Source organism: Barbatula barbatula (assembly GCF_947034865.1).
Source record: "Barbatula barbatula genome assembly, chromosome: 13".
Lineage (NCBI taxonomy): Eukaryota > Metazoa > Chordata > Actinopteri > Cypriniformes > Nemacheilidae > Barbatula > Barbatula barbatula.
The window spans coordinates 7,031,241-7,103,329 of record NC_136776.1 but is presented as its reverse complement, the minus strand read 5'-3'; the positions used below and the strand labels follow the sequence as shown (position 1 = coordinate 7,103,329).

Sequence of the window (72,089 nt, the reverse complement as noted above, 5' to 3'; positions counted from 1 at the left end):
CTTATCAGGGTGGGTCATTTTCTTTTTATAATTCTTGTGGACTCATCTTCAATTAAAATGTAGAGGCTATCCATGTCAAATGACATCGATTAGATAGCTTGGACAAGAGTATCTGTTAACTCCTCAACTTCAGCTGTCATTTTGCTAGAAGTTCCTTTTGAAGATGCAATGCCTGTTTTAAAAATCCAATGAATTCACACTGAAAAACACTGTTGGCCATGTGGGCTGTTTTTTTATGTAATTTTTTTTGTGTTACTTTGTTTTGTGTTACTCAGAACTACACCAGAATATCAAAGTATAATCAAACGCTACTTTTGGTTCACAGGGACTTTAAGAAGTAAGGGGTCGATCACATTTTGTATCTAAAACTGCAGGGAAAGCACAAGCTGTGCTGCTTTCTCGTTTTCTCCAAAGCATTTGGGAGATTGCACTGTCTTGTTATAGATATCAGTTTATTCTTTGCAATCAATTATACATTTCATGAAGACAAATATAAACCAAATAAAAGCTCTTGGGCTTGTTAAGTACATGTCCCATGTTGGGGTGGGTTTTCATTCAAACTTCCTCATCAGCCAGGGGCCGGAGGTTGTCAGGTTTGGGGACCACACGATCTCGTCTCTGCTATTTGCGGATGACGTTGTCGTGTTGGCCCCTTCAAACCAGGACCTTCAGCATGCACTGGGACGGTTTACAGCAGAGTGTGAAGCGGCTGGCATGAAAATCAGTACCTCCAAATCCGAGGCCATGGTCCTCAGTCGGAAAAGGGTGGCTTGTCCACTTCAGGTTGGTGGAGAGTTCCTTCCTCAAGTGGACGAGTTTAAGTATCTCTGGGTCTTGTTCACGAGTGAGGGAAGGATGGAACGGGAGATTGACAGACGGATCGGTGCAGCTTCTGCAGTAATGCGGTCGATGTACCGGTCCGTCGTGGTGAAGAAAGAGCTGAGCCGCAAGGCGAAGCTCTCAATTTACCGGTCAATCTACGTTCCTACTCTCACCTATGGTCATGAGCTTTGTGTCATGACCGAAAGGACAAGATGCCGGATACAGAAGGCGATCCCTTAGAGATAGGGTGAGAAGCTCGGTCACCCGGGAGGAGCTCGGAGTAGAGCCGCTGCTCCTCCACATCGAGAGGGGTCAGCTGAGGTGGCTTGGGCATCTGTTACGGATGCCTACTGGACACCTTCCCCGGAAGGTGTTCAGGGCCCGTCCGACCGGGAGGAGACCCCGGGGAAGACCTAGGACATGCTGGTGGGACTATGTCTCCCGGCTGGCCTGGGAACGCCTCGGTGTCCCCCCGGAAGAGCTAGAGGAAGTGTCTAGGGTGAGGGATGTCTGGGCATCTCTGCTTAGACTGCTGCCCCCGCGACCCGGCCCCGGATAAGCGATAGAAAATGGATGGATGGATGGCATTTGGTTATAATGGCTGTTTATTAATGTAACATTCATTTGTAAACTAGGCTTTAAATTGTAAGAAATATTATTCCAATCAAAATCTCATTATCTACAGAGTCACCAAATGTCTTATGATGCTTTGATGACAACATAATCTTCTCTATGACCAGTTGACAATCCCCTTTTTTACAAAAATCGAGGCAGTTTGACTACTGAAAGCATTGGACTTATTGTCACATCACCGTCATCATCTTGGACTGTTACAACCACATTCCATTGGACTCAACTCCATGTTCAGTGGACATCGTCATTTTCTATGAAAATCAAGGAAGAGCAGTTTGACTACTGACAGCATTGGACTTTTTGTTACATCACTGTCATCATCTTGGACTGTTACAGCAACATTCCATTGGACTCAACTCCATGTTCAGTGGACATCGCCATATTCTACAGAAATCAAGGAACAGCTTTTTGACTACAGAGGACATTGGACTTATTGTCACATCACCGTCATCATCTTGGACTGTTACAACAACATTCCATTGGACTCAACTCCATGTTCAGTGGACATCCCCATTTCCTACAAGCATCAAGGAACAGCTTTTTGACTACAGAGAACATTGGATTTATTGTTACATCACCGTCATCATCTTGGACTGTTACAACAACATTCCATTGGACTCAACTCCATGTTCAGTGGACATCCCCATTTCCTACAAGCATCAAGGAACAGCTTTTTGACTACAGAGGACATTGGACTTATTGTTACATCACCGTCATCATCTTGGACTGTTACAACAACATTCCATTGGACTCAACTCCATGTTCAGTGGACATCGCCATTTTATATGAAAATCAAGGAACAGCTTTTTGACTACAGAGGACATTGGACTTATTGTCACATCACCGTCATCATCTTGGACTGTTACAGCAACATTCCATTGGACTCAACTCCATGTTCAGTGGACATCCCCATTTTCTACAAGCATCAAGGAACAGCAGTGAGACAACAGAAAACATTGGACTTATTGTTACATCACCGTCATCATCTTGGACTGTTACAACAACATTCCATTGGACTCAACTCCATGTTCAGTGGACATCGCCATTTTATATGAAAATCAAGGAACAGCTTTTTGACTACAGAGGACATTGGACTTATTGTCACATCACCGTCATCATCTTGGACTGTTACAGCAACATTCCATTGGACTCAACTCCATGTTCAGTGGACATCCCCATTTTCTACAAGCATCAAGGAACAGCAGTGAGACAACAGAAAACATTGGACTTATTGTTACATCACCGTCATCATCTTGGACTGTTACAGAAACATTCCATTGGACTCAACTCCATGTTCAGTGGACATCGGCATTTTCTACAAAAATCAAGGAACAGCTCTTTGACTACAGAGAACATTGGATTTATTGTTACATCATCGTCATCATCTTGGACTGTTACGACAACATTCCATTGGACTCAACTCCATGTTCAGTGGACATCGCCATTTTATATGAAAATCAACGAACAGCTTTTTGACTACAGAGGACATTGGACTTATTGTCACATCACCGTCATCATCTTGGACTGTTACAGAAACATTCCATTGGACTCAACTCCATGTTCAGTGGACATCGCCATATTCTACAGAAATCAAGGAAGAGCAGTTTGACTACAGAGGACATTGGACTTATTGTCACATCACCGTCATCATCTTGGACTGTTACAGCAACATTCCATTGGACTCAACTCCATGTTCAGTGGACATCCCCATTTTCTACAAGCATCAAGGAACAGCAGTGAGACAACAGAAAACATTGGACTTATTGTTACATCACCGTCATCATCTTGGACTGTTACAGAAACATTCCATTGGACTCAACTCCATGTTCAGTGGACATCCCCATTTTCTACAAGCATCAAGGAACAGCAGTGAGACAACAGAAAACATTGGACTTATTGTTACATCACCGTCATCATCTTGGACTGTTACAGAAACATTCCATTGGACTCAACTCCATGTTCAGTGGACATCGGCATTTTCTACAAAAATCAAGGAACAGCTCTTTGACTACAGAGAACATTGGATTTATTGTTACATCATCGTCATCATCTTGGACTGTTACAACAACATTCCATTGGACTCAACTCCATGTTCAGTGGACATCACCAAATTCTATGAAAATTAAGAAAGAGCAGTTTGACTACTGAAAGCATTGGACTTATTGATACATCACCATCATCCTCTTAGATTTTTGATTGAAGGCAAGTTTGGCTGATGGATTTGTACTGCTAATACAATACACTGATGCTTCATCCGTGTAACTAGGTGTCTCAGGACAGTACAGAGTAAATTTTCCACTGTTCCTTCCTTAGATTTTTGATATTTTAATCATTCTAGCTTTGGCTTTGTCAACACTGTACAAAATCGCCTGATTGTTTGTATGGGCCCAATTTCATCCCAGTGCCCAAGCACATCGTGAAATCTAAGCACATGCATGAACTGTCAGTTGTGTCTGTGATACAGCATATTTAGGAGTCGTTCTTCTGCATCCACTGCACCAATGCCCACACTGCTGTGGCCGAGCATTCTGACATGAGTTGCCCACTGAATTATTGTTGTGTAATGGACTGGATTATGGCATTTTTAAGCTGCTTATGTCCATTGGTTCAGACCAGTTCCAAGGCATCTTTATCTCTGCTGGTTTAGTCAAGTCAAGTCAAGTCAGCTTTATTTATATAGCGCTTTTTACAATTTTCATTGTTACAAAGCAGCTGTACAAGAAAAAAATGACTATAAGTAAAACATAAAAGGTTATGGAATTCAAAACACAGGTCAAATATCAGACACACAATAAATTCCTATATGCAGTGTTAATTAAATAAGACAACCAAATTCTAGCAGCCCCCCCGGCCAGGCAAAACAGTGCAAAACAGTATGCAAACGGTGGCGAGGAACCCAAAACTCCATTGGAGGAGAAAAAAAACCTCGGAGGGAAACCAGGCCTAACCAGGGGATTCCAGTTCCCCTCTGGCAAAAACTGCAGCCTCTGCACAAGCTCAACAGTGCTTGCACAACAAGGCGAATATAAAAAAAATTTGATTTAAAATTATCATTAATAATCTAATAGTGGCTGAAGTTTTGTAGGGACGTCACTTCCTTCGTCCAGCATTTGTCAGGTCTAGGAATGGATTGCGCCCTGCCCGCTCCGCTCTTGTAACCTTGGAACAATGAGACAAGACTGGCTGAGAGTAGAGTACTGTTCTGCACTCTTTGATGCAACAAATGCATCAGTTGTTATTGGAAGTGTCCCTGGTTCCGGTTGATCTAACTAGTGCAGCCTAGATCTTTGAAATACATGTATTATGATAATCTAGTGTATGCAAGATTAAAAAGATGCGTCTTTAGTCTAGATTTAAACTGACAGAGTGTGTCCGCCTCCCGGACATTGCAGGGAAGACTGTTCCAAAGTTTAGGCGCTAGATAAGAAAAGGATCTGCCGCCTGCACTTGATTTTGAAATTCTAGGTATTACCAACTGACCTGACGCCTGAGAGCGTAGTGCACGTGATGGACTATAATACGTAAGAAGTTCTCTCAAGTAGTGAGGAGCTAAACCATGCAAGGCTTTATAGGTAATAAGCAAGATTTTAAAATTTATGCGATGCTTTATAGGTAACCAAACTTGTCCAAACTTGTCTCCATTGCTACTGTTCTCATCCAGGATTTTGGTGGTTTTACCTAAGTCCAAGTGTAATTAATCAATCTGTTCACAACTCATGTCACACAGGCCCCTGGTTACATCCAACCTGACCTCTGAACTCATTCAGGTCTGCCCTTGATCCTAATTCTACTTTGAGTCATTCTCTGCCTCATTCCATCATCAGATCCTCGTGATTCTGCTCAGCTTGTGCTGTTATATTCTGTTTTCCATGGGTTACAATTTTTTAATACATTGAAAATTAATTCATGAATAAATGAATTGATAAAATAGCATTTTTTCACTCTAAAATTGCAGATTGTTTCATCAAAAGAATTTCATCCAGTGGAGTATATGCATACAACTAACTCTTATTTATTTACTCTTTTTCATATTTTCTTTTCTTTCTTTTATTTTTAGATGTATTTCTATGTTCTGTTATGTCAAATGTTTTCCATGCATCAAAATTGGTTTTATGTAATATGTATTCTTCCTTTGAACTAGACTCTCCATACCTGTCAAGTATCCCGTTTTGGCCGGGAAAGTCCCGTATTTTACCCTTCTTTCCCGCCGTCCTCCCGTATTAGTATTTTCCCGTAAATCTCCCGTATTTTAGCCTGTGTTATTTAAAAAAAAAACATTCCCAATTTGAGCTCTGTCACTAGCCTCGCGATAACTGCCACCTGCAGTAGCCTGTACTGTAGATGGCAGTTATCGCGAGGTTAGTGTGTGAGGTCAGATGATGAGTGACAAGGCGGGAAAAAAAACTGAGAGATGGATGCCACGGCGGAGAAGGAAGGCACTCCTGCCAAAAAAGCTAAACCATCATGTAAATACCGCGAGCAATGGCACAGCGAATTTACTTTTCTTAAGAGGAGCAGGGTGGGGGACAGTCACGCGTTTTGTAAGCTTTGTAACTGTGACTTTAGCATCTCACACGGGGGAAGGAATGATGTATGTCAGCACGAGAAATCCGCCAAGCACAAGCGCGGGCTAGAGGCACAGAAACATGCCCAGGCGATGTCAGCATTTGTGACGAGAAATGCCACCGAGGCAGACCAGGTCACAAGTGCAGAGGTAAAAATGGCCATGTTGTGTGCCAAAAACAACATTCCTTTCTCCTTCCACGACGACTTCAACAAGTGTCTAGCTGACATGTTCCCGGACTCTGCTATTGCACGAAAATACTCAACGGGAAAAACTAAGGCTACTCAACTCATCAAAGGTAAGTTAGCTAGCCACATAGCTACCTATCTTACTGCTGGGCTACTGTAACTTTACATTTGCTAAACTGTATAAAATGTGTTTGAATATTCTAACATTTGAGGATTAACCCATGACATGCATGTTTAGGCTACTAGCTCATTATTGGACACTCAACAGGTGCCATAGCAGCAGAACTAGAGGACGAGTTGGCCAAAACATGTCGATCTCAGCCCTTTTCACTGATGTGTGACGAGTCGAACAACAGAAAAACAGACAAAGAATTCGTCATCCTGACTAGACTCTACGATGAGGCCACTCTGCAGGTCGCTACAGATTCCTGGAGATGCCTACATGCAATGTAGGAAATGCAGAAAATCTGTATGAAAAGCTGAGTGAAGCATTAAGGTAAGGGGAACTGCACTGTGTTGTTGGCATGTTTAGTAGTTTGCATTTAATTACAACCTTACATTTTGTCTGAGAGCTTTTGTGGCATTTTTTCCTGTTTCTAATAGAAAAAGAGGCATCCCATGGGATAACCGGATTGCCTTTAACTCTGATAATGCGAGTGTTATGAAAGGCCGACATAACTCTGTCATCAGCAGAATGAAGACCAGCCAGCCCCACGTCCAGGACCTTGGCTGCATCTGCCACCTGGTACAGCTGGCCACTGGCAGTGGCATCAGAGCAGCCCAGGTACCTGTTGAAGACATCCTGGTGGGGGTATACACCCACTTTGATAAAAGGTAAATGCATACATATAGGCCTACTATTTATCTCGCCTAACTTTGTGTGTGTTACAATGTAACAACATTGCATGTGGCTAACTCATGAACAAGGTAGCCTAGTAGGCCTGCAGTTCATATTCTTTACACACACTCACTCACTCACTCACAATTCCAACCAGTAACAGAGTAATTTTCTTTCTCTCAGTGCAAAAAGATGTGAAGTCTACAAAGAGTTTGTAGACTTCACTGATTCAGACCACCTGAAGCTCCTCAGGTACTGCAGCACCAGATGGCTGAGTCTGTTAACCTGCATCCAGAGGGTGCTGAACCAGTGGGATGCACTACAGGTAGGATGGTAACTCAACTCTAGATATTTACACAGTTTACTATGCTATATTTCCATTTTAACCATGTATTGCCACTCTTAATCTATATGTACTGTAGGCCTACTTTAACAGTCATGAGGAGGTATAGAGTAGTGTTAAAGTGCGTGATCTGGCAAGCCATCTGCGTGATCCAATCGTGAAGACCTACTTCCTGTTCCTGAGTGCTGCCCTTAAGCCTTTATCTGAATTTAACATTGCCTTCCAGGTGGGTGTCGATGATATTGAATGAATGAGTGAATAATAGTATGTATTTAAATGTTTGTGCTTATTGTTTGTGCTTATTTCACTGTTATTTTGTTGTGACCATTGATATTATCTGTAGTCAGAGGGAGTACAAATTCACAGACTTGAAGAGGAGATGTGCAGGCTGATAAAGAGGATCCTGGGCTACCTCATACCAGCCAGGGCAATGGTGGGTGTACCTCTCAGGGAGGTGGAGTATGGAGATGGACATCAGTTGGCTGATGAAGATCTCTTTATCGGAGCAGACACAAAGGCATTTATGAGAAGTGCTGAGCTCCCTGTGTCAGCCGAGAAGAAAATCTTTCAGTGAGTATACTACCCAGTAGTTGTATTCTTATATCATCTTTTGACAGTATGAGAGTATGGGCTGTGCTGTGCCTAAAAATATTACCACTAATACATTTTTCTCACTCTTATTCTGTTGTAGAACTGTGAGAAGCTTCTATGAGGCAGTGCTTAAGAAGATGTTCTCCTCCTTTCCCTTCGACCATCCACTCTTGAGGGACCTGAAAGTGCTGGATCCTGCAGCTCGCCTTAACATAACTCCAGGGACAGGTAGTTAATAGAAACAGTTTCCAATAGGCTTTATGCCCAGCTCCACTACTTACCCTAGCAACCACCCTAGCAATGGTCAGACACACCTGGATTAATATGTTTGTCCAATAATGTAAGACAGGAAATAAATGAGCTGGCTTAAGTTCAGGAAGTAGTGGAGCTGGGCATAAAGCCTATTGATGTTAGGCAAGGCAAGGCAATTTTATTTGTAAATAGCACATTTTTACAAACAATTTGTCTCAAGGGCTTTACATCGCATCATAAAACATCCTCTGAGGACAGTAACATTTTACATTTACATTTAGTCATTTAGCAGACGCTTTTATCCAAAGCAACTTACAAAAGAGAGCAATAGAAGCAAGTTCCCCATTGATCCCCAGTTTCCCATTGATAACTTTATACTTGTTTAGATCTGCAATGTTCAGTCAAACACTTATTTTACTTTACAGTGGAAAGGCTAGGGGGCCTGTTCCCTCAGTTGAGGCTGAAAGAGGATAAGATGAGAGAAGAATTCACAGACTATCAGGTGACAGATAGCAAGCAACTCCCCTAAGAAGACAGAATCGACAGATTCTGGGGCCTGGTAGGAAAGGACATGAGGTTCAGTGAGCTGCCTAAACTTATGAAGGCTTTACTATGCATTCCCCATAGCAATGCAAGTTCAGAAAGGGTGTTTAGCATGGTACGAAAGATTGTTGTTGAGAATAGGATGTCGTTAGACAACAGAACTGTTTGCGCTCTACTCTCATGTAAAATAAACCACTCTGGCCCAGCCCACAAATACACTCCTTCCAAAACAGTCTTAAAGAATGCAAAGTCTGCAACAAATTTGTACAATAAGTCACTAAAAGAGTAAAGAAAAGTTATGTAAAAGAAAAGCAATATGAAATGAATGAGTGTGTGTGTGAATGTGAAAATGTAAAGACAAATATGCAAATAATCCTTTAAATAAATGCTCTTCATATATACCCTTTTGTGTTTTCATTTTGGCTATAATGAATGTTCACAGCATGTCAATGTCAACAAAGGTAGGCATGTAGTTTATAAGTGGTTGACAAGTGGTGTTTTTAGCTTTCTTCTACACCTGTCTTAAAATGTAAGCGATACTGGAGCTTGGTTGGGGCGGTGGGGCTGCTCGTGGCGGGCGCCGGAAAATTTCCCTTATTTTCAAGTCCAAAACTTGACAGGTGTGGACTCTCTATTAAAACAAACAGTTTGCAGAATTGTAACGAATGATTGAATGAATTCATATTAATTGCTTATTGGTGATTTTGTGATGCCTTGTTAAAATGTTTTGTTAAAATATGTAATTAGCTCATTTAACTACTTTGTGGTTTGACTTAGAATCAATTCACAAAATTTATAACATTAAAATAACATGGATATCTCATTAAGACAATCATTGTATAATATATTTTGTATATAAAACTTTGTATTTACATTTGTATCTTTTTTAAACAAATAAAAAAACATCTTAGAGTCAGTTGTGTGTTTACAATTTTGTAATAACTGCATTTTGTGAAGTTCTTCAATGACAAAACTGCGGCAGACCAATGGCGTTGCTAGCCTCTTTAGAATTTATGCAATAGCAACTTTAAAGTTCAATTTCAGCCTCCACAAAACATTGTGAGTAATTGTGTGATCTGTAAAGGAATTTGAAATCGTTGATAGTCCTCTTTAAAACTCTTATTATGAAAACCGCAGCAGTTTGCGTTATTTTAGCGCATTCTTTAGTTCACAGCCTTACAGAGTGTTATGAACATCACAAGCAGAGAACAAGTGTGTGCATTAACATGACATCTACTTCTTTTCCATTCTTTTTTATAAATGCATCTTACATAATAGGATACAAGTCCCTTAGTACAACACGCACACATTTTTTTTTCTCCATTCACCCATCCTCACAATTATAACTAGTGTTTTAACGTTATTTCCACCAAAATGAAAGCACTTCACGATAATGACTTTGCATATCCTTTCCTAATCATTTAGTTAATTAATTTATACAGTAGTTTGAAAGGAAAAACCTACAAAAAACTAGAATAGGCCAACGAGTGGTCCTCTGCTGCCATCTAGGGCTAAAAAATTTGGTATTTGAAAATATAGAAATAAAGGTATTTTTTTCACATTCTTATTGTTTATAAAAGTACTGTGTGCCCAATCTTTACCACATTTGCAATGCTGGTTTAAAGTCATATCATCATATGATATAAAGTAATTTATAATCTACTTACCTAAACAGTTATAGCCAATTAAAGAATGTCATACAAGTTTGAAATGAAAACAGAGTGAGTGAATGATGAGAGAATTTTAATTCTTACATTAATATTTATGCTTTTGACAGACACTTCTGTCCAAAGCGACTTACATTGCATTGCGGAATACATTTGGTTCTGACTATGTGCAATCCCTTGGGTTGAACCCATGACCTTTGTTTGATTAAAATGAGAATAGACAGACAAGACCACGCACACACACGTCTACATTTTTATTGAAAGACTAACCTTATTGATTACAATGAAGCAATGTGTTCTGCTCTGCTGCTTTCTTGCGGTTACAATTGAAATACAGTATATTTTACATTTCTTAATTGTACAAATGCATCTATTATCCATTCAAATGCATGCTTGTTTAATGTTATAAGATGTATATTTGTCCTTAATATCAAGTCGATCAGAGCATTCTTTACAGAGTATCAGGCGTTCAGGTACACTTGGTCACATCATTTTATAAACGACCCTGTAATACAAATGTTAAGTTCAACATGTTTTTTATAATGAATAACAGGGGCGATTTTAGGGTCAGAGCTTTAGGGGTGCTGAGCACCCAATGAGCCACACTGCCACCACCCACCCTCTTTTCACACAAAAACAAAAAATGTGTCTATTGAAAAATAACTTAATCATCTCAACATTGATTCAACTAACTCCAAAATCCAGATTCTTGTAAATGACAATTTTTTTTTAGAATAACATTTCTTACTCCAAGTTTTAGGGGTGCTAAGCATCTTTTTAGGGGTGCTGAAGCACCCCTTAAAAGGGGCTAGCTAAGCCCATGATGAGTAATGTAAGCTGTTCAGACATGTTTTTTACAATCACTGATAACAACAACTGTTTGATTGACAGATGTGGTTCTTGAGGCAAAGTTGTTCGGAATTAAAGGAGCATTCATAAGATATCAATAGTTTGTCTAATTGTCAATTGTCACAATTGTTTATTCAACCAAAAGACGTTTCAGTATTGCCATTTTTACAGTTATAGCACCAACTAGTGTCCAAAAGCAGCGTTCTTTTGTATGTGACCTCAGAGTGATGGTCTTCACATATGTTTCGAGCCCCATGATGATATGTTAAGCTGTTCTGAATTTATGGCCATTTTAATGTAATAGGCTCCGCCTGTTTTATATTTTGGCGCCACTAAACGACAATGAAAAGATATTTCAACTTTTTTTTGATAATTATTTACATTCACACTCCAGAGATGTTATCTGCATTGGTTTGGATCCGATTGGTCGAAAAACCAAGGACTAGTTCGCGAAAGTAGGTTTTTGACATCGTCAGCGATAACTCACAAACCGTTCAATCGACAGAAGCATTGTAGCGGGGTTCGCGTCTAAAATGAGGAAGAGGACGAGGGTTGCGAGTCCGACAATGGAGCTTTATTAAATGAAGCCATCCCCCCCCCCTATTCCTGGAGAGGAAGTCGGCCACAGCCATCCGTGCACCCGGCCTGTGGATCACCTGAAATTTAAAAGGCTGTAAAGCCAGATACCACCGGGTGATCCGAGCGTTGGTATCTTTCATGCGGTGGAAACACTGCAGAGGAGCGTGGTCCGAACAGAGGGTGAATTCCCGGCCCAGGAGATAGTATCTCAGGGTGAGAATGGCCCATCGGATGGCTAAACACTCCTTTTCTATGGTGCTGTACTTAGTCTCTCTCTTGGAGAGCTTACGACTAATGTACAGCACTGGCCGCTCTTCACCCCCCACCTCCTGGGCCAGGACGGCACCCAGCCCCCTGTCCGACGCGTCAGTCTGTAACAGAAAAGTGATAGAAAAGTCAGGAGAGTGTAAGAGCGGCCCGCCACACAGGGCAGCCTTCACTTGGGTAAACGCCTGCTGGCACTGCTCCGTCCCCTGACGGTATCTGGTGCGTCCTTTTTAGTGAGATCAGTCAGCGGGCTGGTTAGTTAGGTACATAGTTAGGTGCCGAATAGTTAGGTACAAAGCGCCTGTAATATCCCGCCAGCCCCAGGAACTGTCTTACCTCCTTTTTGGTCTTGGGTCTCGGACATGTCGCAAGGGCTGCGGTCTTATTAATTTGGGGCCGCACCTGCCCGTGACCCAAGTGGAAACCCAGATACCTAACTTCCACACGCCCAACCGCACACTTCTTCGGGTTGGCCGTGAGACCCGCCGCCCTCAGCTCCCCCAGGACCGCCCTCAAGTGTTGGATATGCCGCTGCCAATCATTACTGTAAATGATAATGTCATCCAAGTAAGCAGCGGCATATGCCATATGGGGACGTAGTATGCGATCCATAAGGCGCTGGAATGTGGCCGGTGCTCCGAACAAGCCAAATGGAAGGGTAGCGAATTGGTGCAATCCGAACGGCGTTGTGAAAGCAGTATTCTCTTTGGATAACGGTGATAGGGGGATCTGCCAGTATCCCTTTTTTAAATCCAGTGTCGAATAAAAGCGAGCTGTGCCTAGCCAATCAAGCAACTCGTCGATCCGAGGCATTGGATAGGCGTCGAACTTCGACACCGCATTCACCTTGCGGTAATACACACAGAACCTGACCGAACCGTCGGTCTTGGGCACCAAGACTATCGGGCTCGCCCAGTCACTGCTGGATTCTTCTATTACCCCCATTTCAAGCATCGATTCTAATTCTTTCTGAACTACATTTTTTTTGTGTTCAGGTCGCCGATACGGCCGGGTGTGAACTACCACGCCCGGTGTAGTCTCAATATGGTGCTGTATGAGGTTTGTACGACCAGGTAGGGGCGAGAACACATCCGTAAATTCTGCCTGCAACTTGGCTACATCCGTGAGCTGGGAGGGTGAGAGATGATCTCCCCCAGGAGCCAGAGCGAGTGATTGTGACTTGATATTCGCCTCTGGACCGAGATCATCTTCCACCGTTATTACTGTCGGCAGCATCACAGACCCCCCCTCCTGCCATTTTTTAAGGAGGTTGAGGTGGTAAATCTGACGTGACCCGCTCCTATCTATTCGTATTACCTCATAATCGAGATCCCCAACTTGCCGTGTGACCTCGAACGGTCCTTGCCACTTTGCAAGTAATTTGGAACTTGACGTGGGGAGCAATACAAGCACTTTCTATCCCGGTGCAAATTTCCGTAATTTGGTACCCCTGTTATATAGCCGGCTTTGTTTGTCCTGAGCCTGTAACAAATTCTCCATCGATAGCCGCCCCAGTGTGTGGAGTTTTGTTCGCAGATCCAGGACATATTGAATTTCATTTTTAGCGCTAGAGGGTCCGTCCTCCCAAGTCTCTCTTAGGACATCCAAAACCCCTCGGGGCTTTCGTGCAAAGAGAAGCTCGAAGGGGGAAAACCCAGTGGAGGCTTGAGGGACCTCTCGTACAGCAAATAAGAGGGGTCCCAACCACTTATCCCAATTTTTGGCGTCTTCGTGAACGAACTTACGAATCATGGTTTTCAAAGTGCGATGAAAGCGTTCGACCAGACCGTCCATTTGTGGGTGAAAGACGCTGGTACGAATCGATTTAATGCCCAGTAATTCATAAAAAACGCGAATTGGTCGTGACATAAACGCCGTGCCTTGGTCCGTGAGGATCCCCACGCGGGAGATGATGCTAAACAGTGCCTCCGCCACGCTCTTAGCGGAGATGCTGTGGAGGGGCACTGCTTCGGGATATCGGGTTGCATAATCCACCAGGACTAATGCAAATCGATGTCCTCTCGATGATCGCTCTAATGGCCCGATGAGGTCCATACCAATTCTATGCTCCAGTGGAAAGTCATCGCGATCGGATAGACTTAGCCTCCCAATCGCGCTTGTTTCCCCCGACGCAGCCGCAATCTCCCAAGCGACACCCGTACATAAATACCCCAATAATTCCTTAAAATCAGCCCAATTAGTCCCCAGGATCAGCGGGTGTCGGAGGTGCGGATTAACTGCCACCTCCACACTATGCTTTTGTCCCCTGAAAAAGATGACAGCGGGCACCAAAGGGTATTTTGCCACGTCCCCGTGCACACACCTTACCCGAACCTGGCGGCTATCATCCAATGCCTCTGATAGAACCAGGCTTTGGTGGATCGAGGTTTGGTTACAGCCTGAATCCACCAACGCCAGGTATGTACCCCCTCCTATACTCACAGGTATTTGGTACTCACCGGCTTGACCGGGGGCAGCCTGCGGCGCATCAGGGACCCGGATCATTGTGCCTATTTCCATGACTGGGCAACGATCGACAGAATGCTCCGGGTCCCCGCAACGCCAGCAGCCCGGCCCAGGCGTCCCCGCCATCCGGGTGGCAGGAAACGGAGCACGTGCCGGGCGCGGAGAGAGCGATAGTCCTCCTGCATCATGGAACCCCCGGGCCTGGGCTCGTGGAGCCGTGCCATAATCCGGGGGATTCCCAAATCTTGTCCTGGGCATTGGACGAGGCGGTCCAGGAGGACGGGACCTGGGGAAAGGGCGAGAAGAAGAGAGAGAGGAAGAGGGGGTTAAAGCCTCCGACGAGGCGGGAGAGGTCGTCTGCAGGGACTCGCCCACCCCGGGGCACACCACCATCTGATCCTCAGCCAACTGTATAGCAGCGTCCAGCGACGTCGGGCGGTGGCACTGAACCCAGTCGGCCGTCTTCCGGGGCAGCCGTGCGATAAACTGCTCCAGCACCACACGATCGATAATGTCCTCGACGTCGCCGTTCCCTGCCAGTAGCCATTTGCGGCAGGAATCCCGGAGCTGGTGGGCCATCACGAAGGCCTGGCCGCTTTCGCCAAACCTCAGCGATCGAAACTGCTGGCGGTGCTCCTCCGGGCTGCGTCCGACCCGCTGGAGGATGGCCTTCTTGAGGTCGTCAAAGACCAGGAGATTCTGCACCGGCAGTGATCGTGCAGCCAGCTGCACTTCCCCCGTGAGTAACGGAAGTAGCCTCATTGCCCAGTCCTGCCGGGGCCACGCGGAGCTTTCTGCAGAGGTCTCGAAGAGTTCGAGAAATGCCTCCGGATCATCCTGAGGTCCCATCTTGGACATTGACAGAAGGGTTGCGGGGGAGGGAGGGGTTGCTGTGGCTGCGTGGCCCCCCTGGTCTATCCAGCTGCGGAACCTCTCGCGGTCCTCTTGCTGGGCTTGCAAAACCGCTTGGAAGCAGCGCTCGTTATCAGACCGCAGATCTATTAAAGCCTGATGCTGCTCGCGGTGGTGGAGCGCGAGTGACGCAATGACGTCCGCAAACGGTGTACCAGTTGACGACTGCATAGCGGTGGTTGCCTCCTGCTTCCCTCCCGGGTTTCGGCACCAGTGCAGCAGGGTTCGCGTCTAAAATGAGGAAGAGGACGAGGGTTGCGAGTCCGACAATGGAGCTTTATTAAATGAAACAAAAATAAACACACTCTGGGTGGTCAACAGAAAATAACTGGGTGGCGAATTCTCCAGCACACCCCGAACAGTCTCCGCACAGGTAGCACGCCAGCTCAGTTCGCGTGCTCAGTCCGCGGCTCTCTCAACACCCGTCTGTCGCCCTGCTCCTTTTATTGGTCTCCGCGCCCTTACTGGAATTGGATACAGGTGTTGATAGTTTGCACATGCTCCTTTACTCACCGCTCGTCTCCCGGCTCTTTCTCCTGCCGCAGACCTCGCTAAACCACGCCCCCCTCGCCACAAGCGTGTTTAGAGGCAAAGTTGTTCAGAATGTGAAGAGCTATCATATGATAACAATAGTTTGAGTATGTGTCAAATGTCACGTGATACAGAATTGTTTATTTACTCCAAAAGCGTTACTTCGCCCTCTGGTGGCCGAATGAGTTCATATTTCTTACAGACCTTCAGGACCACGAGATGAACAAGCACAGCGAGTGTCGTTTCGATCGGCCTCCGTTAACCCGGTCTAATGAGTGCTCAAACTTCATTGGCCGATGACCGCCATGTTTCATTAGATACGCCACTGTCCTTTTATACAATCATCGTGCATGACACAAAGACACACCATACCAAATAATTAGTCGATCGGGCAAACGGTTGGGTAGTTATAGCCCTTTTCGAGTTCATGTATATTATAGCGCCACCTAGTGGCCAAACGCCAACTCCTTTTTACTGTGACCCCGGACTGAGAGTCTACACATAGGGTACAAGCCCCATGAAGATAGCTCAAACGGTTCACAAGTTATGGCCATTTTAGTCAACCATGGCACTTCCGGTTCAGACGTTTTGGCGCCCCCTAGCAATGGTGAATCGAAATTTCAACTTTTTTTGATAATTGTTCAGATTCACACTCCACAGAATTCATCAGCGTTGGTTTGGTTCCGATCGGGCAAAAATCCAGGGACTAGTTCATTTAATTTTTTTTGCATAAAATGCATATTAGCGGAAAAATTTGCATACCGGAAATGAAATCGGAGATATACGTTTTTTAAGTTTTGAGCCAATGATTACAATGATATAAAACACTTGGGTGTGCGACAAACGGTTTAGGAGTAAAGAGTGCAAATGCGCTTTTCATCGCTATAGCGCCACCTATGGGCCGATTTGGCTGGGTCCATGTATCTGAGTAGCGACAAGGACTACTACCATCTGACCAAGTCTCAGCTCTGTCGGCCTTACGGTTTAGGCTGCCCATTCAGTTTTAGGGAAGAATAATAACAAAGAAGAAGAATAAAACCCACAAATACAATAGGTTTCTAGCCCTACGGGCCCGAACCCTAATAATAATAAAAAATCATTACAAAAACAATAGGTTTTCAGCACTTCGTGCTCGAAACCCTAAATATAACTGCAAGCAGTAATAACAGGTTTCTCGTCATCTGAGCCATCCAACACACTGTGACATCATTGAACAGGCTCAGGGGTCACTCCCCAACACAACCACAACAGATCAAAGTCCTGCACGCACAGAAAAATGACAGGATTAAGCAGCAATCCTCGGGTAGATGAGACGGGAATCACGCGAAGCTCAGAAGTGTGTGTTTTCTCACAGCGCATCCTTGAGCAACAACGACACTTAAATGTGCGACGACTTTGTTTGCTCAAACAACTCACTGAATGTTATCTTCCTTATTCTGTCGATAATATTCGTGAAGATAGATGCAAACAGTCTTACACACATTAAAATTCACTTATTCGCAATTTCACATCGACTGCTTCATATCCTCAAAGTTCGTCTGACCCGTCCCCCTCAACTCAGAAGGTCAAAACACACAGTTCTCATTGGTTCTGGTTGAATCATCTACAATATGGTGGTCACACAATTTTTTCTTTACACATAGATATATAATAACTCTTTCAGCAACATATATATTGTGAAAACAACCAATATGTGAGCAATGTATATGTGTGTATGCATGCTTTTATATTCGATTCATAAGCATAGTGTGATTTAAACCTTGAACGGTGCCTCATAATTTCGCTCCGGCAAGTCATTCTCTCTGTTTGGTTTCATTACAGTGTGCTCTTTACCACTGGGAGCTCCCTCTGCTGTCCATAAGGTGGCTCTGCGTACCAGCCCTTTTAAACCCATCCTCCAGTATTTGGACCACGCCTTTGCATACACTCAAATGCCCAATTCTAAATCCTCAAATCTAAATGGCTAAGTGATTAAATGCCCAATCTTACATACAAAATGCACTATTGTATACCAAATGCCCAATCTAAGATATCAAATTCATTTTAAACTTTTAGTTTACAATTTGACATCCTTTCATAGCTGTCCGCTGTGAGCAGGAAAACCCCACATAGGCTACACTTAGCCGTTCATTTATGTGAATTTATTAATCTATGGGAAAAATTTATCAAATATAATATGTAAATACGAATACTTCATCCTTGACTGCTTGTGTTGAAAAGTGCCTTTTGCTGATGTTTCTCATCATCACATAACAAATTGTAAAAGCATTTATTTAATGAACAAAATGCTTTAAAAAAAAATTATTGATGAAATTGTGATAACATTTAAAACAAACGGATGCGGTCCGATAATGCATTTAGAAAAGTGATTTAAACCTACTTCGCGGCTGAGTCAAAAATCTGTTTTCAGCTGTTCTATGTGTAGCAAAACGTGACTCGACTAGTAACTACGCTACTTCGAATTACTGACTAAATAATTGGGACACAAGTCCGTTTGCTAAAGAGAGGCAGGAGGTGTGAGTTCACAATTAAACAAACAATTTTTATTAAAGAGAAGAATTAAACAAATAACTACCTCACAATAAATTAGCTCGATTTGTAAACAAAAATATGAAAATAGGTAGATCACCGCAGGGGCTGAGGCCCCGGAAGCAGGCTAGGTATAGCTGCATATGGCAGAAACAGCACAATCACACTTGATGAACATTAAAACAATGTTCTGCGCGTTCAAAAATTGGAGAGAGGCCAGTTCAGAAAACGTTGAAATTTATTGATCAGAAGTCTCAAACAAACAGCTGTTTCGGTGGATTCTCAGACACAAAAACGTCTCACACAGAATCGACAGCCAGCAACAGTTTCACAGCTATTTAAATGTATTTTTCGACGAGTCTCTTCTCTAGCTGGGGTCCAATCAGATCATCTCCCCTTTGTCTGCTCTCCAGCCAATCAGCTCACTGCCTTGTTTTTCAAATCACCATCCATCTGTAACAAATTATATAGGAGGCCCAACACGCTCTGTGCGTAACCTGATCTTAACACACACACATAGTATTTCCTGTGGAAAAAGCCCCACAGTATCAGCGCTAAATTCAACTCACACACTTGGTTATATTTTCAACATATTATGCACAGTTGGTTAACAATAATGAAATCCTAAAGCATATTAAATGTAAAGGCACGTTTAATACCACAATAAGATCCTTCAGTGTGCACATTTATTCCCCCAAAAAGATGCTTCTTGTTACACACACACATAAGCAGAACATGCAACCCCCACTTACTGACCACATTCAGATCTCTGGCAACATCTAGCAACTGTAGAACTCTCAGCTTCAAGCTTTTGTTCACAATCATGTCATGTAGGAAAATACATCTGATTTAAACAAAATCAATCATCCATTTTTATATCGATCCATATATTGATCTCAATTCCCACACACTGCACACTACAAATAGTGATCATAAATAACACAGCATTAATAAAGCCCTAGTGTTAAGGTGACGGTTGTGCAGCTACCACCAATGGCCCACTTTCAGGAAACTTAGCTCCTGCAGAATAAAGAAATAAAGATAAACAATCCACTTAAAGACAGAAAACAACAACAACAATGACAAAAGAATACACATTCACGATGACGTGGTCACGTCACAAAATCACACAATCAGTCACAAAAAATATAAAACAACAAGACCATTTGGCTGCGATCAATCCATGCAAGAAGTTATTAAACAGCGATGATCATGCAGCTAAAGGACTGGTGACAGAACCAGCCAACTCCAAACAAATGTAACCAGACCCAGTCGCCCCGTCTGCGCTGGCTGCGAACCGACGTCGGTCCGAATGGGAGATGGGCGCTCTAAAGAGGAGGCTAAAGACCGCAGTCTCTAGCGTCTGTTGCTGGGAGTCTCTGTTGGTCGGGGAGTGAGGTTTACACACTGCACAGCTCTTTACTAGCTTGTACCCGTTACACAAAGACACACTGATTGAATATCGGCACGCATACACGCACTCACAGGCACACAGAAGTCATACGATGGATCTGTTAGCGAGTCAACAAACCGCTGGCACTCCGACACGCCCACCAAGAGATGCCACACCGATGGAAGCCCTGAATGCACACCACCCTAAAATGCATTGCACATCATTCAAACAAACAAACTTCCTGAAAAGTTACGATACAACATTAAAACTTACAATGTGGCTGTCACCACGAAAGCAACGCTAAACAAATACAAATAAAGAAACAATGCAACATCACCTAAAACGAAAACGAAAACAACCCGATGCTGAACCGCCTACCTTCGCGATCTCTTGCGATGGGGCGGGCTTTCGACAATGAAGCAGCCCAGGAGGCGTGAACACCGAGTCTATATACGCTATGGGCGGTACCCCATTATGTAAATACATAATGAGGATGACGTAGCAACGAGTCACTCACTTCACCACATTTGCAGTAACGTTAAACTACTGAAGCGCTAAATTGTTCCTTGGAGTAACTGTTGAAAATAAAGTTACCCCACATGATGACAGGCGGAAGATACAGCCTTCGTGCTTAAAATGTTAAAGGATTGTTCACTTTAAATTAAAGCAATGAAATTATTTTATCAAATGTTTTTATAATCACAAAACCTCCAATGCAACTTTCTGCCAACCCCTACTCTCTTCAACTGCTCCATAACATAACAACCGGGTCGAAATATCTCAGTCCAAGCTGAATTCAAAAGTCGTCAGGCCTTCTATTATATTGTTTAGACACAATTTGGATTTTTTTGTGGTCTAAATGTGTCCTGTGGTTGTCGCCAGGTGGTGCTGGAGCTCTTTAGCACTGTTTTTCCCGCGGTTTTGGAAGTGCACGTGATACGCAACGTAGGATCTCACAGGCAAGTTATCGTGATCGTCATTTGAGGTAATTATGTTTTAAGAAAATATATGATATGAGAGTTTAATGTGTTTAAAAGTGATGCGGTTGTGACGATGGTTTATATAAAAGCTTTTTAAACGGTTAGTTTCTATTTTTCCACAGTGAGTAGCGTAAAACGATAAGGACTAGCTTTAATGGGGCTAATCCGTTTTGTAGGTAGATTCGTGATTGAGGATATACGTTACTATATGTTCAGTTGTCTATTTAAAAAAAACTGTCGAATTCGACACGGCAGGATTTTTATAGCAATATGCAATATAATATGTATTTTGAGTACAATGTTGAGTACGTGTTTTGTTCACTTGGAATACTAGTACCTGAACGCGTCTACCGATCGCAGCGCACGTGTTATAGGCTGTAAAGAACAACTACGCGCAGAAAACTTAAAAAAGGTTAACTTAAGTTTTATTGGTTAACCTTTCAGTTCGTTATGTCACACACAGAAAATATATTGTGTAGATTGCGTTGTCGAATAAAGGCGATGTTAACGAATTGTGCATGTTGTATAATGAAAATGAAAATTCTGTAAGGAATTACTAGCTTTGTAGTTGTACTAAACGCTTTACAACTGCTTGTTTGGATAAACACAGAGAAAGATATTTAGACAAATTTTATAACCAAACAGTCCTTGGACCGCATCGACTGCCATAGTGGCAAAAATAACAAACGTTGTCTAAAGTGCCAGAGAACTTTTGTTGTCCTACATTTTCCTAATAGCAAATTTTATGTTCAACAAAATAAAAACTATAAAGTATTTTTTGTACTATGTTAGGCAATGGGGTCTGAGAACTGTATGGTTACACAGGCATTATTCCAAATATATTTCTTTCTGTTCATCATCACTAAGGTTCATTTTTGGGTGAACTTTGGCCTTAAATATGTATGTCTTGTTGCATATTGTGAGAAACGTTGCTTTTTGTTGGGTACAACTGTTTCTAAGTGTTTAGCTAATGTTTGTTTTACTAGGCAATATTTAAAGGAATGTTTCGCAAAAGTCTTGATTTTAAAGATATTCTGTCTATGATGTAATAATATGTGTATTGAAATGTAAAAAAATTTTTTAATGTTCTTCTTAGGTACGTTAAGCATGGCAAAAAAGGTAAAAGTTGAGGTTGAGGGGTATTTGCACGATGTGTCAGTCTTGTATGAAACAAGACAAAAGAAGAAATATTTCACAGCTTTGCTGCAAGAAGCAGACAGAAATTGCCGGGTTGTGGTATTTGATCCACAGAGGCACAATAGCTTCCAAAAAATTCCAGTAATGTAGATGTTATATGTAGAGGCGAAGGTACTTCGTAAAATCTTTGAGACCAACGTTTTTTCTGGGGAACATGAGGTATTCATATTTGAATGTATTGCTTTTTTGCATGTAAGGCATGGTTTAAAATGTTGGTCATTTTGGTCACAAATGCACCTGAAATTTAACCTGTCCAACCTCTAAATATATTAAAATGCATTTGTGTGTGTGCCCATGTTGTACGATTGCATATAATCTCAACTGGTTTTTCTGTCTTCAGGTGAATGTGACGGTGAAAATTATTACGATGGAGGAAGACACAGAAGGCATGACAAGGAGTCATCATCACCTTCGAAAGCGCACATATGATGTTGCTGATAGTAGTGCCAGCATGTCTTTGTGTGTATGGGGTGGTGATATACTTAATGTAAACAAGTGGTACAATATAACAAATGTGTCAGTTAGGCAGTTTGGTGGTGCCACAGCCTTAAGAGGTTGTTCAAATGGGAAAATCAGATGATAGTCCGGCACAGGCATCTGGAGATATTCTGGATGCTGTAGCGCTTGAAAAATTATTTGAAAGTGCTAGAGATGATAAAGTGGGGCAAGAATTTGATGCGTCATCAGTGGTGTCCAGCAAATTCATGGAAACCTCACGTGAAAGTGATGTTGTTCCACGGGCACTGGGCCAAGGAGCAAGTTATTTAAAAGAGGGAACCAAAGTGACACCAGTTAAACAAACCAACAAAAAGAGCTAATAAGTATGCAATGTAAAGTTGCATTGCCAAGTTCACTTTTATTACTTTTTTGTTAATAGTTTAATGGTTTTTGGTTAATAGTTAATAGTTTAATGGTTTTTTTACAGATTTTTGCTGTATTGTAAATTACTTATTATAGTAAATAATAATTTTGAAACGTGTTTAAAGTGTGAATACTTATGGTTATGTAGAATGTTTTGATGTGGTTTAATGGTACTTTGATATGAGTGATGTTGTTCATTTTTTGGTTGTATTGTAAATTATTATTTGTAGTAAATACAATTTAAAACATGTTTTATGTGAATATACACATATGGTTATGTAGAATAAAAGTTGGACAATGTGTACACTTTGGTCTGTTCTTACGCCACTGAAGTAGTCAAGAGTATAGCTACTGTATTGAGATAATATCCATTTAGGCCTAATCCTGAAAATATTGGACTGATTTAGTAAAGCAAGTGTTTGTTTACAAAGTAGATTATTTGTACTGTAAACAAACACTAAGTACTTTTAATTTCTTTCAAAAACTGGTGTGGACAGGACATGTCCCAGTGGAACCACCTGCAATTTGTGTCGCATTATTTGTATGTGGCTTTTAATGTTGTTAAAAAATAAAGTAACACAGTCACACACGTTTCAATGCGATCTGGGGGGTTTCCATAGGTGTCATTTTTTTTATATTGTACAACCTGTATATTTTATGCCCTACAGCTACACCAAATGTTATTCCTATAGTTAGAATTTTAGAAAACTTCTTGACATTTTATGTTGGATCCACTAGGTGGCGCGTAATTTGTCGTTACAGTTTACGTATTTCCGATTTTAACCGGAAGAGACTGAATTTATTCGACTACTGATGTAACAGGTATGGACACGCAATTTTTCAAACTTATCTGAATTGTAATAACCTTGGGTATCATATTATTACAAAACTAAATAAATTTCCATTTGCATACAGTGTGTGTTGAAATAGTGTTAACGGTTAATACTTTTGTTAGATGTTGAGAAGGAATGCTTATTAATGTGCGTTTGACGTGTACACATTAAGTTGTGAAGCCATTTAATGTTGGTTATAAAACGAAGATTCAGGCCCGACAAACGTCAAAAAACTTTAGGGAACTGTAACTGTATAAAGTTTAAGTCGACAAAGACGACAGTTTATTTGTTCAAATCGTAAATGTGTGCTGTTTTGTCGCTAAGAGACCGTCTGCAAATTACGTGAAATTGGATGAAACGTGAACGATTGTTTTTCAGTTTTGGTTTTATCGTTGTTAATTAAATGTAAACATAGATTGTGCATTTACGATTTTAAAACGTACAGAGATACTGTTTTAGTGTTTAAAAAACAAAGAAGTTTGAATAATCTAATCGTGTGTTCACCGTCTGCACATTGTTGGGATGTAATTTTTCACTGTGCCTTACTTGGGAACTCTTACGATCTTATCTTCCTATTGCTTATCTGCATGTTTTGTTTTACTGGAGCGATCCGAAGGTAGAGGGTTTATTATGCGTTTTTATTCATGTACAACAAAGCTAATTGTCATGAAACCTAACTGAAGAAGTTTCGGCTGCGCAGAAATGCACGCCTGCAGGTGGACTTGCGCGCTGTATCACATGCGTTTAAAATACGTGTGGTGATACGATAGCTTAACATAATCTTTTAGTGTATTTGCGTTTGTTTGTTTATTTATTTATAAACTGTGTTCCCTTGTTTTGCAGAATAAAGTGAAAGCTGATTTAAGGTAATATCTTACCTGTGTATTTGTTTTGTTTATATATATATTATCACAATGTAACCCAAGTGAATATAGCCAACTTGGTAAAGAGCGAGGTCTGTCAATGTTTTAGTATATCAGTATTGCTTTTGCACCAAAAGTTGATATTAAAAGGTAAAACATTTGCTGAAAACAATGTAGTGCTTTAGTTGGTTTTTTTTACTCCATGTTTCTTTGGTAAGTGTGCTTGTGCATTTGAACTTTATTTTAGTATTATGCATAATGTTAGGTTTGGACCGTTTGCAATCGCTATTAATGTTTGCTGAGTAAAGTTATTGTGATGATTTAAACATAAAATATTAGTAATACATTTAGTCCTCAACTATGATGTTTATCTATAATGTTCTCATTCAGCTCTAGTATTCTGATGGTCAGTTTGCATGAAAGCATTCAGAGTTTTATCATGTACATGTTTTTGCTTTGATTCAATAGTTAGTTGTTTTTTGACATGTATTTATGTAAACTGAAAATATTATTGAAGAAAAGAGTATGTTGTAAGGTAAAGTGATCTTAAATAGATATCATAGCAATGCAAACATGACTGCACATGTTTGTGCACTCTCTATCACATTTGTTTTAAATATGTTTGGTGACCAGAGGTGGTTGATTTTATTCATCTTTTAGTGTGTTTGTTTAAAAAGTGTCGTTCTCTTGTATTGCAGAAGACAGTCAAAGCAGATTTGAGGTAAGATATAGTCTTTTGACATAATAGTATCATGCACATATTTTGACATTATTTATGATGTACGTGACATGTTTAACAAATATTTAGCGTCATGTACAACTGGAAACACAATTTCAGGAAAATAAAGGCAAAATCCGGTGCAGGATGTCTTGTTGGAAACATTTGTGTCGTGATATAGTGCTTAAGACCAAATTTTCATATGTCAAATACAATTCTATCATTGATATAATACGGTGTTGTTGTAATGTGAAATATAAGTATTGTTCTTTTCAGGTGGTACTTAATTTTGTTTAAATATATAATCATGTGTCATTTTTACTGTGCAGAATGCCACGTACAAAGAGGAGTGTGCGTTCCCTTGCAGCAAAGAAAAGGATGGCAAAGCGGACGGCTGGTGATGATGCTGGAGAGGTTCTGCCACCTCCTAAAAAAATGGCAGAGAACTCTGAACTGAACTCTGAACTGAACTCTGAATTGAACGCTAAAAACAAATTTGAACTTGTTTTTGAATCAATGTCTTTTATAAAATCTTTTCCAAAACCTATGCTTAATACTGTTCAAATGGCTGCACCAATTTGTAAACCAAATCATGAGCAAGATTCTAAAATAACCATGAATGCTGTTTTTGATTTGTTTCCTCAGAAATCCTACATCACTGGGTCTTTCCATCAAGGAGATCCTCGTTATGTCCAGAATTATGGGAAGCAATGTGCTGTTAACAGTTTAACTGCAATTCTGATGTGTAAATTGAAAAATGTTTTTCAGTGGAGCACCAGTGATATTAATTCTGTGTTATTGCATGGTGATCAATTCTATTCAGACATGGAAGCTGCTGGAAGTATCAGTGACCGCATCAAAGGCTACATGTACGTGGAGGAGCTGCCTGACACACACACACTGAATGATTGTACTTTTGCAATAAACTATGGGACAACATTAAGTGGTTTGTTTGGTGTGACTAGATATCAGAAATCTATGCGTAATGTTTACATGTCTGTAGATAAAGCTCTGACTCGAGCATTTCAGAATTTTGATGCATGTTTGGTGAATGTCCAGAGAAGCATTTGTGCAGCAGTCAAACAAGGCTCCTGGTATGCAGTCATCAATCCACATTCACGAAATCTTGACGGAACATTAGCATGTGAGGGTAAGAGTGTAGTGGTTTTCCACTGTGACATGAGATCTCTGTGCACGCATTTTAAGAAGCTCAGAGCATCACTGGAAGCTGACGGTACTCCCTTTGAAGTAACTGGAGTGAATGCAAACATGAGTGACGTGCCTTCTGTCTCTGTGTACAGTCCAGTAGTCGCGACAGATGCTGAAGCTGAACAAGCGGTAAACGCTAAAATGGAAATTGATGTAAGTCTCAATCATTGTGTTATTGATGTCACAAGCACAGATTGATGAACATTAAAACAATGTTCTGCGTGTTCAAAATTGGAGAGAGGCCAGTTAAGAAAATTTTGAAATTTATTGATCAGAAGTCTCAAACAATACAGCCGCTGGGTGAGTTCTCAGACGTAAAGTCTTATATCAAGAACCGACCCCCGAAAAACACATTCACAAGCTTTTATATGGTATTTCTCGCCGAGTCTCTTCAGCTAGGGTCCAATCAGCTTTCTCTTCTTTGTCTGGTCTCCAGCCAACCAGCTCACTGTCCTGTTTTTCAAATCACCATCTGTAACGCATTATATAGAGGCCCCCACAATCCACCACATTCCATGGGGCTCCCTGTGTAATCTAATCTTTACACACACACATACCGTTTCCTGTGGAAAAATACACTCAATATCATCCCCAACTCTTGGCTAACACAACTCACACACTTGGTTATATTTTCAACATATTATGCACAATTAGTAATCTATAATGATAAGTAATCCTAAAGCATATTAAATGTAAAGGCACGTTTAATACCACAATAAGATCCTTCAGTGTACACATTTCTTCCCCCAAAAAGATGTTTCTTGTTCCACACACACGCACAAGCAGAACATACACCCCCCACTTACTGACCACATTCCGATCTCTGGCAACATCTAGCAACTGTACAACTCTCAGCTTCAAGCTTTTGTTCACAATCATGTCATGTACGAAAATACATCTGATTTTGTCACGATCGTGGTAGTGGAAGAACCCAATTGCAAGGCAGCGGAGATGAAGGGGTTAACGAACAGACTTTAATAATAAAACAGGAACAAAACATAAACACCCTCGATGGGGAAAACACTATTAAACAAGACACCAACTGAAAACCAAACAAGACCAGCAAACACTCAATAGACTATCAGGAAACATGAACACTCCAACAGGGCAGGACACAAGAATATGTACAGCCAACGAGCACAAGACAATAGACAAGAGGGTATTATATAGGGAGACTAACAAAGGGGATAACGATGGGCAGGTGTGGGTAATGCGACACAGGAGGAGAGCAATACTAGAAACGAGAGGGGCAGGGCCAAATGACGAGACAGAAGAGAACGCATATTATGTCCTGATTGACCATAATATGATCCTCTCCACAAAAAACACGTGGGTCTGTCATGATTCTGCCCCTAGACCAGAAAATTAAGACAAGAGCAGGCAGAATCATGACAGGACCCCCCCCCTTTAATGAACGCCCCCTGGCGTTCACCAAAGGAGCAGACTAACGAGACAAGACTGACTGGGAAACAGACAACATCCAACAAAACATGGTAAAAAACAACAAGGGCAGACAGGCAAGAATAATCAATGGGTTGGGGTGACATAATTAAAATAACAAAAAGGGGAGGGGGGTGGGGGAACACAAGAGTTCATGGGGGGAACACAAGAGTCCAGGGGGGTAAATCCGTAGGGATTGGCACAAGGGGGAACAGTCTTTGTCCCTGGCGCTCGGAAGCGCGGAGTACCAGGGTACACCCTGGGGGGCGGCGCTCGAGATCGCGGAGGCCAAGAGGTTCTGGGAGGGGCCGGCTGAGGAACAGGACTTGAGGCCGGCAGGGCAGGACTTGACGCCGGCTGGAAGGCCGGCAGGGCAGGACTTGACTCTGGTCTGGGTGCAGGTGGGACCACCGGACTTGGGACCACCGGACTTGGGACCACCGGACTTGGGACCACCGGACTTGGGACCACCGGACTTGGGACCACCGGACTTGGGACCACCGGACTTGGGACCACCGGACTTGGGACCACCGGACTTGCGACCACCGGACTTGGGACCACCGGACTTGGGACCACCGGACTTGGGACCACCGGACTTGGGACCACCGGACTTGGGACCACCGGACTTGGGACCACCGGACTTGGGACCACCGGACTTGGGACCACCGGACTTGGGACCACCGGACTTGGGACCACCGGACTTGGGACCACCGGACTTGGGACCACCGGACTTGGGACCACCGGACTTGGGACCACCGGACTTGGGACCACCGGACTTGGGACCACCGGACTCCAAGCCGCCCTCCGTTGCCTCTTCTTCCTCAGCCGAGCCACCCGCCTGGTGGTCGGCTGCAGGAACGACGAGAATGGGATGGACAGCTCGGGATTGGAGGCCTCGGACGAGGACCCCCAGGATTCCCGTCTCCCCCGCTTGCCAGTGAGACTGGGCGGTTGTGGAGAGGCTGCAGAGGCTGGAGAGTGGTGCGTGGCAATGCCCACAACACCCATCTGCAGAGGACCACTCTCGGGTATCGCTACCAGCGGAGATGAGTAAAATGGGTTCGATGAGGTCACGGACTCCGAACGCTCTGCGGCAGTTAACCACACGGCGTCGAAATCCAACGGCCTCATCGCCCTCATCTCGGAGCAAGAGAGAGCTCTCTGAGACCGGCGTTGAAAAGCACCGCCAGCTCCCTCTCCCCGAACGCACCTTGTTCCGCGATGTCCAGGAACCTCCCCACATACTCATCCACAGTCTCATTCCCCTGGCGAAGACTGCAGAGGCGACGGGCCAAGCTGGACCGGTCAGTTTCCATGCTGCCGCTGGGTTCTGTAGTGGCTCTTTGGTTCTGTCACGATCGTGGTAGTGGAAGAACCCAATTGCAAGGCAGCGGAGATGAAGGGGTTAACGAACAGACTTTAATAATAAAACAGGAACAAAACAAACACCCTCGATGGGGAAAACACAATTAAACAAGACACCAACTGAAAACCAAACAAGACCAGGAAACACTCAATAGACTATCAGGAAACATGAACACTCCAACAGGGCAGGACACAAGAATATGTACAGCCAACGAGCACAAGACAATAGACAAGAGGGTATTATATAGGGAGACTAACAAAGGGGATAACGATGGGCAGGTGTGGGTAATGCGACACAGGAGGAGAGCAATACTAGAAACGAGAGGGGCAGGGCCAAATGACGACACAGAAGAGAACGCATATTATGTCCTGATTGACCATAATATGATCCTCTCCACATAAAACACGTGGGTCTGTCATGATTCTGCCCCTAGACCAGAAAATCAAGACAAGAGCAGGCAGAATCATGACAGATTTAAACAAAATTAATCATCCCTTTTTATATCGATCTATATATTGATCTTAATTCCCACAATTCCCTCTCTTGACCACTAAAAGTGGTCACAAATTATGACAATCATCGTTATCCTCCTCATCTAGGAAGTGGTCGCCAGACAATAGAGGCATGGTATATTTGGGAGGGGTTAGGTCTGTCTTTTCTATTGCCGCTAATATCAATCGGTTACATAGTGATCTGATACAGGGAATACAACAGCATCCACATGAGACCAAAATACCTACAAATACAGCTATTGATACGACAATCGACATTATTACTGATTTCCATTTGCCTAGTGCCTTGTCTACCCAATCTCCAATAGGATTATTCACTCCTGAATGTTCCTTCATTTCGATAGACAAAGTTTTCAAACCTTCCAATGCCCTCGTCACTGATCCGTCTGGTGCTGTATTATTAGGAATATAAGTACAGCAAAGATCACCAAACATAACACATACTCCTCCCTTTTCTGCCAACAACATGTCCAGAGCCATACGGTTCTGTATAGCCATCAGTGAAGTTGGTGCTAGCTGTTCAGCTAAACCATCTACTGCATCCCTTGTCATATTTGCTAATCTCATCACATTATAATGCACATAATTAATCCTATCTACATTCTTGTTTGGGGTGACTGGAAAAAGAGCAGCTATTATTGGTATATTCTCAAAACCTGCTGCCACTTGGTTCGCTAGTTTATATTCATCCGGTACACCTCATGGAATTCCTATCGCGTCAATGTACGTCGGACTATTTAATGATAAATCTACACTTGATCCTATTGCTCTCTTTGTAATGATGTGTCTTCTACGTCTTCTAGTCAATGTTGCTGAATTCACAGTTTCCGTTCTGACTGCTCTGTCTCCTATCAGGGTTATTGGGGCTCCCAATCTTACCAAAGCACACACTCCCTTTGCCTGCTCAGGTATCCTAGTAAACAATCTTCGATCCCCACAATAATAATACAAACCTGCCCTAGCCCACGTACCTATCTCAGTCCCATTATCTACTATGATCTGATCACACCACTCCTTATTTATCTCCCCCAGGTTGCTGGTTGGTTATAGACGTTTAATATCATAGCAAGTATAATTTGCTTTCTTTGGTGTAAATGGACCTGCCCGTGAAATATTGGTTATTGGTGGGAATATTGCTGCTAGTGTGGTACAATTTTTTGGACTGGCCAGCCGTGTCAATGCCAACATACACTCATAGCCCCACGTATCGTTTTGGTACAACGGGGCTGGTTCAATATATAAATGGGGTCTTGCATTAGCACATCCTACACAATCATCTAAGCTCTGTTCTCTGGCTGTGGTAATTATCCATTCCAGCCACAAATTATTTTCCCCATACCCTGTGGCTCTTTCTATCATATCTTCTGGTTTTAACATGGTGTAATCTATTTCTACCACTCCATTCTTTTGTCCTACCGATAATGGCTCAGCTACTGTCCCATTTCTTTCCTCCTCAGGTGAACTGTCCACAACAAATTTTATTACTGCTTTTCTATCTGTTCCTTGCATGTGCACCCCCATTATAAGGAAAAACTCCCCTGTATAATTGGCTGATCCCGTTCTGGTGGATATTGAAAGGGTAAGTGGATTTTGGCTTGCACTGTAATCTCTCTGCATTTTGAAATCAAATTTTGCTGAAGTACGGGTCCAAAGGCTGGGTTCTTTTGGGGTCCAACCACCGGTATATGCTATTACGTTGTTCCATGACGGACACCATTCGGCCCTATGGGTTTGCCTAGACCGGTACGCCTTACAAACACTGTCCATATTCCCGTCCATACATACATATACCTCGTACCCCCTCCATGAGCTATTTTTTCCCCCACAATTTATGACAGCGCATAGGTCGAAAGTAAATGATGTGGGCTTACCCCAAACATAGTTAATTACAAGTTGTTTACATGGTAACCTCGTATCGGCTATGGCCCTTTCGTATCTCGGTTTCGATATGGTGTTGTTGCTTTCCTGACCCTCAATTAGGCTAAAAATGATTCCTACTACAACTCCTGTAATTATTAATAGGATCCCCAACAGCTTACAGTTTTCCCACAGCTTCATCTCGTTACCCTCTCTTGGACTTTAAAGGAACAATAAACACAATCTTGAAAATTTAAATGGTTAAACACACAGTACACTTAATGGGAATATGCGATTAAGTTAAAATCACACAAACTGTACCTAATTGTAAGGACTAAATGGTTATACGTTCATGAATATGGCAGTATGCAAATCACAATAGCAATATAAAAATATGAAAAATATGGAAAATACTGGATATGTAATATGAAAACTGTGAATATAAAAATATGAAAAATAGTAAATATGGAAAATGTGAATATTAAAATTGAATAATCACAATAACAACAATATATATTGATTATAAAGAATTAGAAAGAAAATTAAGATATAGAGATTACGATAAAAATTTATATGAAAATGTTGATAACCCTTTATTATAATGAGTATATGGTTATCACTATCTGTACTCCTGTGAACACCTATCTCAATATACTCTTGACTTTTTGAAAATCTATTTTTTGCACTATATTTTTAATGCCACTGTTGTTGATGCTTGTGTCCCACTTTCTGCTCCAGAGATACCCTCCCCCTTTTGGACCTGAGCCCCCAGGTCCACAGCAGTCTCTGACAGCGACCTGTTTGGTGGATCACAGTTAACACAAGAAGACAAGTGATACCAGGTGTCGCCCTTGCCAGATAGACGGACACAATGTGATGTCCTTGCTGTCACTTTCAGAGGCTCCGTCCAGCGTGGCTCATTCCACTTCCTTCGAAACTTCTTCAGGCGCACCCACTGTGAACAGGCCTCGACAGGTTCTCCAGCAATGTCAGAGGGAGTCTGCTGAGAGAAATGTTGAATCATAGCAGTCAGTTTGTCAAAATATACACAATGTGAAAGTGGTACACAGGTGTCCGGCTTCAGCGGCGTCGACGGTCCTGGAAAAGATCTACCTGTAAGCAATTCAAAAGGTGTAAAGCCAGTGATTCTGTTAACAGAGGAACGTACAGACAGTAGAGCCAACGGAAGAGCTGATAGCCATGATAATTTGGTCTGTGCACAGATTTTAGCCAATTTAAGTTTCAGTGTTAGGTTCATCCGTTCGACCTTACCTTGCGATTCAGGATGATAGACGGCCCCAAACGCATGCGTTAGACCCAGCGATTTCTCTACGATTTTTAAATGCTAATTTTGAACTATCACCAACAAATACCGTTTCCCTTGCACCCTCTCTACCATGTCTGTAAAGTCAATCACGATTTCCTCTCCTGGGCCTCGCAACGGCAAAAATGTGCCCTTCAACTGTTTTAAAGTTGGTTTGATGTTATGTTTTTGACAAATGTCGCATGAAAGTACAAAGTTAGACACCATAGCTGTCAAAAAAGGATGCCACCAATATTGCAATGTTTTCATCATCTGTTTTGAACTCACGTGCGACATAGTGTGTGCTTGGTTCATGATAGAGCGTGACAGGCTCACGGGCAATGCTGGTCTGCCATCTGGGGCCTGCCACAGACCATCTGGTGCACACAGGGCCCCATACTCTGTCCACATCGACAGTTCTTCTGGTGTGCATTTGCCATGTTCGGCCACAAGTGTTTCTCTGCTGAAAGATGGTAACAATTTCAATATGAACAGTCAGTCTGCACCATCATGGTCACCTGATAGCCTGCAGCTGTTTTGGCAGCCAAGTCAGCAGCCTCATTTCCCCGTGCTACAGCACTGTCTGTTTTACAGTGGCCCTGACATTTTATGACAGCAACAGCTGCTGGAAATTTCAATGCGTCCAACAGTGCACGTGCTTCTGCGTCATGTGCTATAGGCCTACCAGACATAGTGACGAATCCACTCCTTTGCCAAACTGCGAGTTCGACATGGATAGCACCCACGACATAAGCTGAGTCACTGTAAATGTTGACTTTACCAGAGCCTGCAAGTTTTAGTGCTTGTGCGACCGCAATTAGTTCTACTCTCTGTGCTGACTGCTTGCCTTCTATTTTTGCTGCTTCCCTAGTGGTGTAACCTGAGTCTGTTTGCTACACAACAGAGTAAGCCGAGACCAAAGAGCCGTCATGAGCTCTGAAACAGCACCCATCCGTGAAAAGTGTAATCACGTCCGAGGCTTCAGGGATAGGGGTTGCAGTTAGGTCCTGGCGAACACGAGATGCCAGGTCAGTGATTGGTGCACAGTCATGTGGTTTCCCTTTGGTGAACAAATCTGCCATGTTAATGCCGTCGTGTTTATATGTTATGTTTGGCGCCGTTAGACATTTGGACAATTTTCTCTGCCTCAACGGTGAAAATGTAAATGATTCAGAGTTGACAAACGACATGACAGAGTGCGTGGTCAGGACCGTTAACTGATGACCCATCACAATGTGTGATGTCTTTTCAATGATCTTTGCCAATCCTGCAGCGAACCTGGCACAAGCCGGCTGGCGTTGTTCAATGGCGTCCATTAGGACACTGACATACATGAGCACACGTCTAGCACTGGACTGCTTCTGGAAAAGTACTCCATGTGCGCTATTCCCTGTTTCAGAAACGTCTAGGAAAAATGCCTTGCTGTAATCAGGGCTATGCAGATATGCTGCATGTGACGGCTCCCCTTTCAATTTAATGAACGCGGTTTCTGCTTCAGGGGTCCATGTTAACTTTGCCTGCACATTTCTCATGCCTTGTTCCTTGACCATGTCTCGTAATGGCTTGGTGACCGCTACATACATAGGGATAAAGTTTCTGCCGAAACCTGTCAATCCCAGAAAGGAAAGCATGTCCTTCACATTGTGTGGCTTTGGGTGTGACAAAATGCCATCATGTTGGCGATCAGACAATGTTGTGCCTTGGCCTGTGACTAAACGGCCCATGAAAGTAACAGATGGCCTGCTAACCTGCAGTTTTTCTTTACTAACCTTGAACCCAGACGCATGCAGCTGTCTCAGAATGGCGCCCGTTGCTTTTAAGCAATCTTCGTTGGTTACGGCTGCCAGCAAAAGATCATCAACATACATTATTAGAACGCAATCTACAGGTAACACACAATTGATCAGCTGAGTTTTCAGGACCTGATTGAATATCCCTGGTGATAAAATAAAGCCCTGTGGAAGTCTGTTATAAGAATATTGACATTTTCGGTAAGTGAAAGTCAGGCACGATTCACATTCTTCTGAGATTGGTATACAGAAAAAAGCGTTGGCCAAATCAATGCATGTGACCATTGGTGAGCTGGGGTCAAATTTGAGATGGCAGTATATGGGTTTGGTACGGCCATTGTTGGTGTTGCCACCAGGCTGTTTACTCGACGCAGATCATGGACTAATCTATATTTGTTTGTGTCTGGTTTCTTGACAGGAAAGATCGGGGTGTTCCATGGCGATCACCATGGAATAATGACACCTTTCTCCACTAAACCTTGAACAGTGGGTGCAATGCCTTCCTCTGCCTCCCTTTTGTTAGGATATTGTGGGACCCAAACTGGTTCTGTCGATTTTAACTGAAATGTGACTGGCTCAATGTTACAGAGGCCAACGTCCGTTGGACCTTGTGACCAGAGGTCGTCCGGCTGGCTGTTAATTAACTGCTCAGCTCCGGGACCATCTGTTAGTTCGCGACCATGGCTTCTTGTAATTTCGAGATGAGTTAATTGGCCCCTATCGGCCGTTTTTTGTTTGACCCAATATGAATCTGTCATACGCGAATACAAAACCCCTACAATGCCAGAGGGCTCCCAATCGGTCACCAAGCGCAACCTCTTTGTCATAGCTCCTAACTCTCGAGCTTCATGGCCTGGATGCAGTGCCATAGAAATGTGAGGTTCAGCTGTGTCTGCCATTTCATACCATATCTGTTGTTCTGGTGTCAGTGTAACTGGAACTACTACACCCTCTTGTCCTACATATAGACCCTCCCCTGTGAGTGTCCACATTTGGCCCTCAATGTCATGGAACATTTCCTGGTATGTGACAGTGTCATTCCGGTCATAAAATAGTGTACAATGCAGGGGGTCGATGGGAGGTAAATAGACAGCTAAGTCTTTGATCCAGGGCGACTGATTCTTATACAGTGCCCTGGCCCCTGATTGAGAATCATCTAATTCCACCCAATATATGTCTGCCATCTCCTGCAAGGGTCCTCCCAACAAAACCTGCTGGCGGCCCTCTCTACTGTGTGCCTGTGAACAGTCGACTTTAGTGCCGTCCGGGAACGTGACTGTGACACCCTCTGGTGAGCATAAAATGTTTGCACCCAATTTAATCAACAGGTCTCTGCCCAATAAGGGAACAGGTGCTTTTGTGGCGTACAGAAATGAGTGTGACAGGGACTGATTTGCCACTTTCGTGGTAAGAGGAACAGTAAGATGCCAATGTTCTAACCCTCCAGAGAATCCCAACAGTCTTGTGCCCCTCGTTACTGTGGAGTATGTTGCTCCGGTATCTACCAAAGCTGTTAGTGGCCTGTTGTTGACCACTAAAATCATGTAAGGCTCAGCCAAACCTCGCATGATTGTTCTCTGTTGGTTCTGTCAACAGTCCGCGCCTTCCCCCTGGCCCCAAGTCGGGTTCAAGGGCGCCTGAATCGAGTGGGGAGGTGGGTGTTGTTGCTCCGGGTATTTTGGAGTTTGTGGTCCTCTGCCACGACCACTGGGCCCACCTCTATGAGGATCCCATCCCCCCGCAGGTGGTCCCATATACTGGCTGTCCCCTGCCATGGGACAATCTCTCCACCAATGATCAGTCCCCCCACACTGATGACATGCACCCATGTGGCGCACCCCTCCCCCACTCGGCTTCCCCCTAGCCCATCCGCTATTGCCCCGTGGCCTATACCCTCCCCATGGTTTTATTAATTGGAAATTAGGGACATGTCCTCCCTGAGCATAGCCAAAAGTTTCAGGTGTGACTATGGGAAAAGGTGGGGTCTTCACCCCGGGCTGCCCGTCAAAGCCGCTGCTCACAGGACGTTGTGGCATTTGTTTTGGTTTTTTACTGTCTGCCTTAGCCATTTCTAATTGTAGTTTTAACAATTGTTGCTTTGTCTTTTCTAATTCCTCCTGTTCTTTATCCTGCTTATCGACTGATCTGTCAATATGGAACACTAGATGTCTTTCCCACATTTCGTTGCTGGCAACTGGAGTGTCAGGATTACATTCCATTGCCTGCTTGACACCATTGGGGGCCCCTGTCATTACGGCAGTTCTAAATATATCACGCGTAATTGGATTATTTAGACTATTTTCTTCTACCATCTGCTCCCATTCAGCTGCGCATCTAAAATAGTAACTCGCTCCAGTCTCACCAGGCTTAATGCGGAACTTAATGTTTTGGTATACGGTTGGGGGTGTTGGAAATTTTTCTCTGAGGGCCCTGGCGATCGCTGTACTGACAGTGGTATACCGTGCGTCATTGGGTTCGTCTTCAAGGTTTGCATCCTTCTCAAACTCTGCCATCTGCGAAACAGTAAAAACTTGGCCTAAAAGGCATCTTATGTCTCCTACCGCCAAGGTGGTGCCGTGGCACAATGCCATCAACTTTGTAAGCCATCTGCCTCCACCAGATGTAATGGGGGGCAATTTTGCCAACACAGCTGTCATGTCACTATGGCTCCAGGGCTGGTACTTTGGTACCCCTCGGTTGCCCTGTAACAGAGACATGTTAGTTGCCCCTCCTGACATTAGTTGGGCGTTTGGCACATTAACATTCCTTTCATCATACTCACTACCTGGGCGACACATACTGTCCCATTGTCTCTCTTGAGGGGGAGTGAATTGACAGGCTGGAGTGTACTGACAGGCTCTGGTACGACTCCTAGTACCCTGTGACACTGGGGTAGACATCATAGTTCCTTTAATAACTACGTCCCTACATACCTGCAGTGGCCCTCCATCCTCACTGTTATTACATGCTCCCTGTCCCTTCATGTCTTTGTCTTCCTCCTCATTGTGCACTACTCGTGCACTTTGGCTTGTTATGCTATTCTTTCTTTGTATGGTTTCCTGTTTATTTACCATTAATTCTAATTGTGCTGTCAACACGTTTATTTGATCCTTTAAAACATCTAGATCTGGCATGTCTACCTCCACCATCGAGTCTTTCACATTCACTTGCACTTGCTGTGAAGCTGGTATGTAGGGCGGGGGCAACAGCTTATTCAAATCAGGATATAAGGGGGCGGTCTCAGTATGACGCGAGATACTGGCTCCTGCACTTCCTGACTCTCTCACCATTTCTTTCTCTGGCTCCTCCGATTGCACATGTCCTGTGCCCCCCCTAGGGGAACTCAAAGCAATTGCAGTCAAAGCAATGCGTGTCCACAGGCGTAATTCTTCTCTCAATCTCTCTTCCTCCTTTCTATGCTTATTTTTATCTAACCACTTCACATCTTTTCCTCCTTCTACATGTTTGTTTAAACTTGCGTGCGCTTTTTCCTCCATTTCTCTGATTTTTGGAGTGATCTTAATCAACACTTTCTCAGATTCCTTCCACACATTCTCCATGCAAATTTGACTCCATTTGTTTCCCCAGATTTTCCTGTCCTTTTTACGATTTTTCGGCTCTGATTGGGCCATTAGCATATCAACAATTTTTTCCCATTGTATAATTACAGGGGAATTCCCATAAATCACACACTTCTTCTCAAATTCAGACATTTTACACAACTATATTACAGTATACAATACACAATTAATACACACAGTTTACTATACTTTTTAAAAGTAATATTCAGTACACAATATACTATTAATATACACAGTTTAATCGGCTTTTAGCGTACTATGGTGTTGGTCACCCACACGCTTTTTAACGCATTTATCCCCGTTTATTCACCTTTATCATGCAGCAAGGCTTTAATACCTGCCGTTGTTTTAAAAGCTTTTAACAATTTATTCACTTTTATCATGCAGCAAGGCTTTAATACTTGCCGGTGTTTTAAAAGCACCCTTTATCATGCCGCAAGGCTTCTATACTTGCAGGTGTTTTAAAGGGATTTAACAATTTATAGTTTTCGTAACTATCGTGACGCGGGTCTCTCACCCCGTCTTCCAATATATTTAAAAAAATATCTTTTTTATTCTGATCAACAAATATCAATGATTTTAAATTTTTAATCAATGGTACGGATATACTTCAAACTCAACACATAAATTTAGAATATCCAATCTGCAGAAGTTCGTTTAAACAGGTCTCTGCTCACCTTTGGTTATTCTGTCGACAGTGTGTTGAATTAAAAGTTGTCTCGCCCCGATTTTCGGTCAATCCCCGAGTATGGTTCTCTTTAGATGCCTTTTTCTCCAATCGCGTCCGGGGTCACCATCTGATGAACATTAAAACAATGTTCTGCGTGTTCAAAAATTGGAGAAAGGCCAGTTCAGAAAACGTTGAAATTTATTGATCAGAAGTCTCAAACAAACAGCTGTTTCGGTGGATTCTCAGACTCAAAACCGTCTTACAAAGAAATCGACCACCAGAAACAGCTTTACAGCTATTTATATGTATTTTTCGTCGGGTCTGTTCTCCATGGCGGGGTCCAATCAGATCGTCTCCCCTTTGTCTGCATTCCAGCCAATCAGCTCACTGCCTTGTTTTTCAAACCACCATCCATCTGTAACAAATTATATAGGAGCCCCCTCAATCCACCACATTCCATGGGGCTCCCCGTGTAATCTAATCTTTACACACACACATAGCAATTTCCTGTGGAAAAAGCCCCACAGTATCAGCCCTAAATTCTTGGTTACACACTGGTTATATTTTGTAAAGGCACGTTTAAACCACAATAAAAAACACAATAAAAATCCTTCAAAAGTAACCCATTCCCTGTCATACTCTCTCTTCTTTTTCTTCCTATCCATGTCTTAAATTAGAGCAGTGGTTCTTAACCTTGTTGGAGGTACTGAACCCCACCAGTTTCATATGCGCATTCACCGAACCCTTCTTAATTGGAAAAATAAAATATGATTTTTTTCAAATTCAAAACGGGTATATATTTTACTGGTGCACAAAATGAACCGTGCATCAACATCACTGTGTTTTAAAGAACAAAACCATTAAAACTTTATTTTTACACAAAAACACAATAATGAATATTTACTGCAAGTCAGTGTGACTCCTGCTGTTGCCTTTCAGAGACCAGTTCAGAAATGCGCGGCTTCACCTTAGCAAGTGCCACTCTCATGTCATTTTCGCAACAAAGTCTGTTCCTTTTCTTCGTTTTTATGTCCAGCATCCTCGAAAAGGATTGCTCGCAAAGATATGTTGTAACAAACGGTATGAAAATCTCCAGAGCTTTCTTAGCAATAACAGGGTACTTTACCATTTGTTGACACCAAAACGTTGAGAGCGTTATTGTTCTGAAGAGTTGCTGTTGAACCTGGCTCTGCTGAATTTCAATGATTTCATCAAGGTATGTCCCCGGGATAACCACCGAACGTTAGAATGGTACAGAAGTACCTCGAATTCAGAGCCCATTTCTTTACACAGCTCACTGAAGATGCGGTGCCTCAGAGCACTGTTTCGCACATAGTTCACGCATTCCACTACAATTTTTAATACTTCTGCCAGTTTTGGAGGCAAGGTTTTTGTTGCCAACGCATGCCTGTGCAGAATACAATGTGTAACAATGATGTGTGGTGCATCGGCTTTCACTAGCGCACCAAAACCAGACTTTCTTCCCAGCATGACTGGAGCTCCGTCCGAACAAACTGCAGAAACCATATCCCACGAAAGATTGTTGTCTTTGAAGAAGTCATCCATGAGTTTCTTCACATCGGCTGCCTTAGTTGTTGTTGTAAGAGGCTTACAAAATAAAAAATCTTCCTTTATCACGTCGTCTTTCACATAGCGCACAAATACAGCAAACTGGCTTAGATTGGAAACGTCTGTGGTCTCGTCGAGTGGAAGGCTGAATTTTGTCGGGCTAGAAATCAGATCTGCAACTACTTGAGCCAAGATGTCTTTGCTCATGTCCTCTATTCTGTCGCTGATGGTGTCATTTGAAAGAGGAATTTGGGATAACTTGACTTCAGCCGCTTTTCCCAGCATGATATTCGCCATCTTCAACACAGCTGGTATTATGAGTGTTTCACCAATGGTGTGTGGTTTGCCCTGCTTTGCGATCAGGTAAGCAACTTCGTACGATGCTGTGAGGACCGGTTTGTTTATGGGTACAAAGCCGAGAACAGGCAGAGTAGCCGTTTCATCGAATCTGGCTCTCTTCACCTTGAATTCAGCGAGCGTTGTGTTCTTGTATTTTCCATCTCCATGCAGCTTAAGGAAGTGTGCTCTTAGTTTTGCCGGTGCTAGACTAGAATTGCTCAGCTTGGCATTGCAAATCATGCAGTTAGGACGCTGACTCCCATCACGTTCTGTTATACATGTGAATCCATATTTTACATATTCGTCCGACCAATTTCTTTTTTTGCTCGACATAGTAATTATGAAGGGATTAAAATATTAAGAAATAAATCACACGACGTACAATCACGACAGTCTACTGGGCGCTCTAAATTCCCTGCAGCACAGATAGGCCAAGCGATGTTGCCTGATCACCTGCAGCCAATCATGGTCAATCGGGGCTTGTCATCACCAATCATATGAGTCGGGTGTGTGTCTTGACCAGAAGCGGTTTTAGGCACGGGCGAACCGGGCGGCATTTTTTCATGTCACATGGGGGGCGGCACCGGCACGAGCAGTAAAAAAAACTCTTGGCCGCCGTGAAGCGATTTTCTATTATCTATCATTCATTAATTGTGAGGAGAATTCGCGCCCATGAATGCTGAGAAGGTGCCGTGTGTGTGACGGGGAAAGGGGAGGGGCGCACACAGGGGATAGTTCACCTCTCGGTGTTCACATCGAACGCGAATGAAGCGTTAAGCGCGAGTGATTAGATGTTAAGTCAATGCAAAGAAGCGATGACCTACTTGCGGTGCGATTTGCGCAAATGAGGTGGCGCCCCGTTAACCAATCAGGAGCCTTCTCTAGTAGTGCCGTGATTATGACATAGCGAGCGGCAGAAGCCCCTCCCATGACGCGAATTCAATTAGAGGTGGTCTCTCCCGGGGTGCAATTCTATGTAGAACCGCCACTGGTCTTGACCTCCGCCGAACCCCTGAGACTGACTCACCGAACCTCTGGGGTTCGATCGAACCCAGGTTAAGAACCACTGAATTAGAGTGAGGGAGAGAAAGAGAGAGAGCGTCTTAATGAACTTAAAGGACTAGTTCAGTCACACATGGAAGTCATCATTTACTCTCACCTCAGTAAAGGTTAGTTAAGTGTTCTTTAGGCTGCTAAGAAATGAGTAGTGCTAAAATGGTTCTGTGGGATTGCTTTGAGAAGCTTTTTGTTTTTGTCATTTGTAGCCTTTTTGCTATTTTCAAAGTGAAGTATATAAGTGTTGATGAATAATTTATAACAACATTAGTATTTTGACCAGCTAAAATGGTTTAAAGTAATTTGTTTAAATGTTTTGCTATGGTGTGTTAGTAGGAAACATCCAGAAGAGCTGTGGCAACGTCTCCACGATGCTTTAAGAAACCACCTGCGAAGCTACAGTATTGTTAAAAGTTTTAGGCACTTTAGTAAAAATGCTGTAAAATGAGGAGGCTGTCAAAAATATTGTCATACATAGATTTTATTTATCAATTAACTTGTATTAACTAAATAAAATCAATATTTGGTGTGTCCATTCTTTGTGGTTAAAGCAGATTATGCCCTAGGTGCAATTGTGCATTGTTTTTCATGTAGCTTTGCAGGTAGGTCTCTTGAAGCATCTTGGAAATGTTGCCACAGTTCTTCTGGATTTTATCTGTCTCATCATATCAGACAGACTGTATGATGATGAGATCGGATCTCTGTTTGGCGCACTGGCCGTGGTTTATTTATATTGTCCTGGATTCCCAGCAAGCAATTTTTGGTTTAAAAGACGTCTATTAGCCGTCTAAACATAGCCCAGACGTCTAGGCTAAAACAAGGCTAAATTTGGGCTGTCAGTGAAAAGTTAATAGACGTCTAATCACTACCGAAGAATAGCCTAGTCATCAAATAGACCGCTATTAAACGAATACACGTAGACGTCTAATAGACGGTGAATTTGGGTCTCTAAGCTAAAACAAGGCTGAATTTGGGCTGTCGGTGAAAATTTAATAGACGTACAACTATAGCCACAGAATAGCCTAGTCATCAAATAGACCGCTATTAAACGAATACACGTAGACGTCTAATAGACGGTGAATTTGGGTCTCTAAGTTACAACAAAGCTGAATTTTGGCTGTCAGGGAAAATTTAATACGTCTAACCATAATCATCAAATAGACAGATTATGAATGCCTACATAATAGATAACCACACAATACCCAAAATATTTTTTGTTAACTAAATTGAACATGTTCTTCTCATAAATAGCAATTAATACAAACAAATTAAATATAAAGCTTTTATTAACAAAACCAACAATTGTAAAAAAAGACAAAATGGAAAACATAAGAAATAATATAACAAAATCAAATAAATTAAGATTTAAACTTCTTTAGAGTCTTTTTAAATAAAGGACAACCAAAAATAATACAAATAACAATAAAATCTAACAATAGTAAACGGATTCATTGTTATTGTTTTCTATACCCACACCCCCCACTCTCCTTAATAATAAAACATACATTTGTAAAAAAGATAAAATGTAAAACATAAGAAATAATATATTTGTTACCACAAAAACAAATAAATTAAGATTTGAACTTCTTTAGATTCTTTTTAAATAAAGGACAACCAAAAACATGCAACACTTTGAAAATCTTCCCATTGAAACCCATTCATTTATTGAATTAACCGAGAACTTTCTTCATTTTCCGCTTTGTTATATAACAAACTCTCATCACGCGCTGCTCTTGTACATTACACTAAGAAAGTCAAAATGTCATGAACTGTTGACAGCCAGACAGTCTGCCTGAGAGTGCATGCCGTGTGGCACATCCCACTCGCAACGCTTCCGCCCCCCTGCGCGTCCCCAGTGTGTCTAGCGATTAGCTTGCTAGCCATCATCAATCATGTGTGCCGTTGAACAGAGTAATATACTCACCACTAGTGCCACTGACGTTAGTTCTGTCGTCGTATATGTTCTCAATTGATCATGTGGCCTTGTTTGTGAAAGTGGGCTGAGTGACTAGGGTGGCCATACGTCTGGATTTTGGCGGGACAGTCCGGATTTTAAGCCCCCTGTCCGGCGTCCGGCGCAGCCTCAAGCCGGACACTCATGTGTCCTCCTTTTCGGAGTTGCGCTGAATCGGCCTTATTGGGACGCAGCAGCATAGCGTCTGACGCCGAAAGATCTCCGGTCAAACAAATGATTGGCTGAAAGAGGTGTCAAATAAATATCTTATATATCATTGGTTAAAAACGTAAACAAGCCTCCACAACATGGAGGTGGAGTCCACGTACTGGCTACGTCACATCATAACGTTAACATGCTGAAACGTCAGACATCATTTAGTCCGGAATGGACAAAACACCACAAATTCATATCAAAAAGCAGTAGAGATGCTTTCCATGGATTTTGCACACCATGTCGCTGTGAAGTAGACGTTAGTAGTAAAGTGAAAGCCGCCATTGACCGACATGCCAGCACTGAAAAACATAAAGGTAACTGACGAGCTGCTGGTACGTCTTCCCTTAGGTCTTATTTTCGAGAGGCAACATCACATCAGGATGACAAAATCTCAGCTGCAGAGCTTTATAAAGTCTATCATGCAGTCAAGCATCACCAGTCATACAGGAGTGTCTTGAATAAATACAAATACTGAGAACAAACACACATAGGTCTACATTAAGATATGTCGTAGATCAAATTGTCTGGCAATGAATAGAGTAGGCTGTTTCAGAATCACTGTATTATGATCCCATAGATATGATGCACAAAATTGTATTGTAGTTGTTAGTACACCAGAGTCCTATGCAATTATTCTTGCCTCACTAAATGCTTAAGTGTCCTCCTCTTTGGTGTTATGGAAATAGCCACCATAACGTTGTTAGAAAAGGTGAGTTTGTGATGTACAACAAACGAACGATCATCATCATCAAGTTTTATGAAATTAATTAAAATCTTCATAAATCCAGGCTGAGTTTGCCACGTTTAGCCTAAATAAGACAGACAAGCAGCCTGCTACTATTTATTTTGGTAGGTAGGCATTAGGCAAACTAAGCTACATGTCTGCTGATAGTTAGTTTCTTACATTTCTTTTCAGCAAGAAGAATGAATGATGGAAGTAATGTGTGGCATGGAGAGCTTTTAGCAAGGGTGTCGCTATGCTACCACAAGAGATTTATGTATAGAATTGCTCGACTACGCCACCCGGTACATGCCGGGAAAACAACAATAAGCACACAGGTTCGTGATCGTAGTGGAGTGAGCAAGTAATGAATAGAGAGAATTTAAATAGAAAAATATAATCATTTATTACAATAAACACAAATAAATTACTCCAGGTCTAAAAAGCAAACCTGACTAAGATCGAGACAATGAACAATGAAACAAACATTACATAAGATCGGGCTGGAGAGAGAATGCCAGCAGGGGCCGCTAGTTCTTTACACCCCACTCAATACACACCTCTCGTAGACCACGGCAATATTTCACACAACGTGATTAGGGAACATTCACCACCGGCCAGCGTTTCTCCACACCGATACAGATTAACTCAATTATAATAAACAAAATACAACTCAACTTACAGAAAGAAATCAAAGAAGTAAAAGACACAAACCAGTAACCACAAGATAGTTTAGACAAAAGTGTATTTGTCACAATGAGATTTCCACACTCCTTTTAAATCACCAAACTTCGGGTAATCCGCGCTTTCGTTGGCAAACCCGTGGAAGGAGTGGAACTAGGGCATGCAGACATAAACCAAAGAATACAGATGTAGACAACCAGAAAATAAATACACAAATCAATAATCAAACAAAAAAAAGGGAAAATGACAACAGGCAATATGCCACGCTGCTGAGAACAGCAAACTTGCTCTCAGCTGCAGACTTCCCGAGCGGGGGAACGAAACAGGCATGAAATGCGTAGCAAGCTTCTTTTAAATAAACATGTTCAAATCGTCAAAATTAAGCCTGGGCAAAGCAGCAGTATAATCATTTCAACGGGTTTTCACGTCTCCCGCAACAGAACTCTAAGTGCTGAAACCCTTGGACCTGCCAGACATGACACAGAATTAAATACGAGAAACCGTAGGCTACTTAATTAAAATAATTCCTAATACATACCGTGAACAAGTCACAGAGTCATCCTAAATAACGTCACTCGTCCCGGGAGGTCCTAATCACATACGAGTACCACTAAAACAACGCAAACAGTCAGTCGCTCCTTTAATAATAACTGCTTTTCCGCATCACCACAAAACCAACCTGTTTAGAAGCCCCGCAATGCACAGCAGCCCGAACATCAATCCGTTAAACCCATCCTGTGTCAACACATACGATCACCTCAGTTACTCATATTAAAGGTAGATATAACGACAATGCGGCCAAACACTCACCAGTCATTCACAACAGTGTTGTCCTGTAGAAAGGGGCGGTCCCCGTAAATGACGCTTTCCCGATACTACAACACCAGTCTTTTAAACGCGGTGACTGTAGGACATTCTAAAGTGTTCTTGCGTGTTCAAAATTGGAGGGAGGCCAGTCAAAGTAAATCTTGAAGTTTATTGATCAGAAGATTCAAAAATACAGCTGGGTTGTTTTATCTCAGACAACAACGTCTTACAAAGAAAAACAACCAATATTTATAGAATTTCACGACGTCACTGTTCGTGCATCTGCGTAGCCTGGAATTTGTCCAATCAGCTCACACTCCGAGTTCCTGCACACAAAACATCACACAAAAAAAACAGCCCCATATGCCTCTTCTAAGAACTTGTCTAATTCTCAGAACTGAGATGTCTAATTCTCAGAACTGAGATGTGTGTACATTATTTTCCTCTCCAGGTGTGACATTTATTCGGACACCTTCACGCTCTGGCTTCAGCTGAACACCCACACACACACACACACATCCTCTTGAAGTACATTTAATATCAGCACTTAACTTTAACGGTTAACTTCCAACACATTTATTTGAGGTTAAAGGTTATTGTACGCAAGTAATAGAATAATAAAACACTTCTAAAAGTAATGATGCATATAGAATAATACTGCATATGAAGCATATGAATGAATATCCCACAGGAGCAGAGCATGGGCTTAGACAGGACATGCAATGTGTATTGAAATAGTGAAAATGTGTTAAACGTTATATCATCTTAACATTAATTGATTCTACGTCGATAGATATTGTTAATCCCTAATGACAAGGTTTAATAACATATTTTTTTGTGTTTCTAATTTTATTTCTAGGTTGGTGCAGTGGAGGTTCGAGTTGTTTACGTGGCTATTTCAACTGAAATGTTGGACGTTAAAGGTTTCTCTGTTGAAATGCAGAAATGCCAAGTGGAAGATCTGACGGGACAGATTTCATTTCAGTTGTGGGACAAGCAAATTGGGATGCTTGTGCGTGGGAAGACTTATCTTATCTCCAACGCGAACACAAGGGAGTTTGATAATTGTCTATTCCTCGCAGGTACACCGTACACAGAAATACAAGAGGTGGCTGGATGTGGCACAAGACGTGGTGACAACAGTCATCGATTTCTGCAGCTGAGATAGCAGTGTCTCAGAGGTGTTCGAAATGTCAGGTTTTGGCAGCTTCAATTTAATGCAAAGACTAAATTTCATCGTTGTCAAAAATGTGGGCTGTTACAAAAAAATGAAAACTATCAGCGTGTCACATCGGGAAGAATATGCGTTGCAGGTGATTTTGGGGAACTTGACCTTAATGTGTCAAACTCTGTGTTGAAGAGGTACTTGGAGACTGAAAGTCTTCTTAATTTGCTTGTAGAGCGTCAGAATGTGGAGGAGCATTTGCTGAGCATGGGACAATGTAAATTCAAAACTCAAAATGATGTACTTGTTGGGATTGAGAAGACGGTGGTTGAGGAAGCTGCTACGTCAGTGAACGTTGTACAGGCACCCGAGGAAGGTGCTACCTCAATGAATGTCGAGTCGGTCGAGGAGGATTTAGCACTTGAACGTGTTACACCAAAGGTCTAGAAAAAAAGCAAAATGGTGACCTATTGCATGGTATGTAACGTTTATGGTGTTATTGCTTGCACTATTTTTTTAGTGATTGCTTGGGTGTTTGTTTATAAGTTCTGTTTATAAAATATGTTTAAGGTGTTAGTTTTATTTTTTTGCTTTGTGTAATACGAAAGTTGCATACAGAAATGAGTAACCGTATGTTAAGCTGCTTATTGACATTTTATTTTTGTATTTGTTATCTCAATGTAGAATTTTGTATATAGTTTAAATAATGGTGGTGTTGTGGAATTTTCTTATTCCTTAATCAAGGTGAGTCAATTTTGACAAACGCAACACACAGAGACATCAGGTACTTTGCAAAGTATTTTATTGTCGTTTAATCTGCATCATAAGCAATGAGCATGGTGCAGAGCAAAGGCACTCTTTCCTTCTGCACCCAGAGTTTATATATTAAAACGTGACACACCCTCCCTTTGCCCCCTAGCCAGAAGCTGGTTTCCGAGAAGTGATGCCCGTTATTCCAAACAGAACATCTTGGCCTCTGCTCGAGGGCAAAGGCAGAGTGGTATGACGCGTATAGAGAAAAACATGATAACAATGAAAAGAAAACATAGATAAAAACTTCATAAACATATAGACAGACACATCAAGAAGCTAGACTAGAAAATTTCCATTACATTCCCCCCTTTTATCATATATGATAACCAAAATCTTTATACTTTGACCCGTAAGATGAGCAACGCCCTTTCTCTTACAGGTTTCATTCTTCTATCTAAACAGTTCTTAAAATCCCACTAGAATTGGTAACACCACCTGCTTCAGCCTTCGTCACTTTCCATATTTCCACTCTTATTTGGGAAGTTGCTCCCGTTCCCTCATAACTAAAATTTTTCTGAGTTAGAGCTAGTCTAAAACTTTCTCTTTTTCCTTTTTATTTGGCCGTCCCAGGGGACATAATGGCCCACATTTTCAAATTTTGTTGCCTTATCCACCACATCACCTGAGGTACACCTACCTCTACACAAATACATATTTGTTCACCAGTACCTAGCAGAATTAGGGTAACACTGTCCCTCCCCATACCATTTTATTAAACTTGGAATATAGTGTTGCACAAAAACAAAATTCTATAATCTCTAATTTCTCGGGGTTCGATGCGTCCCCGACTCGAACAGTTGATTCCCTTTGCGATCACCAGCAGTGTCGCTCCTCCTGTCGCTTGCACGACCATTGCGAAGAGCCATTGTGGATGCCATTTTGATGGCCTACGGTTGGAGTTGCCACTCCTTGGACACCTTTTTGCAGTGGGAGGCATGTCTTTCCTACGACTTCCTGGAAGCTGTGTAATGATTTGTCAGCTCCATTTGCTCCTGCTCTTTTGACCTGCACAAACATTTTGAGAGCAAAAACACAAAAACACATGTTGCCTTGTAACATCCCCCCTTTTGACGCGTGGTCTAGGCCATGCGTCAAAATCGCAAAAGCAGGGAAAAAATGTTCTGGCAAACGGGTGAGGCCATTTGGACCCCCCAAACATTGTCTGTGTATTTACATGAGCACTCCTTCCAGAGTGCACGCTCAGCTGGTTCTGCAAAATGTTTGCATCTCTGCAAGAGAAAGAGTTTTGTTAGTGATTTCTGGAGAAAATCTGTCTGTCTCTGATGTTGCTTGCTTTGCTGCAAGGTCAGCTCGTCGGCTTCCTGCAAAAATTGTTTTAGATACAAAAGTGTGTGTGTCACAGTCACACACAACAATGGCTGATGGTAGAAGAATGGCAGATAGCATATCAGCAACCTGTGTGTGATTAAGAATGTTTTTACCATCAGCTTTTAAAAAGTTTCTGTGTTTCCAGAGTGTGCCAAAATCATGAGTTACACCAAATGCATATCTACTATCTGTGTGAATGTCTACATTTTATTCTTTGCTAATTCGCATGCGCGTGTGAGTGCAATGAGCTCTGCTGTCTGAGCAGAGAAATGGTCCCTAAAAATTATATCAATTGCTTCTTTGCTTTTGGACTTGCGATGTCTGTAATTGCAGACACGCTTTGCGGACAGCTGTCTGCCGCGGTCAGTAATTTCGTGACCCAAAAATGAACAACTTGTTTTGCCAGCTGGACTTTGGAGACATTTACTTTGTGTTCTTTTCTCTTATCTTTTAAACTGGAAACAAAGACCTGCGCACCGGTAAATTTGGGCATGGCACAACTATGCCTTTATTTTTTAATCTTTTTAAACTCATTAAATATTGGCCTTATCTCATTGAGGGCTTCTGGTTTGAGGCTTCTGTTTTGAGGGGGAATTGCTGTTTGCGTGGACGAAAATTACCCTTGGGCGTTATCACAACAGGCTCATAGTTCCTAATCAACCCAACATAATATTTTCCTGTTACCCAAAGTCGTACGGGCACCTTTACCAAAATTTCTGGTATGTCAATATTCATCATTAATCTTTTTTGTGTGTGAAAACACTTCAAGTCCCCTTGTTGCTGACAGACAGGCATGATTCTCACGATGGGCGTGCAACAAATTTGAATATTGCACGTCATCCCTTTTAACCCATTCTATGGCGTGCGCATATTTGTCAGCAAAACACCCACATCTCCCCACACCATTGTAATCAACGTCATGAGGCTCTGTGAGGCAATACATTCTACATCATACTTACGTAATTCAAAACTACATCGTACAGCTGTACGAGCGCTGCACTCGGGTCGTGTTGGTATCATCAGACCCGTCGCCAGACCTCAGTCTTAAGGGGGGCATATGAAATGCATGGGAGGGCACACTTATTATTAGCCTACAGTACGTATACTTATAATAATCGTATACTCTATTCGCGCAGCACGTAATCATCACCTTAAACAGAACCAACAGCGATAGCCTATAGCCTACACAACATTACATAGAAGCAATTTTATGAATATCCATAAAACACTTGACTATACAACATATTAGATGTAACACCAGTAGCATCTCTCAAACATTGCATTTTAAAGCAGTCAACAGAGAGATATGCATTGCCATGACACACACACACACACACACACAGAGACTTTGAACCTACCGGTACTTTGAGTGGAGGCAGCGCTGTCCTCTCTCCAGTCCCTCCTGTCAGTACAGCGGGAGGCGGCGTTTCTCCGAGCAGAACCTCCTCATCAAAGTGTCCTTCCACTCGGACTTAAACTTGTGAGTGAGGTCCTTTTCAAAAGCAAGCTGAATCAGCTGGGCCTTGCGTTTGTGCAGCATACTGCGCCGATGCTCTGAGAAGACGCTTTTGAGCGTGGAAAATGAGTTTTCACACATTGCTGTGGAAGCTCCTAAAGTTAGGGCAAGGGTGTAGGCTGTGAGAACAGTCGGCATAGCCTGGAGTGCGCAGTTGAATGTGCTGAGGATGTTAGCTATTGTCCATTTTCCAACCACTTACGGATATCCATCTTCTTATATACGGTCTATGATCTGAAGCGAGTAAGCGAAAACTCATCCAGTTTTTAAAAATTCGCGGTAACTGTTGAGCGGCTACACTGACGTAGGCAACGTCAAGTACGTAGCCTAACGTTCTTTTTAGTAAGGCCGTGATAGGCTGTTGCAGTGTAGATTCCCATCAATCAAACAAAATCACACCATTGTTTCTTTATATATTAATGTTTTAATGATAAAGAATGCAACATTAATGCAAAACAAAATTAGCAACTATGATAATATAAAATTACTGTATTTTTTAAGAGATCTGTGCCTCAAGTGGGGGGGCACAAGCATTTTTGGGGGCGGGCCCGGCCCCCTATGGCCCGCCCATAGCGACGGGTGTGGGTATCATGCTCAATCTGTCATCATACACATTATGACTCTGCCCAGCCAATGAATCGGGCAGCAGTCAGACATGAGAAACCTGTGTTGAAATTTGACACTCCCCAACTCACATTGCACCCTTTTGACATCAATTATTTTACATTAGAGCCACTAGCATTTAGGGAAAACACAGCTAGTTTAGACTCTGGCAAATTTAAACACTTCTTGTGAATCACAGTAGGCTATTTGTTGCCCCTGAATCTATCAAAAATTCAAGCGGTTTGTTGCACACAAGCATTGTGCATTTTAGCAAAGTTCAGAAAGCGGTTTCATTCATCATGGAATGTGAGTTAAGCAGATCTTCATTGCATACAGTAGGAAAAAGCATTTCTTCATTGCATATGCTAAGGGAAATCATACTCACCACCCTCGGAATGATGCCTCACCTCCTCACTTCCATCTCCCTTTTCTCTTGACCTCAGTGGTCTCAGAGGCTCAGGACAATCATTTCGCCAGTGCCCCGTCTTTCCACAATTGAAACATTTCTCTGGATCATAGGTGCTAGAGGGTTTAAAACCTCCTCTCCCTCTTCCATGTCCACGCCACTGACCTCCTCTCCTCCCGTTTCCTCTTCCTCCATGCTCTACTCCGATATTCATTAGAGCCATGTGGAGTTCTTTATCTTGTGTGTTTTTCTTCTGAAGCTCTTTCTTGCCTGTTTGTCTTTCGGCGTGTACAGCATGACGGACAATCTCACTCACTCTCGCGCGATCTGGCTCGATGCACGATTTTTCCACTTCTCGTCTCAGCTCTTCTCTGAGGTTCCGCAGAAAAGCGGATCTGAGATGTCCTTCGAACGGACCAATGTCTGGTCCGTCTGAATCAGGTTGAAGTCCAGAATGTTCTTTAAATACTTCCTCCACAGGCCATTTACACTGTAGCTTTCTTAGGTCAGATGGTTTCAGTTTGACTTTCAACAGTCTCTCTAATTCTTTCATTGAGGGTGAGAATTCTTTGCAAAATGTCAAAAGTTCTTTGTCTGTCGGTGCTGGTTGCGCTCTTTCTTGCTTTTGACGCACCACGGGCTGCGGTGGAGACGGCACTTGTGCTGGTGGAGACACTGGTGGGGGCACTGGAGCTGCCTCGATCGGGTTCAGATGTCGGTGAGGAGGGACACAATCATCCTCCGGTTGGTGTTTAAGTCATAGATGGGGGTAAAGAAGACAGAGGGGTTAAATCATTATATTCAAGCAAAACAGGGTACAATGGAGTTTTCGGTGGGGCAGTTCTTCCAATGCCATTTCTTTAAAAACATAGTCACGTCTATTAGCTTCCCTCTCCCATAACTCTAAACATTTACACGCTTCATCATATTTTTCCCTTTCTTTTTTGGACATTTTAAATATGTCTTTTTTCCCCATGTGTTCTCTTATTTTCTCTAATTTTGTGGTACTAAATGTACCGTTTTCAGGAAAGTTTGCTTTTTCTTTTAAATAGGGTACACCTTGTAAACTTCCCGTTCCCCACCTTTTCCTCATTTCTCTGTATGTTGGTTTATCCATATCCATATGGGACCTTCTTGTCCCATTTTTAATTTAGAGTAGTCACTTCTCTTTTCAGACTCTTTAAAATCTATCTCGATTTAGAGTAGTCACTTCTCTTTAACCAGACTGTTTAGCGCTAAGTAGTCTCCCCTTTCCTTCAGACTGTTCAGAATATTTTCAACTCACCGTTTTTCACTTTTGTGCCTTGCACTGAGTTCTTTTGGGATCACGTCAGCTTGGAGTCCGGAGTAGAGTTCTCTCGTCCCTGTATGGGGTTAGAGCTGGATTTGCTATGTCCAGGATGATCAGTCAACTCTAGTCCGTTCTCCGTCAGCCTTGTGATCCCATACCTCGTCGCCAAATTGTTGTGGAATTTTCTTATTCCTTAATCAAGGTGAGTCAATTTTGACAAACGCAACACACAGAGACATCAGGTACTTTGCAAAGTATTTTATTGTCTTTTAATCTGCGTCATAAGCAATGAGCATGGTGCAGAGCAAAGGCACTCTTTCCTTCTGCACCCAGAGTTTATATATTAAAACGTGACACACCCTCCCTTTGCCCCCTAGCCAGAAGCTGGTTTACGAGAAGTGATGCCCGTTATTCCAAACAGAACATCTTGGCCTCTGCTCGAGGGCAAAGGCAGAGTGGTATGACGCGTATAGAGAAAAACATGATAACAATGAAAAGAAAACATAGATAAACACTTCGTAAACATATAGACAGACACATCAAGAAGCTAGACTAGAAAATTTCCATTACAGTGGTATGCCTTACTTTGTTATTTCAATAACACAGATGTATATTTTTTGAGTATGCTTACTGTGCTTAAGTGTTTGGGTTTATTTCTTTTTTAAAGCAAGTGTATGGTTTATACTTGTTACCTTGTCATGTTGATTGTTTGGAAATGTTTAAATTCTTAGTGTCGAAATGTTTGTTTCAGCATTTGTTTAATTTATATTTTAGTGGGTGTTTAAAGCTAGAAAATATTCTGTACAAAGCTTGGAACATTTCAAATTTTGGAATAAACGTGTTATAATATTTGAAACGTTGTGTGTCAATGTATTGTACTATAGTTTTTTTGCAATATGCAGTGCATGTAGTTCTGAAAAATATGTAAATGCAATGTTTATTATTGAGTATTTCCTTTTGAGTATTTCCTTTTTATTCCTTTTTATCTACATTTATGCATGCATTTCACGTTTCACATTGCATTTTTTTATCGCACTTTTTATTATCATAAAGCATTAAGAAGTATTCATAGGAATAATAGAAGTATTAGTGATATAATCAGACACATTTAACCACATTTAATTCAAGATGATTATGAGCAAATGACTTAGATGATTTAATGACTTAATGTTACAATCAGTATACCTGTTTAATGAGTATTTACATAAAAATACTTATATAGCATGTTTAAGAATACTTTTCAACATTTTACAGTGATGTCTGTGAGGCCTAGAGGCCTGAGGCGTAAAGTTCAAATAAAGTTCAGAGGATGACATACAGAAAACACTTTTACATAGAAACACCTGCACGTACCCCACACACATTTTGGTAGACAAATCCAATTTATTGCATATGGCCAGTGACGCCTTATGAGTTCACTAGGTTGCTTCACCGGAAGAGAACCGGAAAAGTGTCCAAATATGGGCACATGAATTATTTGTTGATGCGCCAACCACGATTAAAAACGCATCCTGTTGCCTGGGATCTTTTGGTGGCAGAAGCAGGGTTATTGGTTATTAAAAATAAGAGATAACGGGAATTTGCCTGATTGGTGTAACAGACAAACCCCCTGCACCAGTTTTGACTATAACTATGGGCTTGAAAACACTAACTTTGGATGGTTTGGGAAGATCTCACTTTGTTTGATTCGAACAAATAAAGTTTACTCTTTGACACCTGGACCTTCTTTGTTTGAGCAATGTTTTGAAACTACAAGATCAATTTTCCACGACACTATCCCATACAGTTTTCAGTGCACCCTGAAGGTAAGCAGCTAACAGTTCAGTTTATACTTTTGTGCCAATAAAAATTAACTAAAGCTCATCGAAACAAAGATATAAAATGACAATAATCCTCTCGAAGGCAACACTTTTCCATGGTTTTCAAATAGGGCTGCTTGATTATTATATGACAAAGACAAGTAAAGATGGAGTAAGATTATTTATGGTAGTTTATAGAGGCAGAGTGATATCTCGTGTCAATGAAGCACAAGCACATCTGATGCTGGTAAAACCATGGCAAAACTGAAAAGACCCACCAGAGCGTCTGCATGCAAGCAATAATGAGAATAAATGTTTAATGACAGCTTATACTGAAATTTAAAAGTGGTAATACACAGATTCATATCTGCAACAATGGTAAACATAGACGGTCGCGGTGGACGCGGATATCATTATAATATTCACACAAACGTCTACTTAAACAAGTTTTACATGCACAGATGTGTTTATTTTATGTCATAGACACCAGCATAATAATGTACAGTTCATAAACGTAAAAGTAGGCCATTGTCAACATATCAATGAAGCAATGTCGTTTTGTACAGCTGACTTACCATGGTAAAACCAGTAAATCCTTCCTTAGCACATGCAGGTAAATGGGAAACAATTAAGACATTTTAAATGCCTTAAAATATGAATATGTTCATTTAGAGATGACAAGCATATGGAAATGTGTGCTGCATTGTCACTTTTGGTTTCTTTAGCAACAGCTGCTCTTTCTGTGCGTAATACACACTTACGTCTACGACAGAGTGACGTCTTTGCACATGTTCAAAACTTCCTACTTCAGTTGTCAAACTGATCGAGTGTTTACATGTCTTGTCAAGCGGATTACAAATGACATAAACCACCTCTTACCAATATCAATCGGTTTGGGCATTTTAAATCTGATTGATGTGTTTATATGAAGCTTTTTCAATCGGATTGGACTTTCAGTCGGATTAAAATGTTCCATGTAAACGCAGCTATTGATGTAATTCATTCACCGATTCTTGATGTCTAATTGATTCTGTGGTCACAAACGCTTTGTATTGTAGAAATAATGTGATATCTAGAACTACTCTCACAATGTAGTAGCACAGGTCTGACAGTACAACTTTTTCCAACATAAAAAAACACTCTTAAAAGAACATAACTGGAATTTTAGGAGGACCTTTTGACAGAAATGCAATATAATATACAAAACTATTTCTTCAGAGGTGTATTCCATAATGAACCATTATTTACATTTACATTTAAGGTGTCTTGCTCAAGGGCCCTTCAATCATGACCTGCTGGCACTGAGATTAGAACCGGCAACCTTCTGATCACAAGCCCAACGCTCTAACCATTAGGCTACAACCATTTGTACAGCAGACAAACAACCAAACAACTCTACAACACGCATTTCCAGTATCTAGACGATTTCAATATTAAGGCGGTTCCAGATAAACAATGACACTCAGAACTGCTCTGTCACACGGCTAATATTACAACAAAAACAACAACATATCTTGGTTCTAAAAAAAAGAAAACACAATGTTACTCACATAGCCTACTGATCCCAATCAAAGCAGCCTCATATGAATTTAAGATGATCTTTCTCTCTGCTGGAAAGTATCTCCATAGATATCTGTGAGTATATCTGCTAAAAGCCTCAGTACCACGGGTGCTAACAAGTCTCTGCTGGAGAGACTTTATAATATTAATGCAGGTCTTAGCTCCTGCCTGACTTTTATATTTAAAATCCACAGACCTTTTATTTTATGTTATAAATAAGACATCGCTCTTTCTATAGTCTTTCTAATGCCCACATGATCTCTTCCCTGCATCAACATGAACAGCACCTTTAATATATCAGTCAGCTGTGATTAATAAACTTCTAATCTCGGTGTTTTGTCCCATAATAAATGCATTTTTTAATTGACAAAGAAACAGTAAGCAAATGTTCAAAAGTCAAGAGGCCAACTAAAGCAAAATAATTTAAAATAATTTCTAACATTTTATTTTATTAATAGCACTTTTCACATGCCATAGAAACAAAGAAAATCAAGAAAACAATAGGGCTACATAAATGTATTATTGGATGAGATTTAGATGGTTTTCTGTTTTAATTAAGCTAACTATTACAGCTTAAAGTTGTTAATGCATTGAAGTGTTCGCTTTTGAACGAATTATGTGACATTTTGCATTTTATTTCCATGTTTGGTGATGTTGTGTATAAAGTTTTGAGAAGTGGAGCCATAGTTCAGAAAAGTTGTGTGTAAGCAATTTGAAACAAACTATAATTGCTGTTTAAAATTTGACAAATAATTAGAAATAAGTATTTTAAAAAGATCAGTTTGAATGTACTGTGTACACCATGTAAGAATCTGTCTCCACATTAGGGCTTTCTGCACATGGTGAAATGTATCTAGGATGAAATTTAATTCTGTTATTTAATAATTCTATTATTGAACTTTAAACATGAATTAAATTGATGATTTCTAAATTGTGCGTGTCAACAATTTATTTTATTTGTTTTTCACTTAACAGGCCCGGGAGACTGCCATGGAGCTGATGGGCCCAGTCAAGGAGTCCATTAAAACCTCTCTATTTGGATGGTTCCTGGCTAATTAATGTCTAATCCTGTCTAAACCATTTTTGTGTTTCCTTTGTTGTTATTGTTATTTTTTTGCATATTCAGATTGCTTCCCAGTTTTGGATGTGTAATCATGCAATGTTTGTTTTTGCCAATATTAATAAATTAAGTTTGTTTTCAAAAAAAAAATCTGAATTATCTGTGATAATTTATCTTAATATTTTACAGAGGTAAATGTTGTATGTATTGTTATGCAGACCTATTTAGGTAATACTTAAGAGTAAGGTAGTGTTTGTTAGCATTAACTTGACTTAACAGTAATTTTTTTCGTCATTTCATAATCTTTTCAATACAATTGTTCATGTTAAAGCTTTCTTTACATCCAAGGTGATGAATCTGGGACCGAATTAACATTTACTGTTGCCCAGATTTGGGCCAGATCTGCTTTATTTGTTTTGTATTTGGCTGACATGTGGCATTCCTAAGGCTTTCTTGTGGTTAAGACCTGGGCCCGTATCCCTAAAGATTCTAAGAATCCTCTCAGAGAGCTCCTAACTTAACCTAAAAATTCCTTGCCAGGAGTTTTAGCTTAGAAGTGATTCCAGAACATTTTCAGTGAACTTTGAGCAAGGAATGGATGGAAAATCCTATCTTAGTGAAGAGGTGTGGTTGACCCCGTTGCTAGGTGTGAGTCATCATTTCAAAAGCTGTGATTGGTTGATCCTACAAGTTTGATGAAAATTAAGTTTTGGTGATAATGAGCAAAGGATATACCCTCAAATCAATAAACATAATTATACACTCTAATCTTATGCAGACTGTAATTGTAAATAATATTTCACATTCAAGAAAATATCTGGAAAATGAATAGTAAGTTTGGGTGATGACTCTGCTGTCGGAGGATTGGGACAGACCCAAGTCATCACTGCTGCATTGTTGCATTTTCCCTGTTGCCAAATACCTCAGGGTTGTGATTACTTTCTTCTCCGGTGTAATAGCGTTGTGGCGTCGAGTTGGTGGAGTAATTGCATCTCTAAGGAGATCCACTACAAACATGATTCCTGCACGATCCAATCTGTAGCGTCTCAATAATTCCCTGTCATCCAGTGTTTGCAGGACATCTCTCCTGCCTCCTCTGTTGGCCATTTTGTGCAGCAGCTTAGGGGAACTCCTAAGCCACTAAAAGTCCTCTTCCCTGCTCTTAGCAGATCTCGCCTTAGGAGCCCTTTTATCTGCTTTATTTGTTTTGTGTTTGGCTGACATGTGGCACTGCTAAGACTGTCTTTTGGTTGACATCTGGCAAACAAGGGAGGACCGCTCAAGTGCCATTATTCCATGCCAAAAGTGGGCCTGAATTTTGCTATCTGGGATGTGTCAAATATTACCAATGCCAGTACATCAGTAGGGTTGCCATCCGTCTTTAACAAAATATACATTGTCTTGTATTAAACAAAGTATCACAGTGTCCCAAGAGAAATATCAGAATAGCTCCAAATCAGCTGACAGAAAGTCCTAGGCAGAGATCCCCAGACTATGTCCTTGAGAGCCTCTGTCTTGCAGAGTTTAGCTCCAAACTTAATAATTCTCTCCTGCATCCAAGTTTCAACTATGCCTAAGATCTTGATCAGCTGTTTGAGGTTTTGTTCGATCGGGGTGGAAGCCAAACTCTAGGACAGTGGCCCTCAGGAGTGAGTTTGGAGATCCCGTATGTTTGGTCTATGACTGCGTGCCATCGCACTTCAGTGTTTCTCTGTTGACTGAGATTATGATCATTCATTGACGCATTTTCCTCCCTCAATTATGAAATACTGGATTTGAGAGAGCCGCCGACACAGCACCAACGTCCGTGAAATATCTGGACCTCTCAGACTCTGTGACTCAAATACTGCCATGTGACATGAGTTCTGAATGAAAACACAACGGCGATGATGTACAGCCGATGAAAGCTTTTCTGAATCTCAGTGGTAAGAGCATCGCGTTAACAACGCAAGGTTGTGTGTTGGATCCCAGGGGATTGCAAATACTTATGTATAAATGTATAGCATAATGCAATGTATGTCGCTTTGGATAAAAGCATCTGCCAAACACCTAAATGTAAATGTTAAGAATCAGAATTCACTTTATTGGCCAAGTGTGTGCAAACACAAGGAATTTAGATTTATTTAGCACTTGGAACATACTGTGCACATACCTAACATGAAAAGCTGGAAGAACAATTATCAAGTATAAATAATTAAAACTAGAGGTAATGGCGTTCTACTAATAATAATAATGTTGTATACAATTTGAAACCGAGGATTTATGAAGAGATTTGTGTATTTACTTAAATAACGTTTTGTCATTAATAGTGGTTTGTGATTAGACCCAAAATGGGAAGGTCCTGAAACACCTTTTTCCCTTTTCTTCCTTTTAGGTTGAATTTACACCACAGCATTTCGGTCCTGAATGCCCACAACTGACGCAACTCTGTTAAAACTTCATCAAGTTTTGATTCAGTGAAAGGTAGTCTGACAAAAAACAATATCAAATGCATTCAAATTCTTCTTGTTTGCCCTCTATGATAAAACAGGTTAATGTTCAAGTTAATGTTTGCTTGCTCTTCATGAGTCCTTCAGGTGTTGTTTCAGAGGGTGCTGTTGATGATGCTAAAAAAAGATTAAAAGCCAAAAGGTAAAATAAGAAATCAAAAACTGTGGATTTGGATGAACTGTGATGCATGTTAATTTCATCAAAAGAGTCAGTAGATACAGTGAAGAAATAAGTATTTGATCCTGAAGGACTTTTATTGTGATTTTTATTATGGTTTAAACGTGCTTTTACATTTAAAATGCTTTATGATTTCATTATTGATCATTAACTGTGCATAATATGTTAAAAATATAACAAGTGTGTGAGTTAACCAAAGGACTTATTTGGAGTGAACTTTCTGTACCATGTGTGTGTGTGTAAAGATCAGATTACGCAGAGCTCATCGAAATTTGGTGATGTATGGGGTCTCCACAAATAGTCGGGACAAGCAGCGTGAACTGAGGAACAAAGGAGAGGCAGCGGATTGGACGTGTTCCCAGGACTTCACATCCGCAAAAGGACATTAGCTTCTCGAGCTAAAAAGGGACACCAAAAAGGATTATAAATACGATGAAATATTGTGCTTCGGTGTGAGTCCTTTCAAGAGAACTGATATCTCACAAAGACTGAGTCTAAGGCAACTCACCCAGCAGCTGTTGTATTTTTGAATCTTCTGATCAATAAACTTCAAGATTTTACTTTGACTGGCCTCTCTCCAATTCTGAACACGCAGAACATTGAATATTTGTTCAACAATCCCTGCTAGTTATGTACATTTGCCAGCATGTGAAACAAATGAAGGGTCAGTATTTTTTTTTAGGTTTATTTTAACTGATAGAGACAGAATATCAACTCATCCAGAAAAAACATTACATAATAATAAATTGCTTTGCAGTAAAATAAGATTTTCTGGTTGATAATATAGAATTATTTTAAAATAAAGAAACATATGATAGACCTTTCATTTCTTTGTAAGTGGGAAAACGTACAAAATCAGCCAGATCTCCACTGTATAACCTACTTTGTTTAGGGGAAAGTGGGGTGAGTTGTGCCAGTTTTTACTCAAAGTGACTTTAAAGTGAGGCCATGACCGTAATGCCTTCACCTTAAGAATGAACATATATTTCAGGATGTGGTGCATCACTGAGAACAATAACTGTGGATCTGAAATAAATGGTTTCAGAAATAAAGCATTTGGGGAAAAAGTGGTCATGTGGCACAACTTGACCCTTATGCGGGGTAAGTTGTGCCTTTGGGGAGATCACGCTGGGGGAAATTGTGCCAGTGATTTCTGAAGTAAAACAGAACATTTTAATGTTATGAACCATAGTGCTATATGAAAGCAAGACAAATTCAATACAAAATTACTAATTTAAGGTTTATTTAGATATTGTCACCCTATTTAACTGTTGGAATAAGTCATATTTTGTAGTTTTTGGGAAAAAAAATTAATACACAATATATTATATTTGGTAATCATTTCAGGCAAAAAGGCTTTGGCAAAAGATGCCTGTTGACATACATAGAACACTGTCTGTCAATTATGTAACATTAGAATAAAGCGACTATTTAACATCTAAACATCCTATTGCCAATAAAACTTTTAATAAAACTTCTCTTTAATAACATTAAATTTAATAACAATTCAAAACTGAAATCAGTGTTACCTAAACTAAACAAATGGCAGGTAAGTTAAACACTGATAAGGCATGCCCATCTCCTCAATCCCTTGTGGGTATGTAGGTCTAGGTGGTCTGGATCTGGCCTACTACCGAACATCCCACTTCCCAATGCTGCAGGGGAATATAAACTTCTGCTCCCTTCTGGCTGTACCACCGAGTTTATGGGGTGTGGGAAGTTTCTTGAGCACATCACCTCTAGGGATGACTCCTTCATCATTTTCTTTAAAAGTAAAGATGGGCTTTCCATCCACAGACTTTTTACTACTTTGCCTTAGGAACTTTGCGCTGATGTCTCCACCCTCAACCCTTTCCACCAATCCAACATAGTTATAGGATTTGGTTTTACCTGCAAAGCTCACAATGACAAAGTCACCAGCAGACAGATCCGTGTCACAATCATCATTATCATCATCATCATCATCATCATTCTGGACATCTGAACTATCATAATCAGTGGTGTCGTTTAGTGGAATGGAGATGTCACTCTCTTCTGAGCTACTGTAGACAGTCACTTTCTTTTTGGGTTTGGTTGGTTTGTACACTTTCAGAGCCCATTGCTTCTGCCTTTCATTCTTTCTTTTTTCCATTTCAGCCTTTTTAGCTTGTCTTTCTTTGTGCACCTTCTCCAGCTTCATCTTCTCAGGTGTGTCGGTCACGATTCTTGTTTTTACTTTCTTCCTCATCATTCTGGGCCTTCTTGCTGTGGCTTTTGGCAGGGGAAGTATGACTTTTGGAGATACATAACTTCCATGGGTACCAGAACCAGTTTCATCACTTAATGAGTGCTGAGGATTTGGTTCCGGAAGAGTGGCAGTTGGCTCCCCTGGGTCTGGACCTGCTTCAAGACCTGTGGTATGGGTTGGCTCCTCATGTGATGGTCCAGGCGGGTCGGCATCAGCACTGGTGGAGGGCTCTTCTGGGTTTGGCCTGTCTGTTACCATTGATGGGGCATAATCTTCATCTGGGAAGATATCCCTGTTGTATGGGTATATGCCCGTAGCTCTGAAACCTGATGTGATGTTTGTGGGGGTCATTGCAGACATAAATGCTTGCTTCACAAGTTCTGCGACCTCGTAAATCGATACGGTTCGACCAGGATGTGTGCGCATCCAACCGTCCATTGCTCTGAAGTAGTAGGTTTTCAGTGGCCCATAGACTGTTTTGTCCAATGGTTGCAATCGGTGTGAGGTGTGAGGTGGCAGGGTGAGCATAACGACACCATTTTCTTTAGCAGTTGTCACTGACTTCAGAGAGATGTGAGATTCATGGTTGTCCAGAATAAGCAGGACTGGGTGATCGATGGAGCAGTTGGTGTAGTGGATGAAATGATCCAGGAAGATGGAGAAGGCTTCTTCATTCATCCATCCAGACTTTGTAGAATGACCTATGGACCCTGCAGGTGATCCATTCATGAAGGATTCTTTGAAACGAACACGAGGGAAAATAAACATGGGTGGAATTGCATTTCCAGTGGCGTTTACTGCACAGGCCACAGTGACAAGCTCTCCCCTTTCAGCTGATGTAACTGAACCCACTTGTTTCTTCCCTTTCTCTGTGACAATCTGCTTGGGTGTCTGCACTGTAGTCACACCAGTTTCGTCCATGTTGTACATCATGTGTGGAGGGAAGTTATACCTGAAATGAGATTATGGAGGTGGTTATGTGTGTAAATGTCAATTCTGCTAATCAGGGCAGAAGACCCCTTCTGTGTGTATGTGTGTCTGAGAGAGAGAATAATGTGATCCAATGATTGATGATTACCTGTCCATCACTTTAGAGAGATTATCGAAGAACTCCCCCACGTTCTGTCTATTAAAGGCTGTAGCTCTTCCAAGAGAGGTTGCTTCAGGAGTGCGGCATGACAAGTGGTGGCGTGCTTTAAAGGCTGTGAACCAATCAGGTCCTAAAAAAGGTTAATAGTTTATTAGCATAAAAGGCATCTCTTTATTTATCCCATATTGAACCATTTTAGTTTACATTCAGATTTTACGTAAGGTAAAGCTATTTGCTCTAGTAAGTACGCCTACACCATTTAGCTTCTCTGTAGGATGTGCATGGTGATAACTGATAATGAGCATGTCCTGGGAAAATAATTATCAATGTTCCCTATAACTTTTCCTTAATAAATGCACACTTAACCTAACCTGCTTTTTTCATTCTGATCCAGCTGGTAGGGATATCAATGTCATTTCTTTGTGCATACTCAAAAGCCAGCTCACGGCATTTCATGGCATTTATGCCGTACAACATTGATGCTAGTGCCTTTATATGGTCTGCTAGCTCTGTCTCCATGTTTTCTTTGAAGACTTGGTTGGCAAGTCCTGTTCTCTTATACCCTGTCTTTGTTACTTCTCCTATCTTTTTCTTCTCCATGAATCTTCTCAAGGTCATCCTGCAGATCTTCATCTCCCTTGCCACCTGACGTATGGTCTTTCCCTGTTGCACCTCTTTCACTGCTCTCTCCAACTCCACAAGAGGAGTTGAAGCCCTGTCTGTCTTCCGTTTATAATTGCGCGGCATGATGGGTTTTGGTCTAAAATTAAGAATGTCACATAGTTTAAGTGCTAAAATGTAAGAGTACAATTACAAATTAAAAATATGTTGAAAATAATCATAAGTGGGGTGAGTTGTGCCACTGGCACAACTTAACCCGGCCCTTTGGCACAAATCACCCCACACCCCACTATTTTGAAAAACTAGCATTATACAGTTAGCATGATGCTAGCTCTTAACTGCTGTATCTACTCATTGTGTAGCCTGCTAAAGCACTAAAACATGTGTGAAATGTTTTTCAAACTTGACTATGATTGTTCAGACACTACAATAAAAAACCTTGATCATAGAAATTTTACTTTAAAAGGGAAAAAACAGTTTTTTGAGCTAAAATGTGCTTACCTCTCATGCCATGCGTCTCTCTTCTTTGGAGGATGAGTAAAATGGATGGCTTCTCAAAATGATGTGGTCACATGATCAATTTCTTCTATTGTTTTCCAGAAACAAGGGGTGGAACTATTTCCCCCTTGGCACAAATCACCCCACTCTCCCCTACATATACTGTATGTGACTATAGTTAATATGTGAATTTATGAATCAGCCTTGTGTCATAGCATGTCCATTTAAAACAGCTTATTTACACATCAAATATACTCAACTCACATTCATTGACATTTGGTTCATCATAATGCCATAATGTTTTTCATTGGCAATCATTGCTTTCATATTCATTGCTACTGTAGTGAAACCAAACGATATACTGTAAGTCCTGTGAAGGTGGCTATTAGGTCTCGGAACAAGTATTTTAACGCAGTGTTTTAAACCAGTCAAGATCGAAATCACCGCGTTGTAGTGTTTTCTTCGGAGAAGCAAAGCACGTTTCTGCAGTCAGAGAAGAACAAGAGTCCCGTCAAGCTGCTTAAAATGAAGACATGTGTCAGTGAGTGTTGGTAATGTTTTTCAGTAGTATTTAAGTAGGCAGTTGAAGTGTGTCTATATTGTTGTGTTTAATAGGTTCTGCGGGTGAGGAATTCAATATCCAGTGTGGAAAGAACAAGGACATCACGGTCACGTCAGATGTGGAGTTCACGTTCAAAGAACCTCCACAAAACTCAAAGAAGACTGTGGCACAGATCTGTTTGTTGGCCCCCAAACAAAATGTAAGACTGTGCTTCAGCGTTGTAGTCTATGAATCGTATATACTGTGGGAATTAAGATCCATATATAGATCGATATAAAAATGGATGATTGATTTTGTTTAAATCAGATGTATTTTCCTACATGACATGATTGTGAACAAAAGCTTGAAGCTGAGAGTTCTACAGTTGCTAGATGTTGCCAGAGATCTGAATGTGGTCAGTAAGTGGGGGGTTGCATGTTCTGCTTATGTGTGTGTGTGTAACAAGAAGCATCTTCTTTTTGGGGGAAGAAATGTGCACACTGAAGGATCTTATTGTGGTATTAAACGTGCCTTTACATTTAATATGCTTTATGATTTCATTATTGATTACTAACTGTGCATAATATGTTGAAAATATAACCAAGTGTGTGAGTTGTGTTAGCCAAGAGTTGGGATGATATTGAGGGTATTTTTCCACAGGAAACGGTATGTGTGTGTAAAGATTAGATTACACAGGGAGCCCCATGGAATGTGGTGTGTAGTGTTTCTATATAATACATTGCAGATGTTCGAGAGCAAAGCAGTGTAAGCCTGGTTGGCTGGAGACTAGACAAAGAAGAGAGAGCTGATTGGACCCTAGCTGAAGAAGAGACGCGACGTGAAATATTATAAAAAGCTGTGAGACTGTTTTTCGGGGTCGGTTCTTTATGTAAGATTTTGTATCTGAGAAACCCACCCAACAGCTGTTGTATTTTTGAATCTTCTGGTCAATAAATTTCAACATTTTCTTAACTGGCCTCTCTCCAATTTTGAACACGCAGAACATTGTTTTAATGTTCATCGATACAAATGGAGGGAATGAGTCATTTAATTCAAAGTAATGTTATTGAAGCATTTTGTAATATTGAATATAAACTTAATTTGCAGTTATTAGCAAACTCTTTCGTAGGTTTTGGTGATATAGTGACGCATTGTCAATCAATTCCTGTTATTTGCCACAATTTAAAAGTTTGATGATTTGTAATTTATTGGTTTTGTGAAATTAATTTGTTTAAACAAAATGTCAACATGTCACCAGGAGTTATGAATATCGCCCTTGTGCTACATATCAGTGCTTTTGGAACTTTTACAAATCTTTCAGTTGAGAAACTGTGTAGTGAGTGAATGGATGTATGTCATGTTATAATTAATTTCTATGGGTTTATATTTATTTATCTATTTAAGTGTTGTGCATACAATAAGGTTATGTGAGGGTTTTACCTGTACAGCATTTACATAAGATGCAAGATTATTTATATTTGTCTGTATATTTGCTTTCAGGTTGGTCTTGTAGAGGAGAAGGTTGTGGATTTGAAACCTTCAAAGACTGTTGATGTCAGGGATGTGCCTAGCGAGTTGCAAATTTGCTACATACAGGACGCAACAGGAAATATAAAAAAGCATCTGTGGGAGGCACAAGTGGGTGTACTCATGGAAGGTCATTTGTACAGAATTTCCAATGTGGCTACAAGAGCGTTCAGTGATGATTTTTTTTTGACGTCTCTCTTCAGTGAAATTGTTGAAATTCAAGAAGTTCATAGCACGGTTGAGTTTCGAACAGCTGAAAATGATGTCATTACAGTTGTCACGGAAGTGTCTGCTGCAGACATCAAAGTGTGTTATCTATGCGTGAGATGTGAAACCTGGCAAGCTGAGTTTAATTGTAAAGGTAAATTCCATCGTTGCGTCAAGTGTAAAATGTTGCAAAAGTGCGAGACGTATCAGGCAACTGCGAGGGGCAACATATCAATCGTCGGGACCTTTGGACAACAGGATGTGTCTGTGTCAAATTTGTTCTAGAAGATGTATCTAGAAGGCAAAGGGCTTCTCTCACTGCTGGCAGACCATCAAGACATTGAAGAACACTTTCCTTTCTACTCGTTGGACCTTTGAAGTTTACTGTTGAGACTAACATGATTACTGCGATTGAATGCGCCGATGCTGACTCTGCTGCAGATAGTCGTGCAGCCGCAGGAGGGAGCGCAATGGTTACTGGTAGCAGTGAAGTTATAAGGTTTCCTATTTGTCGGTTTATGTTTAAATGTTGATGTTGTTTATTGTTTTTGTTTATCTGCAGGTGGTTGTCCAGTTTCAGATATTCATCCAGTAGCAGAAGGAAGTTTACCAATAACAGGTGAAACAAAAGTGTTCGGACAAATCATTACTTCGTTTTTTAATTCCTTTTTATTTAGATATATTCACTAGAGGCAAAAAAAAAAAAAAATCACTTCTATTATTCTCACACACAGTTGCGTCTTTTGGATAATTTGCATTTATCTGCGCATTTCTCCAAGATGGCTTTTTTAATTATGCTCACTTCTGCATTGAATTTACTTTTGATGTAGCCTGTAAGGTAAAATAAATAAAGAGAAAATAACATTACGAGCCATAATGATTCAGGAATAATAGTACTGGGTGTTCTGTTTCCAATCTAACCCATCTACAGCAAAGCTGTGCTTATCACAGTAATTTAGGACTTCAATATGAAGCGGGGCACAACTTGTTGGTTTTAGGTCAATTACTCAAACATTTCAGCTGGTTTTACATAAGCAACATGCATTTCTTATTTTACAAATAAACACTTAACATTTATTTCCAAGTGTCAGAAGTGTAAACATTACAACTTCATTATAATGGACAGAGGGTTAGTTGTGACAATTGCTAGAAAATTCAGTTTGAACACAAATAACTCAATAATATTCCATCTATAAACTAGAGGTGGATATTGACTATATTACACAGATATCTGTCATGTCACCCATTCAATCTAATTACGTTGCTTTTTTTATGGCCTGTCTTCTGTTTTACGACTTAAGTTGTTGTATACCCGTCCTGTCTATCTATCCTCCGCTCACCCTGCAATAAAAGGTGTTTTCACCCTGTAATGTGAGAACAGCAGGTTGTGTTTTAAATGAGAGAGAAATCAAGTTAATGTTTATGTGATGTTTCTTCTAAGAGTAAAAGTGTGAAAGTGTATTCATGACAGACTTATAGGTTATGATTAAGTTAGGAAATATCCTTCCATGACGACCCATCCGTTTGATAGCTGATGTCTACGATCGGGTGTGGGTTATGTTATGTTAACTGTTTAGTTTGATAGAGACTAGTGATGGGAAGTTCGGATCATTTTATAGACTCGGATCTTTGAGTCTCGTTCAGCAAAATGAACGAATCTTTTTTCGAGTCATTTAGTTTATTTCGTTCATTTTAGAAAAATAAAACTTACATGTTGCGTGTTACTTCCCTAAACACATCTACTAGGCCTACTTACGCAAACATTGATCACACTACAAACAATACAAAACTATAATGCTATATCAAACAACGCAGTAATTGATTTTATTACCTGAATCTTTGATTACCTCTATATCGTTCGTCACGTGACAGCCCCGTACGCTTTACTAATGCATTTTGAGCCGGAAAGAGAATTGATTAGTTCATCTCTCGAGTCTCGGGTTTGAGTCGTTCGGTTTTTTTGTCATATTTAAGAATTAATCCATTTAAAATTATCAAAAGATGTGTAATAAGCAATTTCCTAGAAATACAGTAGTGTCAATATCTGTCACTATGTTTTGGTTACTGTTTCTCGAGAATATGTGGTGTATTATTCTATTAATAAATAAACCCTGTTATAAATAATATATTGATTAATTTGTCCTTTCACTGTCTGTCTATCAGTAAACAAAAACTAAGCTGATAAATTCATCCAAGCCTACAATTTTGATTTTGCTGGTGTAATAATTGTTTATTGCTATGCAGACTTGACATATTGGTCTAATGTTTTTTTTAAGAAGATTGTCATTATGTTATTATTTGACCAAAGTAAAAGCAAATAACAAGTAGAATTGATATGGTTATTGTTTTTTTTAAATATTAAGGTTATGATAACATCATATTCAAAAGTTGTATCCAAAGTTGAATTGGAGAGTTAAAGTGATTTACTTAGAAATATCATGTGCTTGGGTCACACAAAGGTTTAACACGTGGTTCACCTGAAGGACAACTGTCATTCAAAACTGTCACCAAGGGAACAGTGACCATTTCACACCCAACCCCCTTCGTTTTGCACTAGGTGAGGGGCAGAGAAGAGCCTCAGACAGCTTTTAACACCTTAGGAGAATGAGCAGTAGAAAAAGGAGTGATGTTTGGACCCATTTTGTGGCAACTTCAGCCACTGAACCGAAATGCAACATATGCCAAAAAAAATTGTCAACTAAAGGAGGAAGCACTTCCAATTTGAGGAGGCACCTTAAAACCGCACATCCTACTGTGCTGCTAGCACAAGTTAGGACAGAGCCGGAAGATGGTAGCCCTGCAGCAGTTGGAGCTGTTTCTAACACCAGCACTTTTTCTGCTGGACCTTCAATGGCTTTGGCTGGCATGCTGACCACATCTGCATCCAGTACACCAGCAGCACCCACCACCATCCAAGGAGCAGTTAGGCCAAAGAGGCCACAACAGCAAACTTCAATGAGCACTTTTGTAATAAGACCAATGGATGCTTTAAGACAAAGCAAACTTGATGAGGCTCTGGTGAGAATGATTGCTTGTGACTTTCAGCCATTTTCTATAGTGGAGAACAGGGGCTTTAAGGAGTATTCACATCTTCTGGACCCAGCATACAGTCTACCTAGCAGAAAAACACTATCAAAAACTGTAATGCCAAGGCTGTATGACAAGTTAAGAGGTGATATAATGGCCAAAATCAAGAGTGCCCTGCTGTTTGTCTCACAACAGACTGCTGGACATCATTGACTACAACAGGTTACATGACTGTGACATGTCATTTCATAGAGGACTTTCAGATGACCTCCTTTCTCCTAGACTGCTTTGCTTTGTCAGACAGACACACTGCTGCTTACCTGGCAAGTGAGCTGACAAGAGTAACAAATGAATGGGGTGTGTGTGACAAAATTGTAGCCTGTGTCACAGACAATGCCAGCAACATTGTTTCAGCCCTGAAAGATCATCTCCACTGGGACCACATACCTTGTTTCGCCCATATGCTAAACCTCATTGTCAGAGCTGCATTGAAGGAGGTCCAAGCAATATTGCAAAAGGTAAAGGCTGTGGTTGAATACTTCCATAGAAGTACAGTTGCTTCAGACAAGCTCAAGGCCACACAAAAACAGATGGGTCAAGAGCCTCTGCGGTTAAAACAGGATGTGGCCACAAGGTGGAATTCAACATATCACATGTTGAAAAGATTTTCGGAAATCAAAGACCCAATCATCTCCACCCTGGCACTAACTAATGCATCTCTGCCAACTTTGTCACCAGAGGAATGGGACATTTCCAAAAGAAATTGTAAACATTATTAAGCCATTTGAAGAGGTCACCACTGAAGTGAGTGCAGAAAAGTAAGAAGTTCAACATTTTTTATTATTATTCATTTAAAATCACATTTTAAACTCAGTTTCTTAATGATGCATTTTTTGAAGCCTTATTTTTTAAGAGAGAAGTTTATGCAGTACTGATTTTAATTTTGTTATGATTAATTTATAAACAATTTTTAATCTTCATAGGTTTGTGACTGCCTCCAAAGTAATTTTAATGACAAGAGGTCTTCAGACTTTGACCAGAGGGTAGCAAGTTTGAGACCTTCTGCTACAACTTCTACGACACCAGATGCTATGATGGAGATGCGGGCCTACCTTGCAGAGCCACTCTTACCACGCACATCAGACCCTCTGGCCTGGTGGAGGAGATGTTCGCCTGTTTACAAAACCCTTTCTTAGGTCATGAAGGCAAGACTTTGCATTGTTGCCACATCTGTGCCATCTGAAAGAATTCTTTCTAAAACTGGGCAGATTATCTCAGAGAGAAGAAACAGACTCAGCCCATCCAAGGTCCGGGAGCTTGTTTTTTTGAATGCAAACATGCCTTAATGCAAGTCATTAAAATAATGCTGCAGTGTTATTTATTTTAAAGATTATTTATTTTAAAATGCCCAGTTTATGCATTATTTTATTTAGTTTTTTATATTGTGATTTTTAAGGTTATTAGTGGCTTTATATTTTAATTTTAATTTTTTTTTTATTTTAATTGTTTTAATTAATTTGAGAATAGTTATCCCCAATAGCTTTTTTTGGGCACAAAAGTGTTTTATATTCTAAAGTTGGCTTTAGAATGATAAAATGAAGGAAATACTTTTTTAGAGACTTATCATTGTATTGATATGTGTGCAAATG

At 41.2% G+C, this 72,089-nt stretch overlaps 1 long non-coding RNA gene across 1 annotated transcript; it reads left to right on the top strand.

The window, feature by feature from the left end:
* The first annotated feature begins 23,793 nt into the window (after positions 1–23,793).
* LOC306903112 lies at positions 23,794–26,362 on the top strand. The gene is made up of 3 exons (XR_013787515.1): positions 23,794–23,827; positions 24,682–24,704; positions 25,400–26,362. It is a non-coding gene; the product is annotated as an uncharacterized lncRNA (long non-coding RNA).
* The last annotated feature ends 45,727 nt before the right edge of the window (positions 26,363–72,089 follow it).